The sequence below is a fragment of the Microtus pennsylvanicus genome, chromosome 12 (assembly GCF_037038515.1).
Source record: "Microtus pennsylvanicus isolate mMicPen1 chromosome 12, mMicPen1.hap1, whole genome shotgun sequence".
Lineage (NCBI taxonomy): Eukaryota > Metazoa > Chordata > Mammalia > Rodentia > Cricetidae > Microtus > Microtus pennsylvanicus.
This window is the reverse complement of record NC_134590.1, coordinates 4,689,518-4,761,036: the sequence shown is the minus strand read 5'-3', so window position 1 is coordinate 4,761,036 and position 71,519 is coordinate 4,689,518. Positions and strand designations below refer to the sequence as shown.

Genomic DNA, 71,519 nt, shown 5'->3' with positions numbered 1-71,519 from the left:
ACGAGCCCTCTTTCTAAGTGAGTCACTGATATATTCCTCATTAACTTCAGACACTTCACAAAGAACGGCCAAATTAGAGGAGAACGGAACAAAATCTGAGGGGGCAGAATAAGTTAAAATAATTTATAATATCAATATAACCAAATAGAGAATCCAAATGAATAGTTAAGTACATACATGAATTTATGATATAAATTTAGGTCCATGAGGGAAATCATGAGTTATTAAACAATAAAACAGAATAACTCATTAGCTCTTTGGGAAAAGCAATGAGGCTGTTCTTTCTTAAGCCAAAATAAATCGAAGTAAAGATTTAAATGTAAAAGTACAGCCATAAACATCATGAAAGGACTGGCATGTGGCTTTCCCCGACAGAGCACCTGCCTTGCATGTATGCAAAGCACTGGGTCCAACTACTGCCCCATCTCCTCCCACCCAAGTGACTAGAAAGTGATATGGGTAGGTGTGTCAAGAAAAAGACCTTTCCAAACACCTCATGGAACCTAAAGGCCACGGGGAGAGCCCTTGGGAGAACATAGGGAACCAATGTGACATGCAAAGGATCTCAGAAACAGGAAGGGCTGTCTGCTGAAAACTCTGGAGCTCCTTGAAGAGCGAGCTCATACCATGAAACAGACGAGTCATGAAAGCGGTTGCGTGAGCTAGTTATTAATATAAATATAAAGATTCTTCATGAGTGGAGTTGGCAATGACTTAAAAAGAGCAGAAAGGAGGTTGAAGAAGTAAGATACCCGCCTTCACTGTGGGTCAACTGTACACTAGTGCCTTGCTTCTGGAGGGGCACTGTAGAAATAACGACAATGTCTAGACATTTGATTTGATATACTAATGGCCCTTCTGGAGGGGCACTGTAGGAATAACGACAATGTCTAGACATTTGATTTGATATGCTAATGGCCCTTCTGGAGGGGCACTGTAGGAATAACGACAATGTCTAGACATTTGATTTGATATGCTAATGGCCCTTCACGGATCTACCCAAAGGAAATCATTTAATCATAAGACCTGCGTTATGCAATGAGGACCCTAAGAGAGATATACATGGATCTAATCTACATGGGAAGTAGAAAAAGACAGGATCTCCTGAGTAAATTGGGAGCATGGGGACCATGGGAGAGGGCTGAAGGGGAGGGGAGAGAAGGGAGGGGAGTGGAGAAAAAAATACAGCTCAATAAAAACAAAAACAAAAGATCCAACAGAAAAAAAAGACCCGCGTTACCATTAGTAAAGCTGATGCCACAGGGACGAAAGATGAAAGCAAGGCGAACCAACAGCATCAGATATCAGGTATTCAGGGATTAATCTGCTCAGGATTAATCCCCCACAGAAGGAGCTCCATAGCAACCACCCGCCCTGGCCGTCTCATTCTGGTTCCTGCTTACTTGGTACTCGGGTTCTTGATGAAACCCGTGTTTATGAAGTTAGGGCAGAGACAGGACGTTTTGACTCCGTTCTTTCCCAGGGCAGCCAGTTCATCCGTCAAGGCTCTGTGGAAGCCAACTGCAGCAAACTTGCTGGAACTGAAAGAAAGAGGTCACAAGTCAATTCAGGGGCACTGGTCCTGCAGTCTGGTGAGCTCTTCGGGTGGGCAGCGGGGGCACCCCTCCTCTCAGGTCTGGTGTAGACTGAGAGGGCCAGAGCCACAGAGGTAAATTCCTTGGCACAGGATAGCCACATGGTAGTTCCTACACACTGCATCCCAGGAGAGCCTCAGGCATAGGGCACACGGTAGTTCCTACACACTGCATCCCAGGAGAGCCTCAGGACAGGGCATACAGTAGTTCCTACACACTGCATCCCAGGAGAGCCTCAGGCACAGGGCACACGGTAGTTCCTACACACTGCATCCCTAACCAGCTGGACTCGGTGAATGAAATGAGCTGGCAGGAGACTCATTTTTGAGTTTGCTTTCATTATTGTTCTTTCCATAAAACCCAAGGTCACTGTGAATCTGCTTATTATTTAATCTAAAACGGTTGTGTTAGTCAGTGGACAGGTCCTGGGTACTCTTCCTTTGAGTCATGCCTTAACTTCCTCCGAGTCCTTCCCGCCCCTCCCCCATACCCATAGAAAAACACTTAAGTTTTCTAGGATAGAATGTTTCAGATTTGTAATGAAACATTGACTGTGCTTAATTTTTTGTATATACAATTTTTAAGAATTATCAACCCTGAAACGGTGTGTATGCACGTGTGTGCACGCATGCACTGTGTATATATTTGTGTAAAGGAAGATTTTGACATTGATGATTCTCATTAATGCCCTTCACCTTATTTTTCGAGACAGGGTCTCTCACTGAACCTGAAGCTTGCCCAGTGACTACACCGGCTGGCCGGCAAGCCCCAGAGATCCTCCTCTCCCTCTCGGCCTGGATGGTGCTGGGATGGAGGCGTGGGCTGCCGCTGGGCTTGTGGGGGAAATGGGGGTCTGAACTAAGTTCCTGTGTTCGTGTAGCCAGCCCTGCACTTGACTGTCTGAGCCATCCCCCAAGATCTTGTCCTGTTACGCTTTTACTGTAGTTTCCTCCGTGACAATATTGGTCACAAATGAGTCTCCAGGGCCTGGCCTAGAACTGGCCTTTTAACAGCACTCAGGAAATATCTGTCAAATGGATCAGGAGTGCAAAGTAATTCTGACAAAAACATCTTAATTTGGAAATATTGTGAAACTACTCTAAATAGACTTTATTTTTCCAGGTAGCTTTAAAACGAGTTTTATAAGGATAGTAAGTATGTATTACTTTAAATTTTATATGAAAGCATATAATACATTACATTTCATATATAAAGGTATATAATTCAGTCATTTGTTGGTATCTTACATTAATAATTATAAAAACTGTCATAAGATACATGTAATATAAAACCTGTTATCTCAAGCATATAGTTCAGCGATATTAATTGCCAGATAGTTTTATGCTTTTAAATCTCTATGAATAAGAAATTAGATAAGGTTTCTACACATTCTTGTCAATTAAGCTGCCCTCTGAAAAACAGAAAGCAGTAGAAAGTTTTTTTTAAGCCTAGAAATATACTGAACCGTAAACAAAATATGTTGATTTCAATAACGAGGTACAAAGCTTCACTGCACTGAAGAACATAACACATAGCAGCAATGACACCTAAAATTAATCTGTGTAGGACAGGAGCTGCTCCCAGTGAATTTTAACCCTCACAACAATCCATGATACAGGTGTTTTTATGAGTGTGGTTTACCGAAGCAGAAATCAAAGCTCGAGATGCAAACTGAGGAGGTGGAAGCAAACTTGAAGTGGGAGCAAGCGTGGCTGAGAGGCGGCTGGAGGTTAAGAGCCCTTGCTGTTCTTGCAGAGAACTGGGGCTCCGTTCTCAGCACCCACACGGCTGCTCACAGTTGTCTGTAACTCCAGCTGCAAGGGAATCAACACCCTCTTCCAGCCTCCACAGGCACCGGGCTCACATGTGGTACACATACGAGCAGGCGGGCAAAATACTCATACACAAAATAAAAATAAAAAACCTTTTAAAAAGTAAACAATAAATCAGACCCGAATAGTCAACAACCTAAAGGTGATAGGCTCCTGACAAAATCAGCCAGTAAAGGACAACCCTCTGAACATCCACAGCACACAGCAAGAGTGTGCTAAACTATAGCAGCGTGGGCGAGGGGCATCGCTTAGCGCACAGTGCTGGCCTGGCACGTGGAAGGTACTGAGTCTGATCCTCAGCACTTCAGAGCAAAACAAAACTATCTGGGAAAAAAAAGAATCCTCTAAGAGCTAATAAAAGGTTTGTTCTATTAAAAAAAAAAGACTAAAGGAAACTGGAAGAAAAATCATGAAATAAATTATCAACAGAGACGGATGTATAAACACGCTCATTTTGGTCATAACTCATACAGTCACACACTAGCATCCTTCTCTAAAAAATAATCGTCAAACAATGTGAAAACTCATATTTTCTGTTTGTCTTTCAACAGACTGGTGGACTTCTTCATAATTAATTGAGCCTAGCAACTTTTAAAATTCTGGATCTTTTTTTTTTAATTGAGATTTAAAAAAAGTACCACAGCTTTCTGTTTTCCAAAGCACAGGTTAAACTAGCCCTTTCTGAAAGGTAGTTTGACAAAGACCTAAAAGTAATTAAAGTTGAAACAAATTCGCGGTTCCCTCCTCTTTGATTCGGCATCATGTCTGAGAGTTTACACGGAGGAAACATCAGTGGTGTGTCTAAAGGTTAATGTGGGGTAAATCTCGTGGAAGTGTGTAGTTGAGAAGAATTACAACTGTCTGTGATGGGCAGCGTTTGGATCCCGTGATCTGGTCACACCTCAGTTATCAAGCAGCCAAATCTCTAGAACTGGATCTAGATTGGTCTAGACCCTGGACCTAAAACTCTTGTTTGAAGGCCCTGTGGGGAAGCGATGGTCTAAAGGGGTCAATTGACCTGCTGGTGGCGGATCCTCAAGAGGGAGGAGCCTGCCAGAGACTGACTCAGGCTCCTCCCGGCTCTGGAGTTTTGTTATTTCTAGTAAGTGGGAGAATCCTGAGACAGTCATAACAACAATGAATGACTGGGTCGTGCTGCACAAAGAATCAGGTCACAGGAACTGAAACTATGCCAGTGGGCTGGGCATGGTGGTGCACACCTCAATCCTAGCATTCCGGAGGCAGAGGCAGGCGGATCTCTGCGAGTTGGAGACCAGTTCCACGATGACAGCCAGGGCTGTGACACAGAGAAATCCTGCCTCAAAAACAAAAAAAAAAAAACAAAAAAAAAATCAAAACCAAACAAAAAAGAAAACAGTGCTGGCACACAATATGTATAATTTAATAATTTTCAATTAGGAATACAAGACTACATTGCAGTTATTTTTTGTCTGTCTGTTTTGAGACAAAGTCTCCCATGCCCCACAGGTTGGCTCTGGGTCAGAGGCAGGGAAGAGTGAGCTAAGATCACAGGTATGCACTGGCTTAGGCTGTACACATGGATTACGAGGGAAATCCAAGGCAAGCGAGGTTGATTGGTACAGTGTTGTTTCATAGGCAGGTTAAACAGTTTCAGCACACAGTAGGGGAGCAGTCTTAACTGGCTTTAAGGCAGGTTGTTAACTCTGGCTGTGAGGTCCTGCAAGAGTTCCAGACTCGGAGGATGTAAGAGAGGTTTTCAGAATGGTGTGTCAACAGAGAGTAGGTATGCACTTTAGGGTGAACCTCGATACGAATATAGGAAACCTAGAAGGGAGTGGGCTACTCCCCATCTTTTGTAACATCACCTTCATTCTTCACTACAGTCGGAATTATTACTCCCGACTTACAATCATGTTTTAAGCAGCATTTCATCGTAAGCCAATGCTCACATGCAGTTTTGCTGAGTGTTCTTACCCTGGCTATTTGTGTTGACAAAATATATTTTCAAGCTCACTGCTTTCTTTTAAAAATCAACTTTGAAGTTGGGAGCAGGAAAGGAGTGCTGGGTATTAAACATGGGACAAACAGCTATTTTGGGGGCCTATTTACTGTATCAGGATGGATGCTGGTCACCAGGTTCTCCCAGCATCCCTCAGTCCCTACCTGTTATAGGGTATGGCTGGCACATCCCATCTCCTACTCTAAACATTTCCAGCCCAGGCACTCGGTTGCCCTTCCCCCGACTGCCCTTCCCTATATATCCCACCATTTTGGCTATGCCAGTCTCTCGGCCCAGGCTGCCCCCTCCTGGTCAGCAGCCCCTCTCTCTTTACTTTCCCCTCCCATGGCTCAGGCCATGTCCACTCTGGGCTCTCCCAGATGTCTCTATGGGCTATGCTCTCCCATGTGTCTATACTGAACGTTCTCTTCCAATGTACCTAGGAACAGTCATGTCCTTTCCTGTTTTATTTTATTTCTTTTTCATTCAAGAAGGGTGGTGGATCAGGGAGAAGTTAGAGGGGGAAATGGGAGGCCATGAATATGATAAACATACAAGGCATGAAATTCCCAAAGACTTAATAAAATATTGTATTAAAAATCAAGGTACCATTAAAAAACCCACTTGACAAACATCAAACATCATCTTAGGGAAGCTTTGTCTTCCTCACTATGACGTCAGTGCTGTCACTGTGCCCTTTCACGTTACTCGCAGAAACTGTTCTGCTATCGCTCCTTCAGCGTGATTCCCTTTCTCCTCAAAGAGACGGTCAGAGAGTCCTTGTGCTGTGACAACCACTACAGTGACAGGCGAGGGCTCGGCTGTAGAGAAAAGAGTCAGCAATTCTGTTTTCCCTGCGCTTCACCCCACAAAGGGCAGCTGGAGAACACAGAACCGGTTTCTGGGGCCGTACTCTGGGAGCCCACAGGTGGGGCCCTATTGTTTTTGGTGAGTACAGGGAAGTGGAATTGAAATTCCAGCAGCTGCCCTCCAGTTACTAAGCAGTTCCCGGATCCCAGAATCTGCGTTCTAGGATTTACATCAGATACGGTTATCAAACTGCTTCATGGATAAGAAAAATCCAGCACAGGAAAAGCGAGCAAGTTCGCCTACATCATTATCCCATAAGAATCCCGTCTTAGCAACACCCCAGATGTTCATGATGGTAGAACAGGCAGACAGGTTGCTGTAGAGTCACATGATATAAAACTACGTATGATCAAACAATAGCCACAAATGACATTATGGGCACATCTCACAAACATGGTACATAAAAATCAAAAGTGGGCAAATGTAACCTGTGCTGTTACGATGGTAACTAGGGGAGCACTGAGAGGCCCCAGGTGTGATGGCTTTTTTATGACTACTTTTTAAATAGATGATCTACTTTGAAGCAATCATTTTTCATTATTATAAATGTGTATTAGTGATGTGGGATTTCCCTCTGTACCATTAATTAACAAAGAAACTGCTTTGGACCTATAGCAAGGCAGAACTTAGGTAGGCAGGAAAAGCTAGGCTGAATGCTGGGAGAAAGAAGGGCAGAATCAGAGACGCCATGTAGCCCCGCCAGAGACAGACACTTGAACATTAACCGGTAAACCACAGTCAAGTGGCGATAGACAGATTAATAGAAATGGGTTAAATTAATATGTAAGAGTTAGCCAATAGGAAGCTAGAGCTAATGGGCCAAGAAATGCTTTAATGAATATAGTTTCTGTGTGATTATTTTGGGTCTAAGATAGCCAGGCAGTCAGGAATCAACAAGAGGCCTCCTTACTCTAGTCTGGCACCCAACATGGGGCTCAAACCCATGACCCTGAGATTAAGAGTCTCATGCTCTACCCACTGAGTATTGTAAAGCTTTTAGAAAGCTTTACAATTAAAAGGCAGTGTCAGGGGCAGGATGTGGCTCAGTGTAGAGTGCTCACCCAGAGTGCATAGGGCCCTGGTGTGATCCAGCACTGCACAGAGTGCTGACCTGGAGTGCATAGAGCCCTGGTGTGATCCAGCACTGCACAGACAGAGTGCTGACCTGGAGTGCATAGGGCCCTGGTGTGATCCAGCACTGCACAGAGTGCTGACCTGGAGTGCATAGGGCCCTGGTGTGATCTAGCACTGCACAGACAGTGCTGACCTGGAGTGCATAGGGCCCTGGTGTGATCTAGCACTGCACAGACAGTGCTCACCCGGAGTGCATAGGGCCCTGGTGTGATCCAGCACTGCACAGACAGAGTGCTGACCTGGAGTGCATAGGGCCCTGGTGTGATCCAGCACTGCACAGACAGAGTGCTGACCTGGAGTGCATAGGGCCCTGGTGTGATCCAGCACTGCACAGACAGAGTGCTGACCTGGAGTGCATAGGGCCCTGGTGTGATCCAGCACTGCACAGACAGAGTGCTGACCTGGAGTGCATAGGGCCCTGGTGTGATCCAGCACTGCACAGACAGAGTGCTGACCTGGAGTGCATAGGGCCCTGGTGTGATCCAGCACTGCACAGACAGAGTGCTGACCTGGCACACACAGGTTCCTGGGTGTGATCCAGTATTGCACAGATAGAGTATTCACCTAGCAAGAACAGGGCCCTGAGTGTGACTCAGCACTGCACAGAGTGTTCACCTGGCAAGTACAACGCCCTGGGTGTGATCCAGCACTGAAGAGACTAGGCACACTGGCACACACCTGTAAGCCCAGGACTCAAGAGGTAAAAACAAGAACAGGACTTCAAGATCATCTCTGGCTTGGCTGCATGAGACCCTGTCTCAAAACAAAACAAAACCAAATACACACAAACACACACACACACACACACACACACACACACACACACACACACACTCACAAAGAGGGAGGAAGGGAAGGAGTGAAGGAGAGAAAGAGAGGAAGAGAGAGAAAAAGGACAAAGGAAGAAGAAAAAAGAACGTAGTGTGTTCACTTAGAACACAGGCTCAGCTGACCACTTGTTACCAACATCTGATGACATGGTTTTCTGGTAGAGGTCTTCAGTATCTGTGAAAACTTCAGCCCTGAGCAGACACTCAGTGGAACTGAACCAGCGCTGCAGATATTCCTCTACACTGTGTGAAGACGAGTCACCGTGATTGGTTTAATAGAGAGCTGAATGGCCAATAGCCAGGCAGGAAGAGGTTAGGTGGGATTTGTGAAGACAGAGAGGACTCAGATAGGAAGAGATATTAGGTCGCCAGTCAGAGGCAGAGGAAACAGGACATGCAGGAGGAGAGGTAAGCTCCGTGAGCCACGTGTGGTGGTACAGAGACAGACTGACTACAACCAGTGAAGGCTGTGATTGGCTCACAGAAGATGACAGCTGAGACTCTGATGGGGGTTCTGCGAGGCTCAGGAACCACAGAGCGTTAGCTCAGATAGAGGATACCCACTGTGCTGTGGTCCCAGCTATCGCAGACAGACGAAACCCTCGTCAATTTTAAACGGTAATTCCTCTTTGTAAGTTATTTTACAGCCACCTTCACGGCGCAAAATCATTATTCTTTTGTTTCCTTACTGTTAGAAGGCACGGAAAATGTTTTCAGTGACTGTCTTATAATTGTGTCAATTACTCCAGAGACCTCTAGAACTGAAAAGTTGTTGAAGCGAACTGAAAAGGGGCTTAACAGTTGATGATACTGTTAATCTCAAGGCTTTGCGTAGCTCTTCCTCTTTGAGCAACTTCAAGTCTGTTATCATAACGAAGACAGTCCTCATTAAATAGGGAAAGAAAAATTAAGTGCCTACACTCTAAAATTACATTGAATGTGTCTGTACACGTAGCTATTGATGTGTGTAAATATACATACATAAGTATACATAGGTAGGTAGGTAACTTATTTTTATATAAGATACGTGTAAATCTTATATAAAAGTTTCCAAGGATACAACCAAAATAATAAGACATAAAAGCATACAAGTTAAGCATAGGAGTCAGTAGAAGCAAAGTAGTCACATACCAGTAAGCCAGCAAGAAGGGAACCACCGTGTGCCCGGCTGCTGATGCCACGGTGACAATATGGCCATGATTATTCTTCATCATGTCGGGAAGAAATGCCTTTGTGGTCTAGAAACAATTTTTTATTACAAAACCATGTATTATTTATGATTCACAGGTTCATGGAGACTACCTTGAAACAATGATAAGCTATCCAAACATCATTCCTGATATAAATGAAAACACCCGACTGCCAAGCTCAGCATTGGCCTGGACAAATGGCCAGGGTGCCACAGCGGAATCATTACAACGGACGCTGAAAGCGTTGAGAACCCATCTCGTTTAAACTGTTCACTGCTTATATCCCTAGCCTTTTACCCCTCGGCACTGATGCCTTCAATCATCTCATACACCGAATAGGAGTGATACACTGGAGTACAAGAAGGGTTAATGTTTCATATTAATTTGCTAGACAATAATTTGATCATGATCTCAAAATCCACAAAGAGCAATCTTCTAGTGGTTCCTAAATGCTTATTGAGTACCCACTGTATGCATGCTGGGGATACAGAAGCAAATGAGATAACACACTGTATTTTATCAAATGTAAACACAGGAAGACAGGCGTCTACGGCTTGGGAAAAGCGGGGTAACCGGTACACTGCAGCTTCTTGAACTCTTATCAGCCCAAGCTCACATCCAAGAAAATATCAAGGGTTTCTTTATAAACTAGCTGTTTGGGAGCTATTTGACGTCTTCAGAAGCCCACACTAGAGTCCTTGAACAGTGAGTTCCACTATAAAGTCTGCAGCTTTCGAGGCCAGGAAACAATATGGAGCCCGAGTCTCACAAGAGTTTGAAAGCACACTACACTCTCCCTTGTTACAGGATCATAGACGATGACTTGGGTGGACTCTTTGTCCTTTCCATATGTCTATACTATCACAGAGATATGTGATTCTAAATATAGTTTAGAATCAAAACCGACGGGCAAGGCATGATAATGTATGCTTGCAAACTCAACACTTTGAAAGTAGAGGCAGGAGGATCAGGAGTTCAAAGCTAGCCTCAGCTCTATATTAAGTTTATGGCTAGCCTGTGCTACCTGAGACCTTGATACTAAAAAGCCAGAAGAATCAAAACACACACAACACCAGAAACTTACAAGGACATACTTCATTATTAATTTTGGAAGGTACAACTGTTAGTAAAAATGCAGTCATGTCATTAAAAGTGAACTCTTAATCTTTGGGTCTTCAAAAGGAAGTATTTTGTAAAAGAAATCGCACTCACCCAAAAGTGTGCAAGCACATTGACTTCAAAAGTCTTTTCGATTTGAGCATCTTGCGTAGCAAACAGATCTGAAGTGTAGACAACGCCAGCATTATTTACCAGGATGCTAACATTCCCAACTTCTTCCTTTACCTTAAATATCAAAAAGAAAGCTATATTCACTAAGTGGTTTGACTGCAAATTTGCATATATACTGACTATTAAAAGAACATACATTTTTATCTACTAGGCATGGAGAAAAAAGCAGTTATTTTGTTACCTGTATGCCAATATGGGGTAAAAGGTCCTTTTTATTTTACCTACTTATGTGCAAAGCAACTCTGCTTATAATTCATTTACAATTTAGTCTATTAACTTTGCTCTTATTGATTATGGCTAAAGAGATATTTGGATAAATAACATTGCTTTTTAAACACTTCTTCTAAAGGTAAGCAGAAATCAGTTAAATTTATTAGCAGATTCTAGGACAGGTTATAGGAAATTGTGTAAACCTGGCTACACTAGTCACATCTATTTCCTTATTGTCATGATGATTTTGCTCTGTTTCTCACCAACCATTCTCTACTGGGTGGCAAAAGGCGGAGGACTATAAAGTAGGGGGTCTTTGGTCAGTCTTGAGTCGAGTTGTGTCTCTGCCACTCTCTGGACTTTAAATAAGTGATTCAAATTTTCCATTGCTGCTCTTAGAATAGAGTTAAGAATATAGCGTGTTGTAAGTTACTGTGGGAATAATGGAACAACATGTAAATGAGCTATTTAATACAATTTATAACGTGCTATTACTATTACTATATCATCAATACACATCTATTTATACCTATACCCAAGGGATGTGTTTATAGGCTCTTTTCTTGATTTTATGAGGTATCTGAGTAGGTCTTGATATGGAAATATATATGAGGTAAATAATAAAAATGTTATAAATAGTTGGACATAGTAGTATACATCTTTAATTCCAGAACTCCGAAGGCAGATACAGGCAGACCGCTGTGAGTTGGAGTATTATATGATATACATAGAGAGTTCTAAGCCATCCAGGGCTGCATAGCGAGATCCTGTCTCTAAACGAACAAAAATAAAAGCACAAATAAAAAGTTACAAGCATGGTTTCTACCATGTAAGTGTTTCCCCTGGATAATTAGCTCCTCTCTTTGGTATTAGTTAAGAAGGAAGAACATTTGAGAAACTAAAGTGATTATATGGGGGGGAGGGCTTCCATAAGCCACGATTTTCAAAGGTTATTGCAGCTATGGGTAAAATGATTTCCGTTGAGGAAGTACGAACATGATGACAGGGCCGGCTGCCCAGGGCTGCACGAGGCATCGTTTGAGCGGTGAAAGCTGCCCTATTCAGGAAGTAGGAACTTCTGGTAATTTTTCCAAGTGACCACTGCATTTCCAGGGTTCTACTGTAATCAGTAACAGCAGCCCTAAATAAAAGCGCACAAACATTGATGTTTAAGCTCCTTTTCATAACAGGTATGCCAGAGCTCCCAGGTCTAGCAGAGCAAGGACATTGTACCAGAACTTTTGTTTTGTGTGCATAGTTAGCTCACTGACTACGTGGACCCCAGAATCAGACCCTGTTACACACTGGGTTCCACATAACAGCTGGCTTCTTCTCACAAAGTTGCCATTACTTGTGGCAGTGCCATGGTAAGGCTGGGGCACGGAAAGCAGCAAACTGCCTAATGGAAGCCTTTGCTGTGCATTTAGGATGGGTTCATTCTCCTTTGTAGTTAGTGTTCACGATAATGCTCAAGGCAATGACTGTTGTTTGTCCATTTTTTAAAGATAAGAAGCAGGAACCAATAGAATGGTTTAGGCCACTAAAGGGTGGAAGCCAGACTCTTCCAGATCTCCACAAAGAACCTCACACAGAAAGGCTACCAGAAAAAAAGGGATGAATTTCTAGATTCAGCCAAATTCAACCAAGAAGTCAACAACCTACACAGATCTGTAACAAATGAGGAGATTGAAACAGTAATAAAAAGCCTTTCAGCTAAAAGTCAAAGTACAAACGCCAAACAAAACAATGCAGGGACCAGATGCATTCACAGCAGAACTCTTCCAGACTTTCAAAGAAGATCAACACCCAAGCTCTTTCTATGTAATCAATATCACCTGAATACCCAAATCAGGAAAAGACACAGAAAAAAAAAGAAAAAAAGGAAAGAAAACTATACGCCAACATCCCTGATGAACATAGACTCAAAAAAATGTTCAATAAAGCAAACAGAATAGATCAAAAATAGAATATAATACATCAAAAAGAATACCTACCATGATCTACCATCAAATAGAATACATCAAAAAGATTATCTACCATGACTAAGTTGACTATATCCCTGAAACATAAATACTTCAATAAATATAGTAAATCACATAAATTGACAACAACAAAAACCATGTGGTCATCTCAATATATGTAGAAACAAGCCTTTGACAAGAGACAATATGCCATCATGATGAAAGTCCTGGAGAATGTAGGGCTAAAGGGATCATACCTCAGCATAGTAAAAGCTATCCATGAGAGACCCAAGCCAATGCCATCATAAATGGGGAAAAGCTGAAAGCAATCCTAGTGAAGTCAGGAATGAGAGAGGGATGTCTCCTATTCTGATTCCTTCTCAATGTTGTGTTTGAAGTGCTAGCTGGAGCAATAAGGCAAGAGAAGGACATTAAATGGATACAAATAGGGAAAGAAACCAAACTATCCCTATCTGCAGGTGACATGATACTATGCATTACAGATCCCAAAAATTCTACCATAAAACTTCTATAAATGATAAATTTATCAATGTGCCAGGACACTGACTCAATTTGAACAAATCAATAGCCTTTCTATACCCTAACAACAAACATAAAAAGAAGAGCACATGGACACATTCCCATTCATAATGCCCGCAAAGAAAATAAAATATCTACGATTAAACTTAACCAAGGAAGTGAAGAATCTCTCCAGTGAAAGCTTTACACCACTGATGAAAGAGATAGAAAAGACACTAGATCATGGAAAGACATCCCATGATCATGGATTGCTAGAATTAATAATATAAAAATGACCCTTCGGGCTCAAGAGACGGCTCAGAGGTTAAGAGCACTGGCTGCTCTTCCAAAGGACCCAGGTTCAACTCCCAGCATCCACATGGCAGCTCATAACTGCCTGTAACTCCAGTTTCAGAGGATCTGACACCTTCACACAGACACACATACAGGCAAAACCCCAATGTACACTAAATGAGTAAATAAAAAAAGAAAGAATATGACTCTTCTAGTATAAGCTATTTATAGATTCAATACAATCCCAATCAAAATCCCCATCCCAATCTTCATAGAGATAAACAACCTATCCTAAAATTCATATGGAACCACAAAAGGCCCCCGATAGCCCAAATCATCCGGAACAAAAAGAACAATGCTGGAAGGATTACCAGTCCAAATCTCAGGATCTATTACAGGGCTATAGTAATAAAAACATTCCAGTACCGGTCCAGAAGCAGACGCCAGACTAATCAAATAAAATCTAAGGCCCAAGCATGAGCACACACACCTTCAGCCATGTAATAGTCAGCAAAGATGCCAAAACAAAAGCTGGCTAAAAGAAATCATCTTCACCAGCTGTGCTGGGAAAACTGAATTCCACATGCAGAAGAATGAAATTAGACCTGTATCTATCACCCTGCACAGAAACTAACTCTACATGGACCAAAGACCTAAACCTGGAACACTGAAACTGCCAACAAACAAACAAACAAACAAAAAAACATGATTTTCTGAATAGAACTCCATTTGTCCAAGAACAAGCCGCACTTCATAAAACTAAAAAGCTTTTGCCTAACTAAAGAAAAAAAATTAACTAAGTAAGACGAAGTCCATAGACTGAGAGAGAGCCTTTGCCTGTTACACATCTGACAGAGGATTAATATGCAAATTATATAAAGAACTAAAAAAAAATCAAAAACAAAACAAAGAATCAAGAAGAAAAATTGGCTTAGCCACAGTTGTTGTGAAGAGACACCATGACCAAGGCAATTCTTATGAAAGAAAGCATTTAATGGGGGTCTTTCTTACAGTTTCATAGGTTTGGTCCATTATCATCATGGTGGGAGCACGGCAGCATGTTGGTGCTGGACCAGTAGCTGAGAACTACATCCTAATCCACAGGCAGAGAGAGAGAGAGAGAGAGGTGGGGGGATTCACAAAAAGTAAAAATAAATCTGCCAAATGACTCAGGATTGTGTGATATTTTGATCGCATTCTGACAACAAAATCTGCTTTGAGTTAGAGGACAGAGCTAGCCACTAACTGACCAAAATTAACCATAGAGGTCTTTGGAGGACTGAGGACAGATAGGAGACAGGAAGTAGTAAAATGGGGCTGAGAGATGTCAGGAGCCAATTTCCTCCTAAAATCATTACAGGAACCATCACCCTGGGGAGTCTGCAGAGAACCCCACACCCCTAATTGTGTTAAGAATGGTTCTATTGACAGAGCCTACCCCACACCCAAATTGGCTGTTAATGAGAGCTATCTGTTAGCGGAACCCACCCCACATTCCAAACTATCTAGAGAGCTAGGTGTGTCAACTTCCAGACCTACAGTGGCCTGACTGAAGATAACCTGCTGCCTACGTGATCAACGAGAACCATGTGACCAACGTGAACCACGCGGCAAGAGCCCAGAACCCTGTGCCCATCCCCCAACTCTTTACTCTATATAAAGCTATACCCCATCTGTAATAAACGGAGGCTTTGACAAACCTTGCATGGCCTTCTTCCTGTCTCCTAGCCCATATCTTCCAGGTAGTGCCTCTCCATGACCCTGGAATAACTGAACTGCCAGGCGGGCTACTAACCCTGGACTAAGTAGCCCACCCAAAGGCAATCAACAGAGAGAGGATCTCAGTCCTTTATATTGAGGTACGGAAGAGAAAGGAGGTGACTGGTGGCTTCTTTGCTTCTCTGATCATTCAGGCTTAATTTTTTTTATTGATAAAGAATAATTAGATAAACGCTTCAATCCAGCTATACCACTTCTTGGCACATTCCCAAAGGACTTGACATCCTCCTCCACAGGTGCTTGTTCATCCATGTTTATTGGTGTTCTATTCACGGTAGCTAGGAAATAGAACTAACCGGCCACTGTATAATGAAGTGTCATAAATATACACCCTGGACTACCATTCTGCTGTGAAAAAAAATGAAATCATGAGACTTGCAGGCAAATGGATGGAACTAGAAAAGATCATATTGAGTGTTGATTGTTCTTTCTCATTTGGCTCCCAGCTCCAATCTGCAGCTTGAGAACATACCCTGTAGTAACCGCAGAAACAAGAAAAGGACAACGGGCAACTGCCAGGGTAGGGGTGTCGGGAATCAATCAGGAAAGGAGGAGCAGGATATAATCGATCTGCTAGAGAATCGGGAAGGGGGGCTCAAATTAAAAAGTGTAGATAAATACCTAGGAAAGAGGGTAAAGTAACAGTAAGGATGTCTGAAAACATCACAAGGAATCATATTTTCAACTATTCACTTCAAACAAAAAAGTCAGAAGCTGTGGCTCACACCTTTAATTCCAGCACTCAGGAGGCAGAGGCAGGTGGATTCTTGTGAGTTCAAGACCAGCCTGGTCTACAAAGTGAGTTCCAGGGCAGTCAGGGTTACACAGAGAAACCCGGTCTTGAGAAACTAAACCAAATGAAAACAAAACAACCCTCCCCTCCCAAAAAAAACCATCAAAAACCCAAGAAAACAGGCTGAGCAAGTCATATGAGCAAGGCAGTAAGCAGCAACCCTCCATGGCCTCTGACTCAGTTCTGCCTCCAGGTTCCTGCTGTGAGTGAGTGCCTGTCCAGACTGCTTTTGATGATGAACTGTTCCATGGAGCTGTGAGTGAAACAGACCCTTTCCTCCCCAAGCTGTTTTTGGTCATGGCATCTCATCACAGCAATAGTGACCCCTAACTAAGATGGTAACCAACACCTCTCTAATTGAACTAAAGGCCTGCTCAGCAAGAGGGAAGTCATGCCTTGTACTGGAAACAGTCAATGACCCAGGGGGAGTGAAATCACGGATCTTAGAGGAGAAGCTAAAACCACCACTTTACTTAACCAGCACAGTCCCTTTACTACCTTCAAAATATTTGTCCTTACATCCACAGGTAAGTGTAGTTCTCAACCCTCATCAAGGAAACGTCTGCTACAGAAACCCACAACTGGTCAAAATGCAAAACAGGAGAGCCTTGTCATAAGAGACACATCTACAAAACCATCCTACAGCTAAGACTCAGGAAACCCTGTGGGAGAGGGGGCAGAAGGATTGCAAGGGTCAGAGGATCTGTGAGTTGCTGTGGGGTTGTGTCTCCTCAGAAGCCACACACATAGCATCTCACCAATATGACTGCCCAAACATGAGCTGAACAAGGGCACTAGCTGTACACATGCTAAGGTGGGTGGGGGAAAGACCACAAGACCTCAGCCCTGCAGAAAGGACACTCTAGACAGTGTAGGAATGCTGAGAATGAGAGACGTGGTCTTCCCCAGGGAAGAGCACACCAACTGGTTCCGCAACAGCAAATGATCAGCCTTGAAAACACGCGTACAGTCGTACAGCCGTACAGCCGGGTGATGGTGGCACACGCCTTTAATCCCAGCACTCGGGAGGCAGAGGCAGGCGGATCTCTGTGAGTTCGAGACCAGCCTGGTCTACAGAGCTAGTTCTAGGACAGGCTCCAAAGCCACAGAGAAACCCTGTCTCGAAAAACAAAACAAAAAACAAAAAAAAAACAATAAAAAAACAAACAAAAAAAAACAACATACATACAAGAAACACTATTCAGACTGAATAGGTTATTTTTAAGAATGTATATGTATACACATACATATATACACACAACAATTAGAGAAAAAGGAGGCCATGAATTTGGAAGAGACCAAAGTGGGGTATGAGAGGGTTTGAGGGAGGAACGAGAAAGAAGAAATGAGGTAATTATAATGTCAAAATTTTTAAATAAAAAATCCAAACAAACTATTTGAAAATAAAAGGAAAAATTTAACCATATCTAAATCTAATCAAAGAGGCCCTCAGCCTGTTTGAGTCAGGATCTTTGTGTCTGCCAAATCAGAAATGCTTAAGGAGAGGTCTAGAGATGCAGATTTTAAAGAATTTGCCTGTTATTCTCATGACCTGCCTTCACTGGTACAAATGAGAACACATTTCACACAAAAGAACATTTCAGTTGGAGGCAGAGAGGAGTGCAGCAAGGCCGTGTAGGGCTAGATAAACCTATGATTCAAAGCCAACACAGAGTAAGTTTCACACCCATGTCTTTGGCTGGACTTCAGAAGATGCTGTCAGCATTGGCAAGTGCCAGTCAAGGACATTAGACTACGTTAGACCACTGGGGAGATAAGGGCGTACTCAGTGTTAGATTCCTGGAGTCTGCTCTACACCAGGAAAAAGAAACCCACTGGAAGCAAGGCTAACAATGCTTAGGTTTACATGTTTATCTCTCTCTCTCTCTACACACACACACACACACACACACACACACACACACACACACCTTGATTTTTCTTTTCTGGAGATTGATGCCAAGGCCTTATACTCACTAGGTAAGTACTTTGCCACAGAGTAGCCCCCCAGCTCCCTCAAATATATATATGCATACACACACACATATATTTCTTTCTGTGTGTGTACACTGTGCGTGATTATGTGTATATATATAAGTACATGGGTCTATGTACACACAAGAGGCCAGAGGAGGACATTATTGTTTTCTGCTTTCATTCCTGAACCCTGAGCCAGGCTGGCAGCCAGGAAGCCTTAGATATGTGTGGCTGTGTGCTAGGCTTGTGCAGCAAGCATGCCTAAACCATCTATTTTATCTCTCCTTCCCCAAGTGTATGTATTTCCAGTAAGTTCCCTAGAAGGCTGTAGAGCACACTATGTCACATGGTACAGTTGCAGGTCTGTCACTAGCCAGACATACATTCTTGGGAAATTCAGACCACAGTGGTTCTCAACTACATTGTGTAAGGAGTCAATGTGACCATCTCCACCGCACTTCCAAGTCCCCCGCCACCACCCCTGACATATTTCCAACTCCAGGTAGAATTTTACCTTTTTTGCTGCACTGTAGATCTCGTCCCGCTTGCTGCAGTCCACCACAAAGGGATGGGCCTGGGCGCCCAGTTTCCTGCACTTTAAGGCCGTTTCCTCAATGCCGCTCTAGAAAAAGCCCCAAAGAGGGCGAGAGAACTGCGTAAATGATGGAACGCATCGCACAAAAGCTCAGGATCAGGTAGGCAGACGGAATGTTAAAATACAAGGTGGTTATTTGAATAACTAACCTATCATGCACACTAGTCTTCGATGGTTTGCACAAACGGCTGTTAGCACACTTGGTGATTGAAACGTCCACACTCACTTGAGTGTTCACAACCCGCGGGGTCCTAACTGCTGGCCTCCTTCACTGCCTCCTTCCAGGCCCCTTCTCCAATCTCCATGACCCAGATCAGAGGATCCCTGAGGAAAGTTACCTCCTAACTCTCCACTGCCTCCAAGGGTCAAAACCAAAGTACACACAATATCTCCCAAGACACCACCAACAGGGGCTTCAGGCCTTAGGTCTCCAAAATGTAATGAGTCACAGTTCTCTTTTTGATTTTTTAGTAGTATATTACAAAAATAAAATTTAAACTAGCAGAATTATTTTTGGTTAGTGGAACAATTTATTTTTCTGATGCATCCAATTAGAGTTTTCCCCTAAGTATTTGTACTAAAATATTTCATAGTGAAATGTCAAGACAGGACAGCATTCTGACAAGTTCAGTAAAAGCATTGGATCAATTAAATCGTAGGGATTCAGATAGTAAAGGAAATAAAAACATCATTTCTGAATCAATTATACCTCACACTTCAGCCAACTTAACAAAGACAAGCTCCTCTCTGTGTGTGTATGCGTGTATGTGCGCGCATGCATTGCACACATATGTATGCATCCAAGTGTGTGGTATATGTATGTGTACATATTCACGTGTACACATTTGTGTGAGCACTCATCAATCATTTCTTTTAATCATTTTCTGTCTTAGTTTTTGGAAACAGGGTTTCTCGCTGAGCCTGGAGTTCAAATCTGCTTGAGGTCCTCCAAGCACCCAACAGTGACAGTCCTTATAGGCCTGGTCTTTGCACTTGGATTTTTAAGTGGGCACTGGGGTCCTCATGCACTTTATCAGCCGTGCTGTCTGCCCAGGGTTCGTCTGTCATAGTGCTTGTACTTGTCTGTGTATGTGTTTCCACAGGATTCCGTGTTTTAGTTGTCTACGTCATAGAAGTGTGTATTGTTACAATTAACCTAAACGTGTTGGAAAGCATAGAAAGGCTGACTTAAACATCACGTGCAGCCCACGGGTCAGAGCGAATAGCAGAGCAGATGAAACAGACAGTGAAGCATGGGCACAGCCTTGCTCACATTGCTCAACAACCATCAGCGGTCCGAAGTTTCTCCAACTCTGTGCATGACTCACAGAGAGACGTTGTTGACCCCACCCTTTTATTTAACCCAGGTTACCCACCAAACTATCACCATTGAAACAGCACCGACGAAATAGTCTAGATTCCTCTTTGCACACTAGAAGTTTGGGATCAAGTGGGTTTATCCGCCCAGCGCTTCCCGAGTCAGACCAGGAAGAGTTTAAACGCAGAACAGCTATGATGGATGCGCGCCTTCTCCCTACATCGCCAGCTCAGACTTTGATCCAGACCTTAGACTTTTCTTCCCTTCACTGTTCCAGGCTTCACATTTGCTGACATTTGCTGAGCCCTGTCAAGGCAACTGTCTCTGTGTGCTTGTGTGTCATGGTCCTAATACCTACAATCCCTGTCTCTTGTCTCCATCTACTGAGGCCTTGCTTCCGTGGCCACCTAGATGGGACTGGCAATCTGTCCTTCCCACCCCACAGTCCCAAGCAGCGTTCTCCTCACTGCAGTACCGGCTGTTCTACATCAGACTGCTGCCCAGCACACAGTGTGTGCCCGTGGACATTCACTGGACAAAAACACTTCTGAGGAAATGTCGTGCTCACCAGAGCCAGAGACTGGACGTTCTCAGCCCAAGTTACTCTTTGTCCAAGCATAAAATTTCACACAAGTTTGCCTGCCATCCGCTAGATACCCAGCCGAATTATCTCATGCGTTGGTTTATCATCTCCTTCTAATGTTGATTTTATAGATTTGTGCAGAAAACTAAAGGTTTAGAAAGCCAAGTTTCTCAACTAAGAAGCAAAGAGCCCTTATGTGTCCGACCATATGACCATGTGGGCCTCGGCCAGCTGACCTACGCTGGCCCGGTTCGTCCATCTTACCTTGTATAAATACCTCGTACGTGTTTAATCCACCGGACTGAGGCACTCCATCTCCTGTCTGCCACCTGGTCTTAACATCTAGGCAGTAGACAGCCGTGGAGAATTAGCAACCTACTGTCCCAACCACTCTTATTACTGGACCTCATGAACCTTGGCTTCTTGTCTTCGGAACTGATGTGCACACACAGTGTAATGAATGGCACGTTAGGCCGACAGGCGCTAACCCTGTGTTCGTCTACCAAAAGCCAGATTACAGCTTTCCTGCCGTGTCCCCAAGTTCCCTCGCACACCTCTTCCGCAGGGCCAGGGACTTACACTGAAATTCTTTCTCTTGTAGTTATTTTTTCCTACAAGGTGACTTAAATCAGTAACTATGACAGCGTAATGGTGATTTCTGTAGGGTGTCATTTTTAAATTCATCTCAGTAATTGCAGAAGAGACTTAAGAGCTACCCAGTTCTGACTCTTTCAGATCCAACCTAAAACTGCTGCCTTTTCTAAAAGCTTAGGAGGGTCAGCAGGGGGAGATTACAGGCGATTCCAAGATTATTATCGCTCATAGATCCATTCATCAGTGGTCTTAAAATTATCAACTCATGCCTCTTCCGAAATCTGAAAAATATCAATAGTAGCTAAAAGCTCTACCTTCTTTACAGAGAGCCTTAAAGGGTGGTTGTTTGCAAAGTGTGGACCCGTCCCCAGAGCGAAGGTCCACAAAGCAAGGCAGCGAGGAAGCGCTGTTACCTTATTGATATCCCAGAGAACTAATTTGGTTTTAAGTTTGGCAAATTCGTAGGCAGTCAGTCTTCCAATTCCATGACCAGCTCCAGTGATCAGGACAATCTCGCCTGCGACTGATTTTTTCTTCTTGGGAATAAAAAGCTTGACGAAAGATTCTATACAGAAGACGATGAGCAAGGGCAGCATCAGGATAAAGTCGAGCACGTAGTGCATCCTTTCGGTTGCCGGGCGTTCTCGTCGTTTCCAAACTGCTTCTGGAGATTGTCTAGGCACGCACAGAGTAAAACCAGAGCCTTGCAGTGTTCTTCTATCAAACAGAAACAACTCTGAAACCGTTCCTTCCTTCCGCGGGGCCGGGCTTCAGGAGGGTTTTTGTCATTGGCTCGGACTGCGGTCAGAGCAAATGCTCTCTGGCTGGGATATCTGGGAGGGACGAAGTCCAGACGCAAGCCCTAGGGCGGTGCGACCCTGACAGATTTCACCTACTTCCTCCTGGGAGGAGGGGTAGGTACCGCACGCTTTCCTCAATTGGAAAAGTCCTCTCCCTGACTGCAGTAGACCTTGGAGAGGTAATTACCCGGTGCAGTAAAGGATGCGTGGCAAAACCAGCCGTTTGCAGGCTACTGCGGACAAACTGAATCTACATAAGGGTTGAAAAAAAAGGTGGAACCATTTCTCAAAGGACCAGGAAGCAAGGAAGGGGACTCTTGGGGGAGGGGGAGGGGAGGAGTGGGGGATGGGTGGGAGGAGGGCTATGGGAGAGGGGCAAATAAGAACGTGTCACAAAATGTCACAAAATCCATTTCTTTGCACGCTAACCAAAAATTAATAGCAAAACAAACAAAAAGCCCTCCAAACTAAACAAAGCACAAAGGGAGCAGCTAGTTGCCCTGCTCCTGATTTAGAAAGACCCTACATCGTATTTTAATTTGAATTGAGCACAATTTCTGGAGGCTGTACCCTCTCAAGGCATCAAGCTTTCAGAAAGGCCTGGAGTAAACTCATTTCCTCAGGGAAGAGCAGTGTAACCGAGCAACCAGCTCCCACTTGGACTCAGAGAATCTGGAAACAAAAAAAGTAAATATTCAAGGATGGCGATACTTTCTTTAAATTTATTATTACTTTTTGTATGTGTACGGGTGGTTTGCCTACAGGCACTCACACCACTTTTGTGGAGGCCAGATGAGGGTGCTGGGTCCCCTAGAAATGGAGTCACTGAGAGCTGTGAGCCTGCACGTAGGCACTGGGAATTGAACCCTGGTCCTCTGGGAGAACAGCCAACACTCTTAATCACGGAGCCATACCCATCTCTCCAGCACCCACTCCCGCATACACACTTTTCCAGACAGGGCATCTCAATGTAGCTCTGGTTGGCTTGGAACTCTTTCTTCCCCAAGTTGTTTTGGGTCAATGTTTCCGCAGCAGCAGAAGCAGGCTAACAGCCTGTCTTGTCCAGCAGCTGACTCCGTCACTCTTAATGAAGGTTCCCAATAGCGAGCTCTTGACTTATGAATCGTAAACGTCAGCAGCTGACTTTTCTCCTGTGGCAGCAGAGGATGTGGCTTGCTTGATTTTCATCTCACTCTCTCCTATCATCCCAACATAATTATCTCTCCCTTTGCTACTTCTGTTAGGTTTTATTTGCAACTGTAGTGAACAAACTTCTTTTTCTATCTTGTTCCAGCCACAGCTGTTGTGGAGAAACAGGCTTACAGCCATTGGGGAGAAAGGAAATGCCTGGTTCTTCCCTTGGAGTCCATGTCTAATGCCCGGTCTCTGTCTTCTGGGTTTAGTTTCCCTTTGTCAGGACTGATCTATTGACTTTCTGTCTTGTAGCCATTACGTTTGCTTCCTTTATCTGTTGATTCTGAAAACTGAAAGTCAACAAGTGATGTTTAGAGGTTTCCTCACTGAGGGTCTACTGAGAGTGGGTGGACTGCCTGGGACAGAGCACAGCAGACAAAAACAGCGTCGCCTGGAAATGATGAACTCACTAGGTCATCCCTGCGAGCCTCGTTTAGATCTGAAGCAGTCTGATGTTAATCTTCTGAGGGGAGGATGGATTTTGGTTTTCACAGGACATCGTGGCCCTTGCATAGGATCCCAGCATCTGAAGGTGGAGGCAGGGGGATCCAAAGTTCCATGCCAACCTCAACTATGCATAAAAGATATGGTTATATTGGGCATGGTGGTGTATGTCTTTAAGTCCAGCACTTGGGATTTTTGTGAGTTTAGGGCCAGCCTGGTCTACAGAGTGAGTTCTAGAGCAACCAGGCCTATCCAGAGAGACCCTGTCTCAAAACAAACAAACAACAAAAACAAAACACCCAAATAAGTAAATAAAAATAAGGACACTGTTTTTGTCAATTTCTAGTTGGATGAATTTGAATTTAAAAAAGCATTTGTGTCTTCTTACCCTTAAAATAGGGATATTAATAGCTACCTCTTAGGGTTGTCAGGAAGATTAAAGGGTGTTTATAAAATGTTTAGAATAACGGCTGATACATTTTAAATGCTTTATAAATTTTGAAAAAAGAAGAATCCTGTGGGGGGGGGAATGAGGAAAAATTAGAAATATTCTTATCTAGAATACTCTTCTGTCTGCTGTCTTCATCACAGGGACAGTCATTGACTGTTGTGGTAAGAGGTCTGATATCTTAGGACACGAAGCGTTGGCTCCTCAGCCTCACTCCTAGCCATGTAGAGCTCACCTCTGGCCCTAAGTCTAGGAAGCCCAGGATCAAACCAAGGGGCTTGTGCATGCTTAGCAAGGGCTGCTACTGAGCCACGCCCAGAGCCCAGATGTCAATCTCAGGGTCTCTTAAAGAGTTGGATAAATGGTAAAAACCAGGGAAGATTGTCTTGACTTCCCACTCCTCCTAAGCCAGGGCAGTTCCACTGACTGTTGACAGCTTTGGATGAAAAACAGGCATGTGTAAGCCGCCCAGCCCTTGTGGTTTCCGCACACTCACTGTGTGTTATGGGTCAAAAGGCTTTCTTGTGGTTGCTTCAGCTTTGGAGAACTGCCCTGCCTAAAGCAAAGAGAAAAGTGACCTCCGGATACAGGGCAAAGGACAGATGGGAGCGCAAGTGCTGGGGAGGGACTCCTCCTCACACCCTGGGTCTAGGAATGGCTCTAGAAGCCCAAGACAGCAGTGTCCACTGAGGGTTCTCAGGGATGCATCACTGACCTCTGCTTTTCTTGGGACTTTTCCAGCTGTTAGCTGTGGATTTTAGGCAGTCAGATGCAAATATTCCCATTCCCTCTGGAATTGAATAAAAGACTCAAATTCTCCAAAATATGATTTTTCCCCAGTCATCTGTTTTCCATTAGGGTCTGAATTTCCAGACTCTTAATAGGTGGTGCTCAGCTCTGTATTACATAGCTCACTGCACATCAAGATGCAAGCACTTCTATGGAAAAGATCATTCTAGAAAGTCACACATGATTTCATTGACTTACTCAAGTTCAGAATTCACTTACTTGAAAAGTATAACTTTATGGAATTTTCTTGTTTAATTTTAATTTTTTACTGAAATCCAAAAATTAAAAATTTGGTCATTGAAAATGAAAGGAACTCTCCGGAAACAAAAGAATCAAAGAAAATGCCTTTATTGTAGTGCCGACACCTGGGAGGATGCTTCCTCTTCCTTATTCTGAAAACAAACAGATATGTTTAGTGTATCCTTCTTACACACCAACAAAGAGTTCAACAAGAGCTCATATATTCTTCATGTAAGGCAGCTGGAGAAGAACAAAGTAGAGAAGGAGAGAGGGAGAGAGAGAGAGAGAGAGAGAGAGAGAGAGAGAGAGAGAGAGAGAGAGAGAGAGAGAGAGGGAGGGAGGGAGAGGGAGAGAGAGCGCTCTTTAGAAGCCCACGGTCTAAGAAGCTAGAAGCTCTCCTCCTGGAGAAAAGGAAGCTAGAGTATTTGCATAGAAATTAAAGCCACTCAGAAGAGGGAGAGAGATGTGGAAAGTGGAGACAGGGAGGAAGGGAAGGGAGAGAGAAGTGTGTTAGTCCAGGTGAGGAGGGGTTCTGTTTTAAAATAGTATTATTTTGTTCAAGATCCTTACACACTCCAATATACTCAGTATCATTAAGATTGCTTGTTTCAGAGAGAACTCTCAACAGAGGAATCTAAAATAGCTGAAAGACACTTAAGGAAATGCTCAACATTTTTAGTCATCAGAAAAATGCAAATCAAAACAGCTCTGAGATTCTATCTTACACCTGTAAGAATGGCCAAGATTAAAATCACTGATGACAACTTATGCCGGAGAGGTTGTGGGGTAAAGGGAATACTCCTGCATTGCTGGTGGGAGCTGGTACAGCCCCTTTGGATATCAGTGTTGTGATTTCTCAGAAAATTAGAAAAGAACCTTCTTCAAGATCCAGCAATACGACTTTGGGGTATATGGATGCTCAACCATACCACAAGGACGTGTGCTCAGCTATGTTCATAGCAGCATTGTTTGTCATAGCCAGAACCTGGAAACAACCTGTAAAACTCTAGGACCTAACAACTACACATGCACATACTAGAATTTTGGGGATTTTCCATCTCCCCTGAGTCCTTGTGAATGTTCTCCAAATAGAACTCAGTTATTAGAATAGGGGCCAGATAGCCCTTAGGTGTTGACTCAGTTCCTGGTGTTTTGACTCAGTCCCTGGGAAGGGGGCAAAGTGATCCTCAGATGTTCCCTCTTACCTCACCTTATCTGGCAACCACTCTCCAGCCAATTATTGGTAATAGCCCTTTGAATAAGCCAATTATAATAGTTAAAGAACAACCCCCAGAATCCCCCCTTGTTTCTGTGGCTTTTGCTTTAAAAGTAGCCTGTACCAGCCATTTGGGGTCTTTTTGGCTTCTCAAATGCTGAAAGACCTTGTGGCGGCAGAATTAATAAAATCCTCATGCTTTTATACCAATTGTGGTGTGAGAGATGGTCTCTTGGGGCAACTCCTCCTGGTAGTTGGGCCTCAGGGTCCAACAAACCTAAATTCCCCTTGACCGAAGAATAGATAAGGAAAATGTGGTACATTTACACAATGGAGTACTACACAACAGAAAAAAATGACATCTTGAATTTTGCAGGCAAATGGGTGGAGCTAGAAAACATCATTTTGAGTGAGGTAACCCAGACCCAGAAAGACAATTATCATATGTACTCACTCATAAGTGTTTTTTAAACATAAAGCAAAGAAAACGAGCCTATAAATCACAATCCCTGAGGACCTAGACAACAATGAAGGCACTAAGAGAGACATACATGGATCTGATCTACACGGGAAGTGGAAAAAGACAAAATCTCCTGAGTAAATTGGAAGCATGGGGACCATTGGAGAGGGTTTGAAGGGGAGGGGAGAGGAAGGGAGGGACAGAGATAAATGTATAGCTCAATTAAAAAAATAAAAGAATGCTTATTTCAGGGTTGGAGAGATAGATGGGTTGTTGAAAGCATTAGTTCTTGCTGATGACAAGGATTCAATCCCAGTAGTCACAGGGTGATTCACAACCATCTGTAACTACAGTTTCAGGGGTCTGACATCTTCTGGCCTCTGCAGACATTGCACACACATTGTATGCAGACATGCACACATGCAAAACACCCATACAGACTTCTTTAAAAAGTTACTTGTTTTAGTTACAACAAAGGTAACTAAAGGAACTCCAGCCAACTAAGAATGAGTGCGTACCAATATTCCAATCTAGCATTTTAAAAATTGTACACTAACATCTATTAAGTTAGAGAATCCATTTAACTGACAATCAATTTAGAAGATTATACCAGTATTTTAAAAATCAAATATGTTTATAGGAAACTTATAGCAAATATTTCAGGTTGTTGATTTTTAAGTTTTGCTGTTACTTTTATCTCCATTTTTTTTGATGGGGAGTGGAGTATAAGAGCATTTCTGTGTATACCCATTAAGGCATTCACTTTGGAAACAAGAGCACTGTTAAGAATAAATTCTGGGGTTCAGTTTTAGCTCAGTTACCTACTACCTGGGACACAAGGGAAGTTTTGTTACTATTTGATTTCTGCTTCCTCATAAATGAACAGGAGATATAGTATTAATTTTATTGTAATGAATAAATAAGATATTTACAAAATGCCCAGACTAGGGCTTGTCACATGACAAGCTGTGTTCATGTGACCAAGAGTCTCAAGCAAAGAATTCTGGGATTCATTCTTCTAGCTGGGTATGAGTAAACCCCAGTATTTCAAAATTTGAGAAGAGCCACTTGGCTGTGCAATAAACATTTAGGTTGAAGACATAGTCTAGGATATACCCCTGACTGTTCAGTTCCCCCTTTAAGGAGGGTACAAGGAGCAGATATTGAACAAATGGGGAAAGAGGATTCTGAGAGATACAGTACAAATTCTAATTGGTCTTAATAATAAAGATACAGAGTCAGAAATTAGGGTGTGAAAGCTGAAAGAGCAGAGAAGCAGACCAGTCTAAGCAGAGGTAAGACTAGATCTTACCTCTATGAAATCCTCAAACAGAATGGGGTATCTGTCTCTATAAATCCTCAGACAAATCCTGAGCTCCTGTCCCCTCCCACCTTATATTCCTCTATCTGCCCAGCCATATTACTTCCTATCTCTACCTTCCTCATGCTGGGATTAAAGGTGTGAGCCATCGAGCCTAGGCAGTTTGGATGCTCACCTTATGAGACCTGGATAGAGGTGGGCGGTCCTTGGGCTTCCCACAGGTCAGGGAACCCTGATTGCTCTTCGAGCAGATGAGGGAGGGGGACTTGATCGGGGGAGGGGTAGGGAAATGGGAGGCGGTTGCGGGGAGGAGGCAGAAATCCTTAATAAATAAATAAATTAAAAAAATAAAAATTAAAATTAAAAAAAAGGTGTGAGCCATCACTGCTTGACTCTGTTTCTCTTTTAGACTGATCCAATCTTTTGTAGCACAGGGTAGCTTTGAACTCACAGAGATCCATTTGCCCGTGTCTCCCTGGTGCTGGAATTAAAGGTGCATGCCACCACTGCCTGGCCTCTATGGCTAACCAGTGTGGCTAACTTTGTACTCTGTTCTTCAGGCAAGTTTTATTTGTTAAAGCACAAACAGAATATTACATTTCCCCTTTATGTCTAAAATAAAAAAGGTTATAAATAATATAAGAAAAACTATATACAATAAGTACAATAGCAAGATATATAATCTACACAGGCAATAAATATATCAACAGTATCTAGTCCATTTACATTAGGCAAATTCAGAGAAAATACCCCATTATTTATCCTATATTGGGGAGTCCAAAGCATTGTTCCTAATTCACTTTTATTCTAACTTGCCTTACCAATGCAAAATTATCTTTTTATGTCTTTCATCCTTATACACTTTATATTTCAATAGTGAGTTTCTTTTCTGAGTATGGTAAACAAGGAAAACTATAGCTATAACTGTCTAGTCTTCAACTCCCTCAAAAACCTGGGAATGAAATGATATTAACTAAATAAAGCAGAAAGTGCAAGCAAGTGACTTCCAAAAAAATGTGAGAAATGGCAGAAACAGATAGTTGCCTGGACGGTCAACTATCCTCTGCAATGTTGGGGCATCCATCTTTGGCCTACAGGCCTACCATATCTTACAAACTTTTCTAGGAAGCAAGATATTCTGAAGGGCTATCCTACCTTGTCTTGGCAAAATTTGGCAATCACTTTCTTTTGTGTCCTGTTTGTTCAATTTGGACAGCTAACTAGTATGGTTAGCTCCACACTCTGATCTTCAGGCAAGCTTTACTTGCTAAAACACAAACAAAATATCACCACAGAGAGAAGTTAAATAAAGCCCAATTCCCAAAGAAACAGTTCTTGGAGAGTAAATAACTTGCCTAAAAAGATGCTGCTTCTCAGGATCAGGGCTAGGGTTTAACGCACAGCATTTTCAAAAGCATCTTCGTTAAGTAACAGTACACATAGTACACATACTGTATCATTTAGCTGTAAAGTATATAGCTCAGTGGATTTTAGAATGCCTTTGGAGTTGCATGGTCACCATGACAAATCAGATTAAATTCTAGCCTTCTCATAAAGAAACCGTGGGTTCATTCACAGTCAGGCCCCATTCTCTCATGTCACCCTCCCCAGTGTAACATGACCCCTGGTCTCTCTCTCTCTCACAGTACATTTCAAACAACACAATCACACTGTCAATATAAAAATTACTCATAATGAAATAAGAAAAAAATTATTTTGACCTGGGAGCATAGAATCAAGTTATGCTGATAACATGATCCATCTAAATAAATTTTCGTCATAGAACAGAACAAGGCCATAATTCAATATATTTACCAATTACATTAATGGAGCCATCAGGTCAGGTGAGCTATGGGAGGGCAAATAAGTCTCCTCTATATTTTCCTGATGTTATTGCATTCTTGGCTTTAGTGCTGATGCATATTAAAAAATATTTAAAGCTTAGTGATATGATTCAGAAGTTTTATCTTGAAGTCAGTAGGCTTAGGCCAGACACAGAGGTTAGTTGTGTAACATTGGCAATTGTTCTGAAATATTCCATTTCTCCATAACTGCTGTTCTTGTCAGCCAAGGGTTGGTAGACTGCTCTCAATCAAATGTGGCTTCTGTATAGAACTTTGTTTCACAAAAAACCAAGTTGTCTTTTGTGAATGGTTTCTTTCACTTACTAGCTATGGAGTTCAAGGTTCTTTCAGATTCTCTCCCTCTCTCCCTCTCTCCTCCACTCTTCTCCCTTCCCTGAATCTATTCCACAGACTAGCCATAGCACATTTTGTTTGTCTGCTCATTGAGGAATATTTAGTACACTTATCATGTTTGATTATTATTAAGAATTGTTTCTGTGGGGCAGCAAGACGGCTCAGGAGATAAGGTGTGAGCACACAAGCCCAGGTGTCTGAGTTCTGTCCCCAAAACTCACACAAGTAAAAGGAGGAACTAACTCTGCAAAGTTGTCTTTTATCCTCTAAACACAGTAATAATTCTAAAACAATTTTAAGGGATTGCTTGAAAATGCTGCTATGAACACTTATGAACAAGTTTTTATGAGTCTTCAATTTCCTAAAAGACACATTTCCCCCACATACACACAAACAACAGTAATAGGGATTTAGGCAATATGATAATATGATATCTCTCTGTTTAACTTTTTGACTATTTTATATCTTCACTAGCAATGTATGAAGGCTTCAATTTCTCCACATCCTGACTTACATTTGTTTTTTTATTCTGTTTTAAAAATTACTTTCATATTTATCCTGTGACTATGATGTGATATCCCACTGTGGTTCTGATTTTTTTGTTTTCTTTAATAAAAAATGATGTTGAATGTAGCAAGCTTTTTTCTTTAGGTCACCAATCAGTCCCAAATCATGACACAGACACGTATTATTAGTTTGGGCTGTTCAACCTTAGCTTAGATCTTATTTTAATCTGTTTCTCTTTATCTATGTTTTGCCTTGGGTCTTTTTATCTTGGTTTCTTTATATCTTACTTTCCTGCTGGCTGTATGGCTAGCTGGTGGCTGCCTGGCTTCTGTCCCTGGGTGTGTCCCTCTCTTTCTCCCTCATTCTTTCCTTGTTTCCTCTTGAGCATAGATTTCTTCTCCTACTTATTTTCTCTGCCTGCCAGGCCCACCTATTCCTCTCCTGCCTAGGTATTGGCTGTTCATCTTTTTATTAGACCATTCAGGTCTTAGGCAGGCAAGATGAAAGAAATGCAACACACCTTTACATAGTTAAACAAATGTAACACATGTTTACGTCATTAATAAAGGCAGCAGAAACAAATGTAACATACCTTCACAGAGTTAAATTATGCAACATAAACAAGTGTAACACATCTTTGCTTAGTTAAAATTGTGGTGGTGTTTTGTTTATTCTATAACAAATAAATCTTGCCTGAAGATCAGAGTGCAGAACTAAGCCACTAGTTAGTCATAGAGGCCAGGCAGTGGTGGCACACACTTTTAATCCCAGCACTGGAGAGACAGAGGCAAACAGATCTCTGTGAGTTCAAGGCTACCCTGGGCTACATGAGATTGAATCTGTCTCAAAAAAGCCGAGCTCACATAAAGGTGATCACAGCACTTGGGATCACAAGCCTTTGATCCTAGCACTAGGGAGGAGCAGACCGGAGTCATATGACTGGGTGGAGAGAGGAGTATAAGGTGGGAGGAGACAGGAGCTAAAGGCAATCTGAGGAGCATGCAGTCTGAAGACAGGATCACCCCTTTACTTACTTTTGGAAGTAAGAGTGGCTGGCCGCTCTGATTCTCTGATCCTTCCGCTTTCATCCACTAATAGTTGATTCCAACTTTTTATTATTAAGACTAATTAGAATTTGTGCTACATCGGATGCCCAACATGATATTTTGCTCATATTCATTGCTACTCCTACCCACAAACCCTCTCAGATCCAAGCCTCCCTCCCAACTCCTCTCAGCTTTGGGTCCTCTTCCAAACATGTTTTTAGTGGCCATTTGTATTTCTTCTCTGGCAAGTGTTGACTCAAGTCCTGCGTTTATTTTAAAAACCTGGATAGTCTTTCAGTTGCCAAGTTTCCAGCACTGTTTATATATTCTGGACTCCCACATCTGACACTTGCTTTGTGAATATTTTCTTTCATTCCATGGGTTGATTTTTTTCCTTTGTCAATAGAGTCCTTGGAAGCACTAAAAGTTTTTAATTTTGGTAAAGTCTAATTTATCAGGTTTGTTTTGTTCAATCCTGTACTTTGGGTACCATGGGGCATAGTAAGGAAGTCCTCTTGGCTTTAGCCTTTACTAGGAGAGTACTTGGAAATGATGAGTCTTTTTGTTCTGTTTTCGCTTTGCTCAGCCATTCTACATACCTTGTTTTCATCCTGGGGGAAGGAAGCCAGGCAATCATTATGCTGCTTATCCATGCCTCTGTGATACAACCATGGATCAGTCAGTATTTTTGTCTACAAAATCAACCACTTTTGCTTAACTTACCAGAACACATTCATAAAACAAGATGTCTCCCAAGTCTAGAATTGCACATAAAAATCCATCTTTGAATTTGCTGCTATTTTGCCTTCGACACTCTCTTCACTTTTCAGATGAGGAAGTCAACTCTAGAGAAGTGAAGTGGTTCGTCTGTACCCCTGGCTCAGTGTGGGGTCCAGGACTCAGACACTCTTAGATGTTTTGGTCTTCTCTTTGATCACGAATATGTTATCGGGTTTTGGGAAACTGTTGTAGAGCCTCTTTTCTTGGGGAGACACAAAGAAACAATGGAAAATTTCAGTAAGAATCCACCAAAGTCCTCCTTGGGCAACCAGTGAGTGTCCTGAGATTACTGACAGAGCAGGGTGAGGGGTCATTTCCAGCAGCAAAATCACTGAAACTTCTCACCTATACGGAGTCTTAGCTGTGTAGGCAAAGTGGCCCTTTCAACCTACCTTCCTCACGTATACATCGTAGAAACTTACAAGAACATAGAATTAATTCAGCGGGTTGGGAGGTGCAAGAGGAGGGACTGGGAGCTGCAGTGAGGGTCCTGGAATCTCTGCGTGTACTGGATCCTTCTATGAAGGAGCATCGTCAGCCAAGAAGCCTGAGGTGGACAATTTTTTACAAGTAGTCACAGCGGCTCTGAAGAGAATAATGAAATGACTGTTAGCCATGCTGGAGGACGGATTCTGTAACTCGCTGGAGAAAATAGGCCACTTCAAACAGAGAAGTCGGCCTTCTAGGTCTACGTAGGCATGCACATAGAATAACCTTAGAATATGAAGAAAGCGTCAACAACAAACCACTCCCTTCCCTACTAACTACAGGAGAGCTACAGAGACAACCAGCAGACAAACATCTGACAAGGCCTGGGGTAACAGCCTCAAGGCTAACAGGAGAAAGAGGCAGCCTTCATCAGTTCAGTTTGGCATCAGTGTCAACAGCCTTGAGTGGTTCCCAGGTAGGTGTCAAGGGAGGCATCCTCAGTTCAGTGCCTTCAGACCTGTGCTTTTCATCTAAGAAATGATGAGAACTCTTCTTAAAACACCGGCATGGTTATAATTTTTTTGGTTCATTGAATTTATTTAATGCTTAATTTTTGAGAATATCATTCATAAACACTACACACACACACACACACACACACACACACACACTTTAAGCTCGATTTCTCTAGAGCCTTTCAAACATTCCTAGTGTTATTTACCCCGTCTGCCTTTCCCTCTTTATTGCCCCCCTTCTCTCAGTTAACTACCCCCACCTCCCACTGCATGTCACCTGTCCTGCCATTCCCCCATCTCCTTCACATTCCCACAACAATCCCTTTCTATTTTCCTTGCTTCTAAGGTTACCCCAAGTTGCACACTCAAAGCTAATGTTTGGCAGCTGGGAGTCACAACTGGGAACACTTGTCTTTCTGAGCCTGGGCTACCTCATTCAGTATGACAATTTCCGGTTTGGGATATAACTTCAAACGTTTTTAAACTACTTTTATTTTATTGCTATTTGTGTTTGTGCAACCACAATGGTGCACACATTCTGCACTGGGCACATGGAGGTCAGCTCTCTCTTTTCCCTGTGGGTTCTGGGGAATGAACTCAGGTAATTAAGCCTACATGGCAAACTCTTACCTGCTTAGCCATCTTGCCAGCCCAGTATGACTTTTCCAAATTTCATGACATATGGCCACATGATAACTTCCTAGAAAATTAGCAACATATGATCCCATTGAAAAAATTAAGACTGAGCCAGGCCTGGTGGTTCAAGGCCAGTCAAGGCTACAGCGTGAGCCTAGGCAACTTAATGTGACACTATCTCAAAATAAAAAATAAAAAAAGGTGGGTACTGGTAGAGTACCCACATGCATCAGACTCGCGACTCAATTTCCGTAAACAAAACAAAAAGTAAATAGATGAAGAGATAAAAGCAACGATGAAGGTTTTATCTTAGTGATCCTAAGTGAGAGCGTGCTCAGACCTCTAGTGGTGCGAGGGATCAGACCACAGTTCACATTCTCACGCACCCCTGCCATCAACAATTACACCGCGACCATCCTCGAGCGCGTGGATTACACCTGTGCTAGCTAGGGCGTCTTTTGCGGTCATAGAACACCATGACTAAAAGCAGCTTGAGGAGGAAAGGTTTATTTCCGCTCACAGTCCACGTCAGAGTCCATCACTAGGACAGGAACTCAAACAGTGAGGGAGCCTGGATGCAGGAGCTGATGCAGAGGCCACAGAGGGGTGCTGCTTACCGGCTTGCTTCTCGTGACTTGCTCAGCCTGCTTTCTCATAGAACCCAGGACCACCTACACAGGGATGATATCATCCACAGTGAGATGGGCCTGCCTGCATCAATAGTCAATCAAGAAAATGCCCCACAGGTTTCCCCACAGGCCAGTCTGGTGGAGACATTTTCTCAATTGAGGATCCTGCTTCCTAAATGAATCTAGCTTGTATTAAGTTGACATAAAACCAGCCAACACAGTATCTCAGCACTGAGAAGCTTGAGTCAGGAGGATTACCAGTTCAAGGTTAGTCTGATCCTGTCTCAAGAAAAAAAAACAACAACAAGAATTGGGCATATAACTAAGTTCCAGAAGGTTCATGCAGCATCCTAACATGTACCACATCTTATACAATCTGATTTACCATACCGCTCTATATTTTAATTAAAATCCTAAATAAGATTTATAGTATATAATTACATTGTCTATTTTGACCATTTATATTGAGAGCTGTCATTTAAAATATTAAAATGCGTCAGCATGAGTGACAGGAGGTCTAATATTAAAACCCAGTATGAACCAAAACACCAATATTTGATATGTGGGAAGAAAACAGAACAAGGCAGAAAATGGAATTTTATTTATTCCCTATGGTGTAATGAAAATGTACAATGTACTGCTATTTAGTCTTTGTTTTCCCTACTGCTGGGCAAAATATTGCCATTTGTGGATCAAAACTGTCAACAACAAGCGATCTGAGTTAGAGTAAGAAAATGCCACCAAGGTTTGGTTTTCTCCATATTTTTGCATAAAGCTATACAAACTGTGATATGCCAAATAAATCAACGTGGCAACATATAAACCATGAAAGAAAATAAAAAGACAAGGCAGGCTAGTCAACAAGATGCTGGTTTATGAAAAGGTTAGTTTCATTGGGTAATTGCAGCTGTGTGTGTTTCTAGGCGACGGTAGGTGGGCCAGAGAAAGAGCAGAGAGTGGGGGAACTGTCATAGCAGTGTCTTCCGGGGACTTTATATCTGGATGCACACAGAGAAAAGCACTTTCACTTTGAACCTCCTGCAGAGCAGATGCCTGTGTAGTGCCTCTGCCCCTTCCCTGTGTAAAACACAGACAGGAAGTAAAGTCAGTCTGACCTAAGGTCAGGCCTCAGACCACAAACCCAGGACTTACTTACAGGTTTTTTGTTTTAAACTTGTGGCCCCTTTGGTTAAAAGTTCTTTGTTTAGACTTTATGCTTTCCTTTGATATTATTTGGAATAAGTGAGCAAAATTAATAGTTCCTTTCCCCAAAGTCTGGCGTTTGGATAAGTCCGCGTTCCTACCTGCTATGAGGAGTCTTTTTCCGCAGCACTGACAAGAGGGACAAATGGCTCTTCCTTCAGCCTGTGCCTGTGGTGCCTATTGGCATATCAAGGTCTACTCTAGCCTCTAGGCTCCCTCACTCCCTACTCACCAGTACCTGCCACAGAGTCATCCTGTACACAGCCCACCCCACCCTAAACATCTCCAGCCCCTGGGTTTCCCTCCCCTCCCCCAGATTCTGATTCCTATAGAACCCAGCCATTTTGGCTGTACACTCGTGGCTTCTTTCTTGTTCTTTTGACTCTGCTCCTGGACCTCTCTTCATTGTCTGCTTGTTCTCTCTCCTCTTCCTTCTCTCTTTTCTTCCTGTCTCGTTTTCCTCTCCCTTCTCTTCTCATGACCTGGGTCAATCCAGACCCTTCCAGATGCCTCTGCCTTGACACTCCCTACATCTACTACAAACCTTCTCCTCAACCGCATCTAGGAGTGGTCATATTCTCATTTCCATCACTAGCTGCTGTTTACCATGCTTAGGGGACTAGCACCCATGCTAATTAGCTCCATGCACATTTAATATGCCTTCAGCGTAAGGTTATTAATTACCCAGCAGTCATGATTATTTCTTTGGGAGGGGGGAGTCTCCATTCTGCCAGCTGGTGTTATTTAACCTTTGTTGAGGATATCCACCTGGGCGTCAAGGCTCTCAGCTGTGTATGGAAAAGAGACAGTGCATCTCCTCTTGGAAAAACTCTTTGAGAACCATATTCTGTCTGGCCAGTCTGATGAAAACTCCCCCATGTTTGTCCTCACACCCTGTCATGCCTTAGCTTCAGGTATGGTGACAACATAGGGAAGGTCCCCACAGGCCACACCTTTCCCTCCATCTTTAGCTGTTTCACTATAATTTATAGCACATGTTATTAAGGAGTTATATTCAATTTGTCTGTGTATGTGACCATGTGTGTATGCTCATCGGTACACTGGTGCTTGCATGCGTGCAAGTACACAAATGTGCACACTTGTGTGAAGGCCCAGAGGCCAATCAACGTTAGATGTTGTTCCTCAGGACAGCTGTCCATCTAGGTTTCGAGACAGGGCCTCTTCTCCGGGACGTGGGACGCTCCCATTAGGGTGGGGTTGCGATGCATGCTTTTAATCCCAGCACTCAGGAGGCAGAAGCAGGTGAATCTCAGTGAGTTCAAGGCCAGGCTTGTCTACAAAGCAAGTCCCAGGACAGCCAGGACTATTACTCAGAGAAACCCTGTTTCAAAAAACAAAACAAACAAAAACAGAGAGAAAGAGAGAGAAGTAAATTGAATTCCTGGCTGATACTCTACTAAAGCTTTGTGGTCAGAACTGGACTAGATGCATGAAGATCAAGTGTGATGCGAACTTAAATCTGAACATTTTATCTAAGAGTTCATGCACCAGCTGCCCAAGCTAGACCTTTTCATTCTTGTTTGCAGTCCTGGGGTGAGCACTCCAGCACTGAGCTGGAGCCGCTCCCTGGTGAGCTCTGTGCACCAGCACCCAGTGCTGTGGTTGTGTAGTTTATCCAGTTTCTGTGACTGCTGACCCCAGGGCAGCTCTGCAGAGGAGCAGGAGGTTCCAACCTCCTCTGTGGTCTCCACTTGTCATCCGGGTCTTCCCTTCAAGATGACCACGCCATATGTTCTAATTTACTTCATAAGAAAGCATCCCCACTCAGGGAGCCAGGAGAGTGAAGGAGAGGCCACGGACTCAGTGCCCAGCCAACTTGTTGCCTGCAGCATTGGCTAATGGTCTTAATACAATTCCTCTTTCCTGCTGAGGCTGTTACCTCGTGCACTGAAATCACCTGACACTCCGGGAGCCCTTTTCCTTTTTAAACAGCACCTTTGTTCTTTGTAGCCTTTCAAGCCCCTGAAGACTTATCTGCTTGATTTCTCTGAGGGCTTTAGAGAACTACCAGACCCTTATCTTCACCAGTTACACTAGGTGACCAGCTGGTGTTAGCTGTCTGTACACAGGAGCACCTGAGGAAGATGACGCTCTGTCACCGAGCTCTGTCTGTCGCACAATGATGAAATCATTGCACAGTATGCATTAGAGGCCAGTCTATGTGGAGGAAGGGGTATAAATGAGGCAAAAAATAATAGTGTACTCCCCTTTTTCATTTGATTTTTTTTTTATCACCCATGCTTCTATCCATGACCTTGAGCTTTCTAACTGCTGTACCGCTTGCTGTCCAGTTTCAGCTCGGAGTCGCCCTTGCTGAGCACCCCAAGTTCCTCTAGCTCACCCCTTTGAATGCGCCCACTTGAGTCTCTGTTTGACTGGCTCTCTCTAGTGAAGAGTCATTCCATGTCCCAGCTCCTCACTCCTTCCCTGCTCTACCGAGTGGATCCAGGCTGGTCATCCTAAGTGTCTTGATGCTCCCTGCCATCCTCCCTCATGCCCTGCCTGCAGTAGGCTGACCACTCCCCAGTGCCCTCCCACAATCGCTACTGAGGGATGAGATCTTGAGGCTCCTGGAGGAACTGCTGTCACTGTCCAAACTCCCTGTACCACATTTCCCACTCTCCTTCCCATCTGATGACATCATGGACGCTGATCACAAGAAGTGTCCTCATCCCATCACCAAAATCCACTTGAGTCCCTGCACCTGATCCCAGACATATAGATACACACACATAGACACAGACAGACACACACACACGCATGCACACAGACACACACATACACACATGTGTGCACGCAGATCAGGCATCTCTCCTTCCTCCAGCCTTCTAAAGGTGTTCCTTCTTCTTCCTGGTGGAGTTGGTTCTTAAACAACAAGTAGTTTTCTGTTCTGGAAAGAATTCTTCAGAGCCTGGGGGCTGGGCTGTCAGAGAGGAAGCACTTTACTTTGGTGTCAAGTTGGAGGCTTATGAAGTGAACTGATAAAAGATTATTGGAAGAAAAGCTTTTGGAATCAGAAACATGTGATTAGAGAGGCAGAATTAAGGGTGCAGGGGCACTGTGAGGGGAGGGGGAGACCTGGTTTCCTCTTCTGCTGCTGTGATGAGACAGTGACCAAAAGCAACTCTGGGGAGAAAAGATTTACTGTTGTACAGAATTCGGAAGAACACTGGTAGTTTCAGCTGGGTGTTAAATGTTGCTTAGTAACATGATGGGCACTGTCCTGGTGGGGGACTGGTAGTCTTCTAGGGCTTTGTAACAGGCCTACAGTTGATTTCCAAAGAGCAAACATTTCTGTGCCATAAAATTCCTATTCTGCTCCAGAGCCCCAGGACCTCCTCTCTTGACTCTCCCTTGGAAGATGACATGCAGCTAGCTCCTGGGCCGAAAACATATCCTTCAGCACAGGCTGGCCTGACCGAGAACACTGTGTTCCTCTGGGTTTTACTCAAAAGTGGATGTGTTTTGAGCTAAACAATAAATACATCAAAGCCATTTCCCCAGTGGTTATCTATATTTATGATATTCGAGCCCAAAGAGGCCATGACGTAACCTCCAGTAGAACAGGACAGAAAGAGCAGCATTGTGCATCTTATCTCCAAGGGGCCTCTATATGCTTCACAGATGCGACAGGTGTTCAGATTCCAGTGGAGCTTAACCTCTGTTCTCTGGTACTTGTCTCATTAGCGCACCCAGATCATAAGCTGCTTGCTGACCACAGAGTCCACAAGAACCAATGCTAGCAACATGAGCCAGAACCGTACTCTGCAGAATGTCATTTCATGTGAGGCCCTGATGAGCTCTATTTGTGGAAGACAGCTGAAAGGTTCACCAAGCCCGAGAATATGTGTCTGCCCTTACTGAAAGGAAACCACTTCCTACTTCTTAAAATAACCAGGATTGGAAAGAAACTGCACCAGGTCATTAGTGACATCAGGACACCGAGTGCCACACACGGAGAAAGACTGGTACCAAGCGGCGGAAGAGCTCCTGGGCTGGAGCTGCTGTCTGATTAACTCGGAGAGCCTGTCTAACAGCATTCAACACGTGCCTCTGACTGGCAGGTGGGACTGAGAGTGAGATTCCCATGATGATCATTCCACATTATAGAATCTTGATAGCTGAGCTGATCTTTGCTGTATCCAATAAGATTGCCTCTGACTTACTTGGCCCTTCCTTTCCGAATGCCCCTTCCAAAGATCAGGTTTGGAAGTATTCCTATCTCACTTTCTATTGGTGATCAAGGAAGTAACTACAGGGCAGGGCTCAGAGATCCAAAAGATCTACTGTGCCCTGAATGTAGGTCAGGATTTCATTTATCACTTAGTGTTGTTGAATTTCTAGCAGAGGGGCCACAATAGCATTCCAGCACGCTTGATGAGCATCAGAGTAAATATTACAAAGTCTGGGCATTGCCTTTTGCCTAGTATACAGTTACTCTTGTAGAATGCCATAAAACTGTTTGTAAAAGGACTGGAGGAATATGTTATCTGGACTTCTGTGGTGTCACTATACCACTCCCATTTGTTTAGTGACTCTGGGGTCCAAAGAACAGGTTCATGTTGACAAACTGGGTGAGAGGTCATCATGATCTATTATGGTTTGTCTCCCCAGCTTCATTCGGGAGCTGGGGACCTGAACTCCTGTCCTCTGCTTGTGCAGAAAGTCACCTACCCACCCCCATTTCTGGACTCCTTTTATTGCTTTTTTGCTGGTCCCTGACTTCCTGCTTTTCACCCTTCTCTACCTGTTTCATGGAAACATCCAGTTCCTCTAGATCTTTCTTTCCTGCTATCTGAAACAAGTTAAGCCTCAGTAGGAGAGATCATGACTAAGCTACGAGAAGAAAAAAAAAACTGAATTCCATGTTCTGACTTCTTTTCCCTGCAGGTTCCTGCAGTCCATCCACTTCTACTGTACCTGTTTCTTGCAGGATACAGCAGCCAGCCACCAGAAGCTAGCAACACTCAGTGTTAACCCTGGGGAAAAACTAACCCTGCCCTGAACAGATCGTTCTGGCAACCTAGACTGGTATACTCTCCATGGGGAGTAACCTCCAGACGTGTCTGTAAGTGGGCAAGGAGTTGTAAGTTCCTAAGTTAAGCAGAAGCCAAACTATGCAAGATCTTGCAAGCTATGGTAATTTTCATTTCATTTAAATAATAATAATCGTTATTGTGTGCACGCAGCACGGTACATATGTGGACAACTCTGTGCAGTGGATTCTTTCCTTCCACCTTTACACAGGTTCTGGGGATTGAACTCAGGTTATCAGGCTCGTGTGGCAAGTCCTCTACTCACCCAGCCATCTCAAGGGCCCCTATTGAAGTTTCAGTATATCTAAAAATCATTGACGGGGGGGCTGGAAAGATGGTTCAGCTGGCTCTCAGAACCCTAATGGTGGCTTACAAAAACTCTATTTCCAGGGAATTTGCTGTCCTCTTCTGGCCTCCATGGGCATTGCATGCATATGGTGCACCTACATACAGGCAGGCAAAACACCTAGCATACACATAAAAGTTGAAAAAGTGGGCGGAGGGACAGAATCATTGAACAGGTTCTAAATAATAGAGTCATGTGATCCTACTTCATCTGTGGACCCTCCCCCCCCTCCCGTGGTCAGTGTGTAACTGGCTTCTGGAAGAGAAGGGATGGGAGAGAAACAGAAGTAACTGGAGGAGTGCAAGGAAAAGCTGACGGCGGGTTCAACAGGGTGGTTGAGGTAGATAGGGTGGGAACAAATCAGAGTGGTAAGGACTGCCAATGGCTTATATGGACACTGGAAAGTAGGGGCACTAAAGGTTAATTCTTGGGGGTCATTCCCATAGGTTATATACTATTCATGGCTTACGGCTCTATTTAACTGTATATTCTCAAAATAAATGAAGTGATTCCAGCTTTTTTTTTCTTTTGAGACAGATCTTTCTGCACAAAACTGGCTGTCCTCAAGACCATAATCCTCCCGTTTTAGACTTCTGAGTGCTGGACTTTGAGGTGCATGCCCCCTGGTCCCCCTGCTTCAGACTCCCGAGTGCTGGACTTTGAGGCGCATGCCCCATGCTTGGCTTCATGAGGTAGTTTTTATGTGACGTGGAAACTTCATTCCCTAGTTATGAATATTAATGCAATGATGGGAGTTTACGTACAGAACACAATAGAGGAAACAGATTTATCAAAATTCACACGTTTGTTTTCAACTAGCTGCTTAAATAAGTTCATTTCTTTCATGTAATAAATGTTGATTAAAACCTTGAAAAATACTTTCAACTACAAAAGTACATTTTCCGAAATCTCTCTTGTAACACCTAGCAGCACATTTGTAAAAATTGTCCTTGAGTGAGTTTGTCTTGCCTAACAACTAATCTGAGATAGAACCAACACTTGTGTTTTTCAATTACAGAAAGTTTGCCAGGCTCTTTGAACATCCTAGAACGCCAAGTAACTGAGAAAATTCTTGTCTCCTGGCACGATAGACTGAGTTTCCTTTTCATTTTCTGTCTAGATTGAGCACCATATAGTAGAGCTTCATTAAAATCTACTCAGTTATGACCTCTGGAGCTGATGTTGTATATGTCCTGTTGCAGTGCAAGTTGAAAGACTCTTCAGGGAAGAGCCACATTGTGTGGCCAGTGTACTGATAAAATAACTCTGTAGCTGCCCCAGTAGATTCTATTTTATTGATTTATATGTATATGAGTGTTTTGCCATGTGTGTACCATGTGCCTGCTTGGTGTCTTAGGAGGCCAGAAGAGGGTTTTGGATCCCCTGGGACTGGAGTTACAGGTAGCTGTTTCCTACCATGGGGGTGCTGGGGAATTGAACCCAGGTCCTTTGGAAGAGGAGCCAGTTCTCTTAACCCCTGAGCCATCTCCTCAACCCTGCCATAGCAGACTCCTTAAGGAACACTTAGTATGTTACATCTTCTTCAGTAGAGGTGTTTTAAGGTTTTGCTTATCTCTGTGTCCAGTGACCCTTACTCCTTAAGATCTCATATCAAGGCTGGACTTTCCCAGCCCTGACCTTGTATTCAATCATTCCTCTGCAGAGCAACCCCGACTCTCCAGTATGAACATAAGTCATGCCTGCAGCTTGATATTTATTCATATGATTATTATTTTCTTTTTAAACCACCATCTACCCCCTCAGCTAACCCACCGGTTTGCCAGGGCAGCCTGGTAAGTAACGGTGGTTGTTTCATCCACTTCACACCCACGGTATCTGCCACAGCACTGCAACAATTCAGGCATTTAATGGTGAGCACGTCCATGTTTGGTTAGGAATTGGGAGTCATAGTCATTCATGTCTAAATTTGAATCATGGTAAAGTAAACTGAAACATTATCCCCAAATGTCCTAGGCGCAAAGCCCTGGAACCTGTAAATAGTAACTAATATTGAAATAAGGCTTCCATAGATGTGACTAAGGGTTTTGAGATGAGGGTCTCATCCTGGATTGTTGGGCCTGACACTAAATTAAATCACATGTATCTTATAAAGGTGAGGCCAAGACAGAAAAGGAGGAAGGCAATGTGACGACAACAGCAGAGACCGGGGTGAGGTGACCACAAGCCTAGGGATGCCAGTAGTCACAAGCACTTAGAAGGTAGAGAAGGCTACGAACAGACTCTCTGGTAGAGCCCTCTGGTGGTGTGGTCCTGCTGCCATCTTGACTTAGGAACTGTGAAACTGATTTCTGACTTGTAGAACCGTGAGCCAATAAATTTCTAATCCCAACTATTGATTTATTATGGGAACAAATGGGCTGTCCAAGCTATTAGATGTGTTGTTTGAGTCTGGACAAGTTACCTAATTTGCAACTTGGTGCTGAGTCTGTATCAACTCCCAGTTCAGGAAAACCCACAGCAGATGCCCTAGAAGATGTGGTAACATGTATGATAGATGACAATTTGTAGTGATTATGTTGTAGTGCTTGAAAACATATTTATTATGACATTTATTAGGCATTTTATAAACTATTATGCTTAGTTCTCATAGCTCTGTGAAGTTGAATGTCACATCTCCTCACTTTACAGGCAAGGAAAGAGACAGAGAAGTTAAACAGTTTGCTCAAATTGCATTATCAAAATGAAAAATAACATGGGAATAATTTTTTGAAATATTTTAGACGTGTTTTTAAAATATTCTCATATCTTATTGCCAGATGCACTCTATCCATTGAAATAATAGTTCCAGTGTTTCAGAGGGGAGAACAGATATGCTTAGAACAAAGGCGTGACTGTCAAGGGGACTTTTAGTCTCTAGCACAGGATTAATCTTGAAAGCCAAGCTTTGTTAAGTGAGAGCTTTACAGATTCCTTCACTGCTCCTTAAGTCATGAAAAAGCAGAAGCTGTGGGGGTGAAGGTAAAGAACACAGGAGGCCTGAGGACAGTCCTTATTACGGGAAAGAGAGGGAAGCTATGCTGGGCCCCGCAGATTATGAGAACAAGGGGAAATGAGAGTAAATGACACATCCAGAAAGCAGCCTCCCGACTTTTCACTCTGCTAGCTCTCCTGGGCCCGCGTGTTCAAGCCTGGTTTCCAGGCGGCAGTGCTCCTAGGAGATGGCAGAAGCTCTGGGACTCGAGGCCTATTGGGAAGAAGTTGGGCCACTGGTCACCTACCCTTCTGGGGGTACTGGAACTGTGTCCCCAGTCCCTTCTTCTCTCACATTCTGCCCATGAAGTGAACAGCCTGACTGTGCTCTGCACACAATGTGCTGCCTGGGCTGAAGACCAAGAGCAACAGGGCCAATCCGCCCTGGGAAACCACGAGCAAAACCAAACCTTCTCCCAAGTTCACATGTCGCGCATTGAGTAATGAGAAGTTGACTACTCTGTTCTCATGCCACTGTAACTCATGACAACTTCTGCTTGTCTGCTTCCAACTTGGGTAATTTCTTCCTCCTCCTGACCACACTCACTAGGTCGCCCTCACTTGGCCTCGACTTTGCTGTGTAAACTCAGCTGTCCTTGAGCTCAGGTCTGCCTGTCTCTGCTGGGATTAACAACAGCACTACTGTTCCCTGTTTCTCTACTTTGTGAAGACTCAATCTGTTGAGTTTGAAGGGCTTCTTACATCATGGGACCTAGAAAAACTTCAACAAATGTTTCACTCTTATGCCAGATTTAAAAAAAAAATAAAATAAAATGAACCCAATCATGGTTTAATCAAGGAGAAAATTGATTTCCTCCAAAGCTGTTGAAGCAGCTTGCCCAGGCTTGATGCAAATATCCAAGGCCCCATTTAAGTCTCAATTTCCCTCTTGTACTCTACTGGGCAAGGCCTCTGACAGGGTAGTCAGACAGTTGTCCATGGACAGGAGAGTTAGCCCTCCTGCCCAGCACGGATACAGTGTGCAGGTAGAATGTGCACGTGAAGCAAGTCAGACCCTTTTACCAGGGAGACAGCAGGTTCTCACAAGACCCACACAGCAAACTTACACCTTCATCTCACTGACACAGAGCCCCCCCTGGTCCCTTAGATGCAGGGAGTTTAGAGAAGGTTACATATTTTTTCTATTATTATTATTATTTTTGAGACAGGGTTTCTCTGTAGTTTTGGAACCTGTCCTGGAATTCTCTCTTGTAGACTAGGCTGGTCTCGAACTCACAGAGACCTGCTTGCCTCTGCCTCTTGCGTGCTAGGATCAAAGGTGTGTGCCACCACTGCCCGGAGAGAAGGTAGCATCTTAGAGTAGGTGTTTTCCTCAGGAACTGCAGAGGAAAAAAAGACAAGCCTCACTGCTCAGGGTGCTTCAGTGTATGGGCTTCCGTTGTTAGTGGAAAGCTCTTTCCTATCCCAGAGTATATGCAGTCTACATTCCTTTTAGATGAACTGTTCTTCTTGCCCAGTGGCCACAGTGGCCACCAGTTTCATAACCTCCATCTCTGCTCGAAGGTGACCAGCTCAGGAGAGCTTTATTACAATGGAAAGTGACTCTTTCACCACAGGAGATTGTCTATTCTTTCACAGGGCCTCCCCACTCCACCTCTTTTCTCCTCCTCCTGTCCTTCCTTTCTTAAGGCAGCATAGCCTTTGAACTTTGCTATGTGGCTAAGGATGATCTTGATCTCCTGACTCCTGAGTGTCGGCACCAACACAAATCCTCAGGGCACTCTAAGAACTTAGCCACCTCCCCAGTCATTAAGCACTGCCCTGATGTGATGTCATTAGCTTCTTATCACTCACTTCCCTCTATAAGAAAGCAGTCCTTTGGGAGACAGGGTCTTTCCATACAGCTCTAGCTGTCCTGGAACTCCCTATGTAGACCAGGCTGGCCTCAAGCTTGCAGAGATCCATCTACCTCCACCTCGTGAGTGCTGGAATTAAAGGTATGCACCACTATGCCCTGTTTCATATTTATTTTTGAAATACACATTTTTTGAGACAAGATTTTACGATGTAGGCTGGCTTTGAACTTCTGATCCTTCTGCCCCAGCTTCCCAGAGAAAGCTACTAGGACCTGCTTTCAAATGCACATTGAACTGAAGTTCCTAGGGGAAAAGCCACAGCTACATCAATATTCTACAAGGCTGGTTAACTGATTTGGTCTCAATGACCGTCAAGAGTTGGAATGTTGCAGCTCCAGAGACAAATTATTGTGGGTTATCTATCTAAATTGCTATTTATTGCCCTCACCGTGACTATTACACAAATCCTGTTTTAATGCATAAATAGATCCCCTCTCAAAGAGGATGAAATAACACCTGAGGCCCATAGCAGAGAGTTTATTGATGTGCTGTAACTAATGTTTAGAATGTTCTTTGTTCTATTGCTAGAGAAACTAAAATGAAATGGTTACCACCTAGGAACATGATATTTGGAGTCATCTAAATCTGTTCCTGGGGCCACAGGCATTTACATATTGCTCCCCAAGAAATTCTTAGACCCTTTGAACGGAGAGTTATTTTTTTATGTCAACAATATTTGAAGAAAAATGGTATCTGAAAGAGCTATCAAAGATAATGCCTGAGCTACAGAGATGGCTCAGTGGTTAAGAGCACTGGCTGCTCTTCCAGAGGACCTGGGTTCAATTCTTACTGCCTATATGGCATCTTACAACCGTCTGTAATTCCAATGTGGACACTACATACTTGGGATGCACAGACCTTCAGGCAAGACCTCTACACATAAAAGTAAATAAATCTTAAAGAGATAATCCTATATGAGGCTACCAGTTAAAGACCCAAGGGAAGATTTCATTGACTACTGATGCCATAAGAAAGACTGGATTAGGAACAGGATTCTATTTTCATGGAAAAAAAAGTGTGGAGCTTTTTAAAGGCAGGGGAATTGTGTGGAAAGATCTAAAGTGTTGACAGCTGTGGTAGGCTACTTGTCCAGCAGGGAAATAAACTTCTCTCATGGCAGGAGGCAGTGGAGCAAGTGAAAACAAGACAACTATCTTTCATGGGAACTGAAGCCCAAGGTGAATTATTTTCCCGAATGACTGCACCTCAGAGGGATGGCGATCACAGCCTCAGGAAAACATTAAGTGATAGGCTTGTTGTAATGATCTCTCCCGTTTCTTTAAGAGAAAGCCTCGCCCACTCTGGCATCTGCCAAGGCAAATGGATCTTCCTTTGATTCGAGCCTGAGCTCCTTCCTTAGAGGAGCTTCTGTCTCTCCCCCCCCCCCCCCCGTTTCTCTTTCCCTCTCTGCTCTTCCCCCTGCCCCTCCATAACCCACTAAATAAATACCCACTTTCTCTGCATGGCATGCCTACCGGGCTCTCTCACCTGCGTGGCTCCCTGCCTGGGACCCACTGTCCCTCGTGGCTGGTGGCTGGCGGGCTACTTGGAAATCTGCAGCATTTTATCTAAACTGTAACACTTAAACTCCAAAGTGCAGGAGAATATATAATTATAATCCCTACTTCGCCTCAGTATATGGAACCAGGTTTGGGCTGTGGGAATAAAAAATATGATTTCTCATACTTTCGAGTTTATCCAAGCGTGGAATTTAAGGGTGTCAAGTTTGTTATTGCTATTCCATCCCGAGAGTCCTGTAGTTTCCAGGATATGGCTAAAATATGATCGGTGTGGCTTTAAGAAACTGCCAATACCTCAGAGTATGTTCCTAAAGTGCAGAGGGCGAAGCTTACAAATTTGTCTAAGAAAAATACGAAAGCCAGAATGCTGACCGCGTGGCACACTTGGTTTTTACCACTTTCAACTTGTCTAACTTTTGCCCTTCGTGCATCACTTGGCTTATTACCCAGACTGTGCCAGTTTCAAGTGGGTTCAAGTGGGACACTGAGGCGGGCTGTCCTTTCGGACAGGAGGCTCAAGAGAGTCGCTAACACCACGGACAGCAGCAAGACGGGGACTCTAGGGAGCTCAGAACCCCTTCAGGCTTGGGATCCCTTCCTTAGGGCCCAGAGGGGAGCAGGTCACATGACGGGGATGGTCACGTGACGGGCGGGACGCTCACGTTTCCTGCTCACAGGCGGTCGCTGAGCCTGCTCTGTGCGCATGTTTCTCAAGGCGAGTGACTTTCCTTCTGGAAACCACACCGTCGTCGTCCCGCGTTCCCGCACGACCGCGCACCGCTCACGTGACTCCGCACGGCCGCGGGCTGGGCCCTTCACGTCGCCGGGTGCCTTCCGCGTCGGCTTCAGCGCGCCTGCGCAGACCGCGAGGCCCGGCCGGCAGGTTGGTTGGCGGCCCCGTCGTAAAGCGTCGTGGGGCGCCTCGCCGGATGCGCCGTGGGGTCCCAGTGCCCGGCGTCTTTCGGGAGCGGGGTTCGCTCGCTGCGGGGCTCGAGGCCAGGCCCGGCGGCCGCAGACCCCAAGCCCGCCGCGCGCCAGGCGCCGATGGCCGGCCGCTCCCTGAGGCAGGCGGTAGCCACCGTGTCGCTCTCAGTGGCCCTCGCGTCCGTGGCTGTCCGGTCGTCAGGTTGCCGTGGCGTCCCCGCGTCCAGGTACCCCGTTTCTAGGGCGGGCTGCGGCTCCCCCAGACCTGCCTTTCCAGGGGGCTGTGCCGGCGCACGGGGTTTAGCAAGGACCTTTCTCCCGCTCCGGTGTTTCAGTTTGCCCGCATGGCTGTGCCGCCGGCGTTGATTCGCAGGTCACCGGGGTTTACCGGGCATTTGACTGTGCGTTGCCCCGTGTGAGGGTTAATACTGATGCCTGTCACGGAGACACATGCACTGTCGGTGTGAGTGGCAGGCACCGCTTGCTGTGCGCAGGGACCGCGGGGCTGGGACCTCGCTCTTTCTGCTGGGCCAATGGCTGGGAAAGTTGCAAGCCTGCTTCTGTTGAGTCCTCGACACCAGGGTCTGTAGCAGTGGTCCTCTCCCTCCCCTCCCCAGAGCACAAACGCCCACACTTCAGACTTGACATTTCCCAGGAGGCCGACTGTCAGCAAGCTTCAGTTTCACAGAGGAAAGAGAATTCCGTGGTTCTTAGCCGGCTCATTAGATCAAGTTTGAAATTTCTCAGGGCTCCGGTTGCAAACGTGCCATCTTTCTTAGTCTTTTTGAAAATAGAATGACTTCTACTGTCTGTGGTTTGTAGGCCCAGTGACTTTATCTCTTTTCTCTCTTCCTGACAGTGCTTATAAAACCCCTCAATCAGAGCGTCCCTCTCTGCTGGTGTGAATGAACTTCCCTTTACACATCTGGTCTTCAGTGGGGTTTGCCGAGGGAGAAACTCAACTCGGGCAATCACTGATGGCTTCTTTTGTTGATTGGTACCAGAACAATACAAAGCTGCTCGATGTTCTGTTTTTATCGTAGTAAGATGGGGAAGGGAACTTTGACAGTGGGGTATCCAGAACCGAAACTGCATATTCAGAAGAAAAGCCCAAAGCTGAGTCAGCAAGAATGTGTCAAGTGCCAGCTAATCTAATATTGCAAACCATCTGGGGAGCGACAAGAGCGATATCACTTCAAGAGTTTTGTGGCTATCATTTTCTTCAGGGGCGTGGCCCAGCTTAGAGCCTGGCTCTGCATTCTGACTGCTGTGAGTGTATGACCCCAGTTAGCCTACTAGGCTCCCAAGGCTTTGTTAGACTTATTTCGAAAACAGAGGTTTGTGAGGGTCAGATGAGTGGGCAGAATTCCATCGCTTAGCACAGGGCCTTGCAAGTGCATGCTTAGCTCTTAGAATCTATAACACTGAGATTTTCCTTGGTTCAAAGCAACATGCCACTTTTGAATTCCTTTTATTGCCAGTCTTAGGAACTGGTCTCTGCTTTGTAAGATGCTTTTTGTTAGTTTTCTAATTCCCATTTGTTAGGGCAAACATTTCCTGCACGGATCTGTTATTCAATAAAAGCATTTATGCTCTGTATATGTTTATAATAAGTATTCTTGTTCCAATAGCCATCACTATCTCACACTGGAGAGCGGATCTAAATGGGATTATCAGATGCAGAGTCTGATTTTATTTTGCTATTTATTTTAAAAATATTTATGGATGTTTCTTTCTCTCTGAGCATGTGCAGTTGTGTGTGCTCGTGCACCTGTGCTGAGTCCAGAAGATGATATTGGGGGTCTTATCTCTCACGGTTTGCCTATTCCTTTGAGGAAGATTCTCTCCCTGAATCTGGGGCTTGTGTTTTTTTCGGCTGGGCAGGATCCTCCTGCCTCTGCCGCCTCACTTCCTGCCAACTGGGGTCACAGGTGTGTGTGGATGCCTGGCTTTTTAGATGGTACTGGGACCTGAACTCCAGTCCTCAGTGACTGGGTGGTTGCTGTTCTTAGCAGAAGTGTTGTCTCCCCAGTTCCACTATTTCCCTTAAGAAATTAAATTTGTTAGGAAAGTAAGCATCAGGTGTGTCATCTAATGAGACTGGAGAGCACATTGGCACCATTTGCTTGCTTAGTCTTCCCTAAGTGGGAGAACAGAGAACTTCAGATTACTTAAATAGTTTTGGTGCTTGGTTGGGATAGAATAGAAGAATGAGTATGTTTTTCTTGCCCTATTTCCATCCATGAAACTTATCTCTCATTTCAAAAATAGAGAACAGGACTCTGTTAACTGTTGCTTTTAAAAAACATATTCCTGGAATCTAGTTAGATAAATACACATGTTTCACACTTACGTATTTTTGAGTATGAGCTTTGAATGATACTTGTTTTTCAGAGAACTCATAACTTGGGTTTCAGATCTCTAGTGGCTGAAGGAAGCATGCCGACAGATAGGCAAACAATGAAAACCTGCAAGTTTTCTTGGTGTGTGAGGCAGTTTGCTGAGTGGCCAGGCTGCCTTTGATCAGGCGGTCTTCCTGGCTGTCCATACTGCTCGGGAATTGTACTTTGGATAAAGTCAGTCAGGTTATATATTCTCCTGCTCTTCACTGAAGCCTGCCTCCCTGCGGTGTGAGCCTCCTCATCGGGTGGGCATCCCTGCAGTTTGGGAGTTTGACAGTACCGCATGGGTGAGGAGTGCGCACAAATGAAGGGGCAGCGTTGTGACAGTCACTGAATGGGATCAAGGAAGACAGACTAAAGTCAGGCAGAGCAAACAGTTTGTTGTTGTCTTACAGAAACAATCACCCTGTGTTGAAATGACTCGGTAGTCACCACGGGTAACTCACGGCCATGCAATAACTTGCACATAACCTTCTTTTTTTCTTTCTTTCTTTTTTTTTTTAGTAAATTTATTTTTAAACTACTGTTTATATTTTTACCCATGGCTGAGTTTTCATAGCACACACATCCCCTTTTCCTAAAAGAACATAAAACTGACGTTCTGCCCCGTTTGCTCAGCTAAAATAATTGCAGCTAATAGGCAACAGTTATAAGATTAACTAGTTTGTGTGTGCATGCTGGTGTGTGCCAGTGTGTGTGTATGTGTGTGTGTGTACATATGGAAGCCAGAGGGTGATACCAGATGTCTTCATTGGCCCCTGAGACGGGGTCCCTCACTGACCTCGGAGCTCATCCGTATCACCTGGCTGGCTTTTGAGCTTTTTCCACCTGCTCTACTCCAGTGTTGTGGTGACAGACAGTGCTTAGTGCTTACCTTTTGTGTCGGTGCTGGGGTTCTAACTTAGGTCTCTGTGCTTGTGTAGCAAGCATTTTACTGAGTTACCACTTCAGTCCAGATTTAGCTAGTTTTCAAAATCTTCATGTTGGAAAATCCTTCATAGATGTTACATGTTCTTAACTTGAATTTTTTGATTTAAAGTGTTTATTTTGCTTTTTAATCCTAGTGTACGCATGCACACATGCATGTGAGTGTCGGTGCCTTCAGAGGTCAGCGGCCTTGTCTAGGAGCTGGAATTGTGGTGGTTGTGCGCCGTCTGAACCAGCTCGGCTCCTCTGGAGGAGCAGTACATACCTCTGAGTCATCAATCTCTTCAGCCCCAATTTCCTAGTATTTAGAAGTTTTTGAAATTGAAAATGTTTTGGGAGTCTTTGAACTAGGTTTTTTAGTTCATATGCTTTGGAATGTTTCTGAGATGTTTCTCTTTTTCTCCTCAGAAACTCGTTTCCGTCCTGTGGATTTCACCTTGACGCTGTCATCATGTCAGGTTCTAACGGTGCCAATGAGAATTCCCACAACAAGGCTCGGACATCTCCTTACCCTGGTTCTAAGGTCGAGCGGAGTCAGGTTCCTAATGAGAAGGTGGGCTGGCTTGTGGAGTGGCAGGACTATAACCCGGTGGAGTACACTGCAGTCTCCGTCCTGGCTGGGCCCAGGTGGGCGGACCCGCAGATCAGGTGAGCCATAAGCCGGTCTTGGCTAGGGGTAACGTGTCTACATGTCATGTGTTTTAAATTATCATTTGTCCCTTGGGAAATCATTTTTATCCATGCTGGGTGTTGTTACAAGTCAGTTTTCACGTCCCCTTGAATTTTTTCAAAGCAAACAGTCTTCGCTGTTTCGTGAGGCTCTCCTAATAGGCAAATCTATTTTGATTTGAAATAGCTGCTGTAGTGTCTGTTTTTGCAGTTGTAGTTGGGTGGTTGGAGTTGTAACCCTCTGTTGTTTCGGCACAGTGGACCTGGTATTTGAGGTTGTGAGCATATTTGTGAGACGTGTTTCCAGATGACCAAAACCAGACGATGAGTGTGAAAAAGTAGGGAAGGGCGTACAAAAAGTGGGAAAGGGAGGGAGAGGCAGAGTGCTCTGTGTTCCTGGAAGTGCTCGGTGGTTCATATTTTATAATTATATTCTCTTTCTAGCTTTGGCAAGCTATAATCGACAAAAATTGTATGTATTTAAGATGTACAGCTCAGTGTTTGGATTCACACCTACACTGAAGTGATCAGTACAGTAGCACCAGTTAACGTAGCCATTGCTGTCTTGTGCCCTTCTTTTCGTGGTGAGAACATTTGAGATGTGTCTTCAGTAGGTTTCATGTATACGGCACAGTGTAGGTGGTCGCGGACAGCGGGTCTCTATAGCCAGTGCTCACACAGTGTAGGTGGTCATGGACAGCGGATCTCTATAGCCAGTGCTCACACAGTGTAGGTGGTCGCAGACAGCGGATCTCTATAGCCAGTGTTCACACAGTGTAGGTGGTCATGGACAGCGGATCTCTATAGCCAGTGCTCACACAGTGTAGGTGGTCATGGACAGCGGGTCTCTATAGCCAGTGCTCACACAGTGTAGGTGGTCGCAGACAGCGGATCTCTATAGCCAGTGTTCACACAGTGTAGGTGGTCATGGACAGCGGATCTCTATAGCCAGTGCTCACACAGTGTAGGTGGTCATGGACAGCGGGTCTCTATAGCCAGTGCTCACACAGTGCAGCTGTGGTCACAGACAGCGGGTCTCTATAGCCAGTGCTCACACAGTGTAGGTGGTCATGGACAGCGGGTCTCTATAGCCAGTGCTCACACAGTGTAGGTGGTCATGGACAGCGGGTCTCTATAGCCAGTGCTCACACAGTGTAGGTGGTCGCAGACAGCGGATCTCTATAGCCAGTGTTCACACAGTGTAGGTGGTCATGGACAGCGGATCTCTATAGCCAGTGCTCACACAGTGTAGGTGGTCATGGACAGCGGGTCTCTATAGCCAGTGCTCACACAGTGCAGCTGTGGTCACAGACAGCGGGTCTCTATAGCCAGTGCTCACACAGTGTAGGTGGTCATGGACAGCGGGTCTCTATAGCCAGTGCTCACACAGTGTAGGTGGTCATGGACAGCGGTTCTCTATAGCCAGTGCTCACACAGTGTAGGTGGTCGCGGACAGCGGGTCTCTATAGCCAGTGCTCACACAGTGCAGCTGTGGTCATGGACAGCGGGTCTCTATAGCCAGTGCTCACACAGTGTAGGTGGTCATGGACAGCGGGTCTCTATAGCCAGTGCTCACACAGTGTAGGTGGTCACGGACAGCGGGTCTCTATAGCCAGTGCTCACACAGTGTAGGTGGTCACAGACAGCGGGTCTCTATAGCCAGTGCTCACACAGTGTAGGTGGTCATGGACAGCGGGTCTCTATAGCCAGTGCTCACACAGTGCAGCTGTGGTCATGGACAGCGGGTCTCTATAGCCAGTGCTCACACAGTGTAGGTGGTCATGGACAGCGGGTCTCTATAGCCAGTGCTCACACAGTGCAGCTGTGGTCACAGACAGCGGGTCTCTATAGCCAGTGCTCACACAGTGTAGGTGGTCGCAGACAGCGGATCTCTATAGCCAGTGTTCACACAGTGTAGGTGGTCATGGACAGCGGGTCTCTATAGCCAGTGCTCACACAGTGCAGCTGTGGTCGCGGACAGCGGGTCTCTGGAACTAATGCTCACACAGTGCAGCTGTGGTCACAGACAGCGGGTCTCTATAGCCACTGCTCACACAGTGCAGGTGGTCATGGACAGCGGGTCTCTATAGCCAGTGCTGACACAGTGTAGGTGGTCATGGACAGCGGGTCTCTATAGCCAGTGCTCACACAGTGCAGCTGTGGTCATGGACAGCGGATCTCTATAGCCAGTGCTCACACAGTGCAGCTGTGGTCGCGGACAGCGGGTCTCTATAGCCAGTGCTCACACAGTGCAGGTGGTCATGGACAGCGGGTCTCTATAGCCAGTGCTCACACAGTGTAGGTGGTCATGGACAGCGGGTCTCTATAGCCAGTGCTCACACAGTGCAGGTGGTCATGGACAGCGGGTCTCTATAGCCAGTGCTCACACAGTGTAGGTGGTCATGGACAGCGGGTCTCTATAGCCAGTGCTCACACAGTGTAGGTGGTCATGGACAGCGGGTCTCTATAGCCAGTGCTCACACAGTGTAGGTGGTCATGGACAGCGGGTCTCTATAGCCAGTGCTCACACAGTGTAGGTGGTCATGGACAGCGGGTCTCTATAGCCAGTGCTCACACAGTGCAGCTGTGGTCGCGGACAGCGGGTCTCTATAGCCATTGCTCACACAGTGCAGGTGGTCATGGACAGCGGGTCTCTATAGCCAGTGCTCACACAGTGCAGCTGTGGTCACAGACAGCGGATCTCTATAGCCAGTGCTCACACAGTGCAGCTGTGGTCGCGGACAGCGGGTCTCTGGAACTAATGCTCACACATAGTCAAGCCTGTGTCCTTTCAGCATCATCATCTCAGCTTGCTGCTATTTATGTTTCTCTTAATGATAAATAAAATACAGTAGTGAAATTATTTTCATTTTTAAAAGATTTCAGGAGCTAGAGAGGGTGAGAACTCATTAGTTAAGAACACTTGTTGCTCTTTCAGAGGACCCGGGTTTGGTTTCCAACATTTACATGGTAGTGAACAACCAATCATAACTCCAGTTTCAGGGGCTCTGATACCTTCTTATCTCCATGGGCACCATGGACCCACATGATGGATGTAGTAAATGCAGGCAAAACACAAACACACATATATACATAAATACATATATATATAATATCATATGATTATATATAAAAATAAAGTCAATCTAAAATTATTTTTTAATGTTACTCATTCATTTAAATTATTTTGCTTTAATATTTAATTATTGTTGCTAGTCAATGCAGACCATGTAACCCAGTATGGACAAATTCGACAGAACTACCATATATGGGCTGCCCATGCATGCTTCAGCATTGCCAGGACATAAATTTCAAATTTTCTGATTTCATTGCTAACTATCAAAAGGCACATTCGCAGCCTAATTTTAAATTTTAACTCATCTATAAAAGCATAAGACTGTGCATGTTGATGTTTTGATGAATGTATATTTGAATCAGCTTTAATATAGCCATTTCCTCAAACATCCTTTCTTTAAGTTGAAAACATTCTAAATCATTTCTTCTAGCCTTTTGAAATAGTCTGTAACCACTCTGAAGTTACCAGAACCCTTAATCCTATCTAAATGGACGTCAGAGCCCGTGGATTAGGCTGTCCCTAACCCCATTGTAGTAGTGATTTCTTGTTGGGACCACCAGCTCACAAATAACAATATGGAGACTTATTATTAATTATGAAAGCTCGGCCATTAGCTGAGGCCTGTCTCAGCTAGCTCTTATAATGTAAATTAGCCCATTTATATTATCTATGTTCTCTTCCATCATGTACCTTCTGTTCCTCTCCATTCTGATGGTGACTCTGCCTTTCTTCTTGTCAGAGTTCTCTCTCTGCCCAGAAGTCCCGCCTACACCTCCTGCCCGGATATTGTCCATTTAGCGCTTTATTATACCAATCACAGAAGTACACCTTCACACAGTAATCAAATATCCCACAATATTCCCCCCTTTGTCTAAACAAAAAGGAAGTTTTTATTTTTATTTAATAATATAGTAAATATTAGTAATACTAATACAGTAAAACTATATGCAATAAGAACAATTATCAAATAAAAATTACATTCACAGTGTCCAGTCCATTTGTATTTGGCAAATTGGATAATTTGCAGTTGTATGTTGGTCTGACATTTACGTCTAAGATAAACAAAGTGATTTCAGGCTGGGAGATTGGTCAGTGGGTAAAGTGCTAACTGTGGAAGGGTCTGGGCCTGAGTTTGGTCCCCAGAACCAATGTAAAAAGCTGGGGGTGGGGGTGAAGGGGCAGCATGTGCTTGTAACCCCAGTGCTGCAGAGGCTGGGATTGTGGGATCCCTGGAGCTCGCTGGCCAGCAGCCCAGCATATTTGTCCAGTTCCAGACCAGTAAAAGGCTCTGCCTAAGAAAAATGAGTGTCTGACCCCTGAGAATTGATCCCCAAGGTTGACCTCAGTCTCTGCACACACACATGTGCACATGTGTACCCCCACCCCAGCACTTATAGCAACAAAAGTCCAGCAAACAAGTTGATTGACGTAGATATCAGGAGAGTGCTAACTGCAGGCTAGGAAGTGTAAGTGGGTGATTGGGAAGCCAGCAGCTACCCACACAGAATTCCTTAGGAAGTAAGTTCTGCCATCTTATGGCACAGCGGGGGTTACCGTTCACAGTACTTTGTTATATATTTTATAAAGAGTTAGACAAGAGAATTTCAAAAGTTCCCCATGTAAAGAAGTAGCAAACGTGTAAGATGATGTAAATCCTAATGACTCAGATTTGATCATCACAGTTATACATGTCAGATAATCATTCTGTACCCCATAATACGCACAGTGATTATGTACCAGTTAAAAAGACAAAAAAGGAAAGCACCAATGCTTGCTCTGCTGATGGCTGTGGCATATAACGTGTTGGCTCCCGAGTTTATTCTCACACTCTTTGCTAAACTACCATCACATAATCTCAGAAGAGCCCAGGCCTCTCTCAAACCAAATCCAGCAAGTAACATATGCATGTGTGTGAACAACTGTACACGTGGGCGCAGTGTAACATGAAGAGAACATGCATGTGTGTGAACAACTGTACACGTGGGCGCAGTGTAACGTGAGGAGAACAAGGCTGAGTATAAGGGTGAGGAGGACTGAGTGCAGGTGGTGGCCATGAGTTATGAAGAGGACATGCGCTAATTGCTTTTCTAGTTGTAACGCTGATGGAGTTTGTTGGTTCAGAAGGAAGCTCTTGTTCGGGATCCTGTGGGAGCCAGCAGTTGCCATAGTGCGCCCACAGACAGTTCTGTGTTATTGGTATGATATGGACATTTTGCTCATGTAGGAGGAAGTCCCTTCTTTCAAAAGGGTTAACAGGCCTCATAATACAACATCCTTTTCTGCTTTGGATAAAAAGGATCCTTGCCCACCCCTAGAGCCTGCTTTGATTGAATAAGATGATTTGTAAATCAGATGATTTGTAAATCAGAACATACTCTTAAATTTTTCAGATATCTTTTCCTTTTTTTTTGGATTTTTCGAGACAGGGTTTCTCTGTGGTTTTGGTTCCTGTCCTGGCACTAGCTCTTGTAGACCAGGCTGGCCTCGACCTCACAGAGATCCGCCTGCCTCTGCCTCTCGAGTGCTGGGATTAAAGGCGAGTGTCACCACCGCCCGGCTTCAGATATCTTTTTTTTTTTCTGTTTGTTTTGAATAGCAGAGAGTTACATCGTTGAGCTGTAGGTGGTATCTAATCATTATTTTATTTTGCATTGCAGTGAAAGCAACTTTTCTCCAAAATTCAATGAAAAGGACGGGCATGTGGAGAGGAAGAGCCAGAATGGCCTGTACGAGATTGAAAATGGAAGACCCAGGTGGGTGCTGGCATGTAGCGACTTAATGTAAGTCTGGAGGGCGGTGAGGTGTTGGCATTCACAGTGTAAGGGAAGTAATTAAATTTCCACAGAGCTCTGGGTATACACATATAATTTTAGTTCTATTTAACGGATTCAGAAAGAACGTTAGCAATTTGCACACAGCTAGTTAGTGACAGAATTTGAATGTATTGTTTCAGAATTTTATCTTGAAGGTTGAAATAATTGAATAAATTATATAAAGGGATTGCAATTTATGTTTTCAGTGGATATTTATTAAGTGAGGTAATGGCTTTTAGTAAGAATTTATGCAAACATGTAAGACATGAGAGCTAGAATGCTTTGCTGGGTGAGATTATTCTGTGGGTGACGTCTCCACTGCAGTACTGACTTCCTGCTCTGGGGACTCTTAGTGGAGGGATTGACTTCTGCAGCTTCTTCTCTAACCTGTACACACACATACTAAATAAAATGCAATTTAAAAAAGACAAGTAAAGCCCAATTATTTTAACATCAAGGTTCATTTTGCTCATCTTCCTTACGTGTCCATGAGTTTGAAGAAAAAATTATTGTCTGTATGTTTGTGAATTTAGTACAAAATAAAAAAAAAAACCACTCGGTTTCGACAGCAGTAATGAATGTAGGCCTACGTGCAGATGCATAGAGCCGCCATTGTTTTCTGGGCTGTGGATTAGATCAAACAGTTAGTTGGGCTTCCGGGGAGAGGGGTGGCACATGCCTTTAATCCTAGCACTTGGGAGGCAAAGGCAGGCAGATCTTCTCTGCAAGTTCAAAGCCAGCCTGGTCTGCAGAGCAAGTTCCAGGGCGGCCAGAGCTGTTACACAGAGAGAAACCCTGTCTCAAAAAAAAAAAAAAACAAAACAAAAAACAAACAAAAAGTTAGGGGACTAGGACTCTGTAGATAAAACTCTTGTTGTACAGGCATAAAGACAGGAGTGTGGCCCTCCAGAGCCCACATAAAAGCCGAGCAGGCATGGTGGCTTCCTGTAACCTTATGACTCAAGAAAGGGACAGAGACAGGGTATCCCAGAGGTAAATTGACTTGCTAGGCTATCCCAGACTAGCTGATTTCCTCTTCCTTGATGAACAGAGAGCTGTTGATGATGACACCTCAGGCCAGATGTCTGCCTCATGCCTTCACACATGTACATGTTCACCTGCCAGCACACAAGCAAGCATGTATACACACATGCATGCTGTATCAAGCCAAACTTTAAAAAATGAATGCATTCAATTGATTGTATGTTGTTTGTGGTCTCTGTCCTTTTCCTTCCTAGAAACCCTGCAGGGAGGACAGGACTGGTTGGCCGGGGCCTTTTGGGGAGGTGGGGCCCAAATCATGCTGCAGATCCCATCATAACCAGGTAAGATCCGAGTGGGGTTCAGTAGCAGAGAGTGAAGTGCTTGGAAAATACAAATGTTAGCTGTGTGTGTGTGTGTATGTGTGTGCGCGCGTACACACATACATGGGACTTTATGGGACATTATAGTGTGTGTGGAAGAAAAAAGCTGTAGTTTTAGCTAGGAACTGTGGCTTATGTTGTAATCCCCATTCATGGGAGATTGAAGCAGGAGGGTTGACATGGATTTGGGACCTGTCTCAAAGTCTCAAAATCAGTCAGTCAGGTAATTAAGTTGTGGTTTTATGATGTAGGTGGACATCAGGTGTTATCTACCAGGCTTGTCCAGCTTACTGTCCACGGGCTGCATTCTGTACCCAGAGAAAGCTGTGAACGTGGCCCAATGCAGCACAGATGATTTGAATTGAGAGCTCATTTCTTGAGCATGAGCTTTGTAAGTGACAAAATCATGTTGCAGTGTCAAAAGTTTGGACACATCTGGCAGTTATATATTAAACATCTTTTTTGTTTTGTTTTCCCCAGCTCTGAGTAGGTACTTTAGAGGGCATAAAAAAGTGTAAATATTAAAGTTTTGGTCATTTGAAGAGCTATAGCTTCATTTTCAAGGTGGAAAATTTAAAATAAAATGCATGAAACCTGACCAACTGGAGACGTGTTCCGAGAAATGCATTAGTCAGATTCCTCATTGTGCGCCTGTCACATCGTGCACTTATACAGCCTAGAGGATGCAGGCCAGTCATTCACTGTGGCCTCTTGATGCACGAGACTTACTGCATGTGAGACATAGGAGACAGCTGGAGTAACATGTTGTAGTGTCTTATTGTTAACTTGACGCCATTACAAAGAATCCAGGAGCTTTCATTAGAATGCCACCAGACAGACCTTGAGGGCATCTCAGGAGTGGCAAGTTACTCCCACCCCTGACCTCAAACGTCTGAAAGGGCACACTTACTGACAGTCTTACCCTAGAAAGGAGCCGTGGGGCACCATGTTTGCACAGGGATGCTGCCCTTTGCAGAGAATGGTCCTGAAGGAGAATGATCTGTGAAAGCCGTCCATACCTTCAGTTTCAGATGAGTGAGTGGATTAAGTATGGCGCAGGTAAAGTAGCGGATGGTAACAGCATTTTAGCTGGGCTCTGAGTCATTCTGTTTCCCTTGAGTCACCCCCATGCCTCTGTGGAAATAAGGGAGCTCTCTAAAATGCTAGCAGGCTGTGACATTCTCTGCTGAACAAAATTCTTGGCTCTCTTCAGAACACAGAATTGAGAATCGTGCTGTGTAGCCATTCGCTGGCTTCTTCAGCTTCATGCTCCACCCCCTTCTCACTTGCTCATAGAGCCAGACCTGAGTAGATGCTCAGTTTTTTGGACCAGTATCTTATTGCTTTGTATCTTTCTTATGTTATTTTTGGGTCTGCACTAAGTATTCTTTTAATTTAATTTCAGACTGTGCTCCTCAGTCTGAAACCTTTCTTATAATGCAGCACTTTAGGGTTTGGCTCTGCTCCTTCAAGAGGACTTGTGGGTTAGATAAACGTGGAGACCTATCCACACTAGTGTGCTTTCACGTCTCTTCTAGAGTGAGAATCTCAGCATAGACTTTTCTTTTCCTTTTGTTACTGGAAGTACAAAGTTCTTATCTTTGTCTCGAAGACCAGTTTTACAAAAAACTTTGAAGTTGGGGGTGTAGGTTAGGAAGGGGAGGGGAGGCTTGTCTTCGGAAAAGAGGATATGGTTAGAAAACGCGTGTTCTGGACCGGCCATTCCCTAACCATGTAATTTAATTCAAGACATAATAGGATGGAGCCCCCCCCCCCCCATAGTCTAAAGATGCCATAAAGACTGAAAAGTACTATTTTACAGTCAGCTAAAACTACTGGTAGCCTGGTTTTCTGATATCCAGGGTGAAGTGATCAATAGAAGTATTGCCAGATCTTTTTTATCATTTCATGCAACACATTTGAAAACCTTTCCTTCAAGTTATGTTCTGCTTTTAAATGTTTTTTTTTGACAGACTTTAAGTAGTAAGAATTATATATAATCTAAATTCTTCTTAAAAAGAATACAACATCCTTGTGTGAAGTAAACTTCCTAAATATAGCATTTTTCTAATAAAGACAGTCCTTTAAACTGGTGGTTTTGGATAAATAAGTACTTTGTTATATAGAGAACATCTTTATGGTGTTGGCACAGGTGTGAGCTGGAACCTTGTCTTCTGTCCCTGTTCACAGGTGGAAAAGAGATGACAGTGGCAATAAAATCACACATCCTGTTTCCGGGAAATGCATCTTACAGTTTGTTGCAATAAAGAGGAAAGACTGTGGAGAGTGGGCAATCCCAGGGGTAAGCACGGCCCCACCATCTGCTGATGCTATCACTGTTCATTGCTGAGCTCGCTCACTGTGAAGCTCCTGTGCGAGGAGGCTGCCCCTTCATGCCCACCACAGTCCTCACCATAGAGTTTAGAATGCTGTAAGCTTTTTGGATTCAAGTACAAATGTAGTGTCTTTGGAAAGAACATGAACTTTTGGCTAGATAGAGGCTCATGTTCTGCTCTGTGCGCTGGCTGCTGGGTGATGGAGTCCAGGCTTTTGTCATTACAATGAAGGTAGGCCCCATTTACCTTGGAGAGATAGCCAGTGAGTATTTGACATATGGGTAGCACTCGCAACTTAAGGTCTATCTCAGTCCCCTACTTGAAACTCAGTTATATATTGTTGGAGGGAGATTGTTTGTTCTTTCCGACTGCCCGACTAGCTTAGACCTGAAAAAATCACACAGAAGCTGTATTAATTAAAACACTGCTTGGCCCATTAGCTCTAGCTTCTTATTGGCTAAATCTTATATTAATTTAACCCATTTCTATTAATCTGTATATCACCTCGTGGCTGTGGCTTGCCAGGTAAAGAACCAAGCATCTATCTCTGGTGGCTTTATGGCTTTTCTCTGACTCCACCTTTCTTTCTCCCAGCATTCAGCCTAGCTTTCCCTGCCTACCTAAGTTCTGCCTTGCTATAGGTCCAAAGCAGTTTCTTTATTCATTAATGGTAATCACAGTGCAGAGAGGGGACTCCCACATCACTTCCCCTTTTCTAATTAAATAAAAAGGAAGGTTTTAACTTTAACATAGTAAAATTACATATAACAAAACAGGTATCAAACAAGAATTACAGTTACAATATTTATATCTACTCTATCTTTTATCATAACTAAGGAAAACTATAACTATAATATTACCTAAGTAAACAGGAAGTACATGTAAGCAACTTCCAAAATTCTAGAATTGACAGAGACATCTTGCTACCTGGACGGACACTCAAAGTTCTTCTGTACCATTGGGGCATCCATCTTCAGCCTACAGTCCCATAGTATCCAGCAGGCTTTTCCATGAAGCAGGAAATCTCAAAGACACTTCCACCTATATTGGCAGTTTTAGTCACTTTCTTCTGTGTCCTGAAGAATGTCTTGCAGACTCTTTTATGAAGCAGGAACCCCGAAGGATCGTCTCACCTTTAAGCAAGTTCAGCCGTCATTTCTCTGTGCATCTTGAATGTCCAGTTCATTAAGCAGTCCAGCCAAGAGCAGTTTCTTGCCCAAATGGCTAGGCAACTCCATAAGAAGCCTCTTCGATGCCCATCTTTCTCTTGAAGTAATTGGTGCTGCCAAGAGCAGATGTGTCTCACTGTCAAAAGTCCTAAGTTATTAAAACATTTTAAATGCCACATTCTGTAGTCTTTGAAAGATTTGAAGAATGCCTGTCTAACTGAAATATATCTCTATACATCTAGAAAATCTAACTAACACGACTACAAGCTTGACTATTATAGCTGAGTATCTATTAACTTATATTTCTTCATTATACATTACATTTTTAAATGAACTACACAAACACAATACCTTAATCAAGATCAAAAATATATATACATATAACAAAATTGACCTTAAATTTGTATCAATAAACCAAGATCCATACCAGTGCAAATTATTCATATCTATATCATATCCCCCTTTAAATATAAACAAACATTTATAGACAATATTTGGGAATATGGGCATAGTTTTCTTCATACTGCTTCCTGCTGATTGTTGGGCATAGTCATTTTTGGGGGGTGTTCACAGCAACCTTCAGGGGATCTTGTTCCATCAATCCACACCAGTCTGGAAGCAACCCACAGGCTCTCATCCTTTGTGGAAACAAGAGAAGAGCCTCTTTTCCAAGGCATCATATCCTTAGACCCAAATTTGGAAGTGGCTTACCAGGTAAAGATCCCAGCGTCTGTCTCCAGTGGCTTCTTGGCTTCTCTCTGACTGCGACCTTCTTTCTCCCAGCATTCAGCCTAGCTTTCTCTGCCTACCTAAGTTCTGCCTTGCTATAGGTCCAAACAGTTTCTTTATTCATTAATGGTAATCACAGCACACAGAGGGGACTCCCACATCAATATACATTTAGTATTTCTTATTGAATTCATATAATTTTTAAACATAATAAGAAGATAACCACTTGTTACAAACTTTTCCTTAAAGTTCATATCACCATCAGGAAGAGTGTACTTATAGCCCATATTGACTTTGTGCCGTATTTGAAGATACATATATCATATGCGTGGTAGAGGCTTTATAGTTTATCTTATTGTGAGGTGGAGGTAGTCTGAGGGAAGATGAGTTTTTATGAATATGCTGCAGTCAGTAAGAACATGTCTTTCTTTGAGGTGTAAAAGTGGAATGGAATTACAGACCGTAGTTGCTGGTCCAAGCGTAGGCCGATCCGTGTGTACCAGACCACTCATGCTGAATGCAATGACATAAGAATGAGTTCATCGTAGGGCATTACAGTTTTTATTGTCATTTGAAATTTGGTCAAGGAAGCCACTGTTGTTATTGATACATTTCCTTAATCATTCTCTGCCTTTGTCAGTTAATATTGTAGGCATTGAGATATAACAGAGCGATATATACATTACAATCCTGTGGGAAAGGCAGTCAATGTAGTAAGATGAAAAACTTAAACGTATTTTGTCAGTAGATGATACAAGAAAAACTAAGGCAGGAAGGACAGGAAGTCAAAAGGGATTGAGAGATTGCAATTGTAGCTACAGCTAGAGAAGGCCTTTGGGGAAGGTGACATTTAAAGGGTGTAATGAAGCAAATTTTAGTTTCTATGGAGAAGCAAACATTGGGGTTTGCAGCAGCTCTCAGATGCAGTGTTGCTGGTATCTTCTGAGGAAGCCATCATGGCTGGATGGATCAGACAGTGCTGTTTTCTTGCCTCCAGGCCTTGTAGTTTGGGTTTAGATAGTACGAAGAAATGAATTTGCCTGGCAGAGTTTGCTGTAACCTCACCCTGGACCATTGCTGTGGCCAGTGTGTGCTTCACCTCTCTTGGGTGCTTCTGCTGGGAACAGATGGTTTAAGAATGTTACAGAGGGGTGGGGATAACCATTGTGGGCAAAGACAGTAATACTTGTTTATTGTACCAGTCAGTGAATTCGGTCGAATGAACCAAAGCTTTCTACTTTTTAAAACTGTGCCCATAGGGTATGGTAGACCCTGGAGAGAAGATCAGTGCCACACTGAAAAGGGAGTTCGGTGAGGAGGCCCTCAACTCTTTGCAGAAATCCAGTGCTGAGAAGAGAGAGATCGAGGAGAAGCTGCACACACTCTTCAGCCAGGAGCATCTCGTGGTAAGGGGCCCCGGGGAGGGAGGCTCTGCCAAGGGCTGTGGCCTGACGGCAGGGAACTTGGGGTCTGCTCACAAAGCAGATTTTCCTTAATGTTTCTATCCTGGCTTTAGCTCATTTGATCATTTATTGCATTTTTTCCCTCTAATTTTTCTTCAGCAGAGGACTGAACTTGTGTGACAAAAAAAAAGCTCTTTTCTAACACACCGGGAAGTCAGTAAACAGATCTCTTTGTTTACAGGAATCCAGCTTGTTGTGAAAGGCCATTTACATCTTAGACTTGTTTTTTACAAGGTGTTTTTTTTTTGGGGGGGGGGTGCTGTTTAAGTTTTATGCCTATATATATTATCTATATACTCTGTTATTCAAAGAAAATATTCACAGAAAGCCTTTGGGCATCAATAATTGGGATCTCTTTTTTTTTTCTTTTTGTTAGGGTTGTAACATGTAGCTCTGGTTGGTTCAGTATTTGCTATGTAACCTGGGCTATCCTCGGATTTGTGTGTGTGTAAGGTTGGAGGAGAGAAGACTTAGGTCTGGTTCTTCAGGTGCCATTTACTTTGCATTGGTTTAGGTCCATCTTACTGGTTAGGTCCGGCTGACAGGTCAGAAGCCCCAGGCTCCAGGGATCCACGGGTCTCCTGTGTTTTCCAGCATTCACCTTACTGACTGAGCCCTCTTCAGCCCTGGGCTGGGCTTCTTAATTTTCTTCCTTGGCCTTGCAAGAGGAGTTTCTGTTTGTTATGTATGTATGTATGTGTTGCTGTCTGTTATGTATGTATGCATTTCTGTCTGTTATGTATGTATGCATTTCTGTCTGTCATGTATTTCTGTCTGTTATGTATGTATGCATTTCTGTCTGTTATGTATGTATGCATTTCTGTCTGTTATGTATGCTGTCTGGCTCATTTACCCACATTGTGTTGATAGCTAGAACTAAATTTTTCCTTTTATCAGTAAGCTTTAAATTTCAATTTTCAGATTTCTGTTTCCTAGGTTTATCATATTCTTCAGCATATGAAACTATAATCACAGAAATTGTTACACTATTAACAGAAAATACTTACACTATGGACATGGCCCAAGTTGACTGTCTCGGTTTCCCCTTGGTGCTGTTGAATTCGGGGTTCCAGCACACAAAGCGTATTCTACCACTACGCTCATCCCCAGCCCACTCAGATTCTGTGATACTGAGGATTCTGTGAATTCCACAGCTGCCACAAAAGAGAATATTGTCCCCTTAGGAATATAAAAAGTCTATGAAGCCATGATAAAGGTTCTATGCTATTTACATTTCTTTGTAATCATTTTGGGGATAAAATCTGTATCATTGTGTACAATCTTATCTGCTTTAAAGTGTCTAGTTCAGCAGTGTTGTGTGTCAATTAACTGCTCTCCCACTCACTCCCGTCTCAGCCTAGACTGTTGTCTCTCTGTCCCCCTACATAGATATATAAGGGGTATGTTGACGATCCTCGGAACACTGATAATGCATGGATGGAGACAGAAGCTGTGAACTACCACGACGAAACAGGTGATTCTAATCTTAAATGTGTCCATTGACTAGAGTTGAGGCCAGCTGAAGCCAAGATGTCTCCTAGGACGTCATTACAACTAGTATCTCAGCTATTTAAACTGTTAACTGTTGAGTTTAGGGTTGTATGTATCTGCGAGTGAAGCTGTTAGTATTAAAAGAGCTCTGAGAACAGAGCCTGCGAAGTTTGTCCGCAGTGACTAAACATCCTTAATCTGTCGATGGCAGTGGGGTTGGAGTTAGGCTAACATAATGCGATTTAAAGCCAGCAATTGTTTACTACATTTATTAAGCTTTAATTAAATTTGTCTAAACAAAAGCAAAAGCAAGTGAGAATTTGGGCAGGGCAGTTTGGCATGAGGTAAGAAATGGAATTTACATTTACCCTGTGTGGTGTGCCGCCCTGGTGCTGCGGCCTCGGGTGCTGTGCGTCTGTAATAAGCATGTGTTGCTGAGCAAGGGCGTTTCCTCATCTGTAGGTCTTGGGACTTAGAGACAGTTTGTAACTACAGAAGAGAAGGGAACCTGCTGTTTCAGAGTGACTTATGGTCTTTATACATCTGCTGGCTCCTCGGAACATCCTTCCTTGCTAAGCTGAGTGGTGTTTTAAGCATTTGGCCTTCATTTAAGGAGTAATTAAATGAGGCTGTGTTGAGAGAACTCCGTGTTCTGGCTCTTTGCTGAGCTGCCTGATCTTATGCTAATCACTTGTCCCTGGACCCGAGGCTTAGATGTGGGAGGTCTCCTTTCACTCAGCCTGTTCTTGGCCTTGGGGAAACTCCAGCACCAAATCCTTTCTCTATGCAGCAATTCTGCCTAGAACTTAGAAGCCGCATGCGAATGGAGTTTAGATAGGGTTTCTACAGTTTAACTGCACACAACTCATTATTTATTTGCAAGGGTAAAAAAAATGACCTTTTCTCCGAAGATTGAAGGTGGATTTTTTTTTACCTGATGGGTGATTGATCTTTCTCTGTAAAAAGAAAACTCTTTGCCCATAAATTCCAAGTCTTTGGCTCTCGCTTTTACCTATTTAGATGGGCTGTGGTTCATCTAACAAAAGGAATTAAGGCAAGTAGACCCGTGGGCACTAGGCCTCTGTCTCTACTCTTCCTCAGACCTTTGGGCATCTTAGAGACTTCTTGGTAAGGTGGTCTAAGGTGTGTTGTTCTCATGGTTGAATCCTTTACTGCTAATATAATTGTGCATAGAGGCAGTAAACTATATGCCCCAGGCTGGCCGCTCTTCCCTTTCCCTGCCATGACGGGATTTTCTACCCACGGGACTGGCAGTGTGGATATGAGAGCTGTTTGTTTTCAGGTCAGTTTTCTTCTCACTAGAGGTGGCTGCTGACATCTGCATGCATTTAAATATTAATCAGGTGACCAGAGGAGTGAAAGAAAGTCTAGATATTGTTAGTTCAGATAAAACAGCGTGCCAGAGGACTGTACTGCGCTATTAGGACACTTTAAATCTGTGAGTCCCAACCTTCCCAATGCTACCGCCCTTTAATGCACTTCCTTGTGTCGTGGTGATCCCCAAGCATAAAATTATTTTTGTTGCTACTTCATAGCTTTAATTTTGCTCCTCTTATGAGTTGTAACATAAATATCTGTGTTTTCTGATGGTCTTAGGCAACCCCTGTGAAAGGGGTCGCAACCTCAGGTTGAGGATCTCTACTTTAGCTTCATGGCAGCTGTGTGTCTCTCAGTCTGTGGAGGTGTTGGCAGCTGGAGTGTGGGCCGATGTAGAGCTGGGATGCTGGTGCCTGCTCTTAGAGCCGTGGCCAGAGCATTGTCTTCTTAAGAAGGACTTCTGTTGTCTAACTGTACTGGTGATTTACATAGGTAAAATAATTGAAACTTAGAGAATAGATGGTGTAAAGAAGAAAATATAAACCACCACCTTCAGTTACCAGTTTGCCATAGCTTCCTCCAAACTTTGTGCACCTTCACAAATACACAGATCAAAGGTGCTTCCTCTGCTTGGCGTGTCACGTAAAAGAATATTGTGGCCACTTGATGGCAACAAATGTGGGCTGGCCTCACGTAGCCCAGGCTGTCCTGAGCTCATCTGTAGCCCAGGCTGTGCTGAGCTCAGTATATAGCTTAGGCTGGCCATGATCTCGTGGGCAATCTTCCTGCCTGTGACTCCCAAATACTGGGATTCCAGTCACGGACTACCTACTGTGTTACGTTTAGTGATGTTGGTGGTCCATTGTTTATCTCTATCATTTTTTTCACCTGTATCACAGAGGTGGAAAGTTTGATCCGGTCCATTTTTAAGAATGAGATATGGTGCAGGGTACAGCAGTTAAGAGCACTGACCGCTTTTCCAGAGGACCTGGGTTCAACACGCAGTACCCTCATTGTGACTCATGTGTCTGTACTACAGTTCCAGGGATGCCGGTGCCCTCTTCTGGCCTCTTCCAGCACCTGGCACACATATGGTGCACAGACAGTCATGCAGACAAAACACTCATGTGCATAGAAGTAAATAAAAATTAAAGAACATAGTATATAATACTAAATGTCTATATACATACATAAAACATGCACATATGTTGCCTTAAATGTCCTCTGGGTCATTGTTTTTGAGACAGAGTCTCATTACATAACCCAGGCTGACTGAGCTGTTGGCAGACTCCTGCCTCAGTTCTCGGCGGTGCTCAGGGTACTGCAGTAGGCCATCACACCTTGTTTAACGCAACAGTCTGGTCCGTCTTTAACACACTGGGTAATAATCAATATGATCTCCCCAGGGAGAGCTTGTCTTTAACACACTGGGTAATAATCAATATGATCTCCCCAGGGAGAGTTCGTCTTTAACACACTGGGTAATAATCAATATGATCTCCCCAGGGAGAGTTCGTCTTTAACATACTGGGTAATAATCAATATGATCTCCCCAGGGAGAGCTTGTCTTTAACACACTGGGTAAACATTGACAGCTTATCCTGTAGGAAGAGCATTTGCATCTCTGACAGTGATGGCATTTCTATATGTGTAATACAATTGTAGATACATTGTATTCTAGTTTCCAATTTGGCATCTAATTATATAACTTAAAACAACAAAATGAGTTATAGATTTGCTTTTTAGGTTTTTTATATTTAACTCTATAATCCTTTTGGAATCTGTTTTTGAAAAGGCTTTCATATAGTGTGGCATCTCTCTTCCTCTCAAAGGAATAGTCTATAAAGAGAAAAATTTTCAACTAATATTTAATCAGTTAAAATTTAGAAATTTTGGAATATTCTGGTTTTTAATCCTTTGGCTACCTAGTAACAAAGATTTAATCTTATTTTTAGTAAGACAATTTGAGGATACAGAATTACATTTTTAAAAAAAGGCAGAATAAACAAATTTTCTTTCTTTTGGTGTGTTGCTTCTTTGCAACCCAGGGGAGACCATGGACAAGCTCACCCTGGAGGCCGGAGATGATGCGGGGAAGGTGAAGTGGGTGGACATCAGCGACCAGCTCAAGCTCTATGCCAGTCATTCTCAGTTCATCAAACTCGTGGCTGAGAAACGAGATGCGCACTGGAGCGAGGACCCTGCCACTGACAGCCACGGACCGTAGCTTGTCCCCAGAGACCACCTGGGAGCACTGCAGACAGCAGGGTCACAGCACTCACACGCCACAAAAGACACTCGGAAATGTTTGCCACTCGGTAAAGTGAGTGAACCCAGGGAAGTAGAACTCTGAATTTTAAACTTTCTTCTCAGAGGATTAGAGATCAACAGATTTTGTATGTATGAACAAAAGCATGTCCGAACAAAAATAACAAATGTTCTCTGAAGAATTGTAAATAAAATAAAAATAAAACCCAGCTGCTGGTGACTTGTGTTTCTAGTTCTTATTTTTAGCTTTCCCCTCTGCCCTTGAGCTGAGTGATCCTTCTGAACTAGACTTCTCTTGGAGGGCGCCACGTGCTGTTAATGCCTGACTTGATTTCCTTTAAACCATCGGCTTTGTTTTTGTTGTTTCTTGTGCGTGCAGTGCCCAAGGAGGACAGAAGAGGGCGTTGGCTCCCTGGAACCTAGATTTACATGTGGTTCTGAGCCTCCATGTGTGTGCTGGGAATGAAACCCCTGTCCTGGAAGAGCAACCAATACTCTTAACTGCTCAGCCATCTCTCCAGCCTGAGTTGCCAGTATTACAATGGCATTGCAGTTATTG

The 71,519-nt window shown here is 43.8% G+C and overlaps 2 protein-coding genes and 1 long non-coding RNA gene across 7 annotated transcripts in view; 1 reads left to right on the top strand and 2 right to left on the bottom strand.

Moving 5' to 3' along the window:
• LOC142832627 (estradiol 17-beta-dehydrogenase 11) overlaps positions 1–22,324 on the bottom strand; it is a 36,706-nt gene extending 14,382 nt beyond the window's left edge. Inside the window, exons 1-5 of the mRNA XM_075943228.1 lie at positions 21,759–22,324; positions 18,770–18,877; positions 10,645–10,776; positions 9,374–9,480; positions 1,404–1,541 (exon numbers count right to left, since the gene is read on the bottom strand). Of these exons, the coding sequence (XP_075799343.1) occupies positions 1,404–1,541; positions 9,374–9,480; positions 10,645–10,776; positions 18,770–18,877; positions 21,759–21,968 (695 nt within the window). The 5' untranslated portion in view covers positions 21,969–22,324. The remainder of the gene's footprint in view (positions 1–1,403; positions 1,542–9,373; positions 9,481–10,644; positions 10,777–18,769; positions 18,878–21,758) is intronic.
• Positions 22,325–31,704: 9,380 nt separating this feature from the next.
• On the bottom strand, positions 31,705–48,782 carry LOC142832317 (uncharacterized). 2 transcript variants are annotated; one of them, XR_012907224.1, is made up of 4 exons: positions 48,654–48,782; positions 34,363–34,432; positions 32,732–33,373; positions 31,705–32,619 (listed from the first exon to the last, which is right to left on the bottom strand). It is a non-coding gene; the product is annotated as an uncharacterized LOC142832317 (long non-coding RNA). The 2 variants fall into 2 exon arrangements; XR_012907223.1 differs by having other exon boundaries at positions 31,705–33,373.
• On the top strand, positions 48,741–71,169 carry Nudt9 (nudix hydrolase 9). Of its 4 annotated transcripts, none has more exons than XM_075942718.1 (8): positions 48,741–48,874; positions 52,653–52,892; positions 58,647–58,742; positions 60,041–60,127; positions 62,357–62,468; positions 65,660–65,806; positions 67,253–67,337; positions 70,741–71,169. In XM_075942718.1, exons 2-8 carry the CDS (start codon positions 52,696–52,698, stop codon positions 70,917–70,919), a joined length of 903 nt encoding a protein of 300 aa, XP_075798833.1. In that variant the 5' UTR covers positions 48,741–48,874; positions 52,653–52,695; the 3' UTR covers positions 70,920–71,169. The 4 variants fall into 4 exon arrangements, with proteins under 4 accessions (XP_075798833.1, XP_075798830.1, XP_075798831.1 ...); XM_075942715.1 differs by lacking the exon at positions 48,741–48,874 and adding an exon at positions 49,008–49,142; XM_075942716.1 differs by lacking the exon at positions 48,741–48,874 and adding an exon at positions 49,267–49,288.
• The last annotated feature ends 350 nt before the right edge of the window (positions 71,170–71,519 follow it).

Coding starts and splice junctions, on each gene's coding strand:
- Nudt9 (XM_075942715.1), top strand. CDS start 49,036: ATGGCCGGCCGCTCCCTGAGGCAGGCGGTAGCCACCGTGTCGCTCTCA. Junction 62,469..65,659: donor GAGAGTGGGCAATCCCAGGG/GTAAGCACGGCC, acceptor CTGTGCCCATAG/GGTATGGTAGACCCTGGAGA. Junction 67,338..70,740: donor GAACTACCACGACGAAACAG/GTGATTCTAATC, acceptor TTTGCAACCCAG/GGGAGACCATGGACAAGCTC.